Below are 72,089 nucleotides of genomic sequence, written 5' to 3'. Positions count from 1 at the left end.
AAGAATGAATGCCGTATCCAAAGATCCTTCGATGCAACTGCCTCAAGAATGATCGTTTGATCGTTGCAGTGGCCTTTGTACTGACCCTTCCACCCTGCAGGACAATTCTTCCATGTCCAGTGCATATAGTCAAGTGATCCAAGCATCCCTGGCCATCCTCTTACTTCACTCTCAATCATCAGCCTCTGGGTGTCTTCCTCGGTTGGTGCTCTCAAGTACTTCGGGCCAAAGACAGCGATATCTGCTTTAGTGAATCTTCGAAAAGACTTGTGTGCATCCGAAAGCGCCGGTGAAAGTACTTCTCCGGATAGGTTGGCTTTGTGGCAAAGTAGTCTCTCATGATATTCGCATGACCCTCCACTCTATCACGGTTGATGTGCATGCGGCCAAATTGTAATCCTCTTCTCGGGGTGCGGAACATCATCATTGAAAATCATGCCTAAAACGGTGTCACAATTATCGTCGTCTTCTTCCTCTTCGGATGATGATGAGTCCTCCAAAGCCATCTCCCTCAACCTTTTCATCTACAATTCAAATGGCTTGGTTCAATCCAAACGGTTCGGTTCACAAAGAAACGATCAAAAAACTCACCTAGCCAATTCGTCAAACACTTGCGATGCGGATGGTGCACCGGCGGCCGGTGTCGTTCTGACCAAACATGCCGGCAGCAACGAGAGGCAATGATCTACAACGGCGTGCAATCAATGTGAGATGCGGTGACCGACAGAAAAAGAAGAAGAAAAGAAGCAATCCGACGAATTAACAACAATGGCGACGACAGCGGCGGTCCACCTAATTTCGGCGACGGGGACGGGGATGGGGCCCGAAAGGGATGGACGCTGGGCATAAGGGCAGTGGAGGGCAGGGGAGGCAACGAGGCAGCGGCGGGGCCGGTGGGGGGTCGCGCCGACGAAAGTGCAGGTGCGGGGGCCGACGCGAGGGAGCAGCTTGGCTTTTACTCAACCGCCAATTGACGAAGTAAATTTAGGGAGAGGATTAGGGAGAGGAGTAAAATTATACTTTCTTACAGCGGATAAGGGATCGGTTAGGTGCCAGCTAAAGAAATAAAATAAGTTTTTTACTCCTTTAACCGGTTATAAAGTGATCGGTTAGAGTTGCCCTAACACGGCAGCCATGGCTTTAGCTTGTAGTACTCCCTCCGTAAACTAATACTAGACCATGACGGCGCGCGTTGCCGCGCCCGTCTATTTTGACAATAGAATGATAGTGATATTTCTAAATTAAAGGGTGGTACAAAGCATGAAAGTAAAATTTATATGAACTAATATATAGTTGTTCGCATACAAGTGCATTTGCATGAGCCATATATGTCCAATAAAGTGACTAAGGTCGTAGTGTGATCTAGTTTTGATGATCTAACGTCTTCTCGGGATACGAGGGCATCCTGTATTATTTCATCAAAAGACAAGTACTCCCTTCGTAAACTTTTATAAGACGTTATAGATCACTAATTTAGTGATCTAAACCATTTTATAAAAGCGTACAGAGGTAGTATTTAGCAATTTGGATTTTCCAAAAGATACTGTATACATATATCCACAAAGAGATCGAATAGATGTGTAGGATGTGAATTTTTACCGGGCAGATACCTTAATTGAACAACACCTTCTTTGTAAGAAATCTATTGCGTGAGCTGCTCGCACCCATTCCCTGCAAATAACTTTGTAAGGGAGAACTGTGTGCATTTTCTTTGTATATGCCACTTCCTAATAATTATTTGGCTGCTACTCCCTAGTACCCAAAAAGTTGGCATGTACATTTGTCCCCAACATGTTTCATGCACAATTAGGGATAACAAGCCTCCAAGAATCCTCCAAACCAACAGACCAGAACCAGACCAGAGCACTTGTATTAAATCTGACAAAAAATGGATGAATGTGCTCGTGGGAATAATTATAATAGTAACACATGCATATATGGAAATTTCATGAACTTAATAAGGTAAAAAATTAAGGTACATACTCTGGAGTCTCGAATGTTATGTCGGCAAAACAACCCATAATACATCTTTGTTTAGAAATGCGTTTTGTTTAGTAAGAGGACACCCACCAGTTTTTTTTTTTTTTTTGACATAGACACCATTGTAAAGCCATATAGAGTGGATTATCACAAGACATGTTCGGTGATATGGTGGATGCATATATTCCCCTTATATAAATAGTGATCATGATCTCAGTATTTAGGTCAGGTCAAACATGCGAAACATTAACCTATTTCCCCTCATGACACATGTGTTTAGTTATCTCCAGACTTGATGCTGCAACTACAGAGGGAAAGCAAAAAGGACTGACAAACATACGTAATACGAGTAGCAAGCATGGGCATCTGATGGTGTAACTCTAATATAATATTATAGGTGCTCTTGCTGTTCAACTTCCTGTGCGTAGGAGCAAGATAACAAGAAATAATATAAACTCTTGTATGCAACAAGATGGCTTAATTAGCAATCAAGAACCGGGGAAATAAATCTTACAGGTACTTGAGGTTCTTGATATAAGCAACTGAATTTTGGATGCTCTAGCCAAGATGACTCTCTCAGATGGAAATTGGACCAGAAGTTGTGTACACACTTTGTTACTCGTGGTCCTAGATGTTGTTCTGCAATAGCATGTCCAAGAACAACAGTCACAATCCCTTCTGAGTTCTGATCACTATGCCTTACAATAAAATAACGTAGGGACAACTTGGAGCGTCAAGACACCGGCGGCAGCTCACCAAGAGTCCGCCACAGCAAAACTGGCTGCCGCCGCTTCCTCATTCTTCTCTTGTGATCAGAAATTTTGCACACACTTTATTACTCGTGGTCTTGTGATCAGAAATTATGCACACACTTTGTTACTCGTGGTCCTAAAAAAACCTATACACACTACAAAGGAGAGGGGCATAGAAACTGCAGATCTACAAGAAAAATCACCTTCATTCCCGCAAAAAAAAGAAAAGAAAAATCACCTTCAGACTGCCACATAGCGGCCGTTTTCCGGCCGTGACGCCATGTAAATACCGCAGCTAGCGAGCAAAGAACAGGGACCCGTCCATCCGCGCCGCCCCCGCTCCGCTCCAGCGGCGCGGCCGCGGCCGCGGCAACGCGGTCAGATGACGACGACACAACGCAACTGCCCAAGGTAGAGCAGACGAGACGAGCTTGGTACGTGACACGTCCACGTCCAAGCGCGGACTCGCTCCACGCAAGTAGCTAGCCGCGTGCGTGCTTGCGTGCGCGCCCTGCCCGCACCCAGAGCGCACGTACGTACAGACGTGCTGTATGTGTAGGTAGGTGAGGTGCATGAGCGGTCCACCGCTCCGTCGGCGTCGGGATACCCGGCCCGCCGTCGTCTGGTCCATGTCCATCTGCTCGCGCGCTGCCGAGGAGCGCATTACGGATCTAATCCATCTACCATGTCGTGCCATGCGTGGCTGTACGCGCGCATCTCCGGGCGGCGAGAGTGGACTTGGGGCGGGGTCTTTACATTAGCTTGGAGCTTTGAATTATTGCTTGCAACGGGCGGCAACCAACTGCATGCAAGTAGATGTCTTCTCTCCCTCTCGTTGACAATGAATGGTCGGCGTATAAGGCCAGGAGGGTGCAAATGTAGTTACCCGACAGGAAGGTACGTAAAAACGGAAAGGAAAATGCGAGATGAAGTTGTAGGAAGATTTGGGCTAGGATCACATTTGGGTTGATTCTCACACGTCTGTGAAATTTTACCGATACGATCAACTGCTTTTGTGTGTGTGTGTGTGTGTGTATTTGTTTGTGGCTTGTGGGCTCATGTTTGTGCCCGTCACCCCGTGTTTGACTGGGCAGGGCTGTATGTCTAGGCCTTCTTGTGTTATACTGGACTTTTTTTTTGCTTATTTATCATTTTTCTTCTCCTTCATTCATTTTCCGTCTAATTGTGTTTTTATTTTCCGGAGAATACATAAATGATTTTGCTGGAGATGCGTAAGCATTATTTGTTTAGTCATTTAGCGTTCATAGTGCATTTAAATAATCACATTTGTTTAAATAATGTCCAAAATTAGTCATCGTCTACTTAGTCCAATCATTTAATATTCACAGTGTAATTAAAAAACAATCAATTTGTATTTAAGAAAAGTCATTTGTGAGTATTGATGAGTGTGTTTTTGCACACATTTCTATCCTTGTTTGCACTAGATAGTCACGAATTCTCTGAGGTAATCACTTCGATATGTATTACATGCATCTCTGACCGGAGGAGCGGCATATGTATTAGGTGCTTCCCCGGGTGGTCAGATTCTGAGCCAAGGGAATTAGAGGTAGCATCACCGCGTCCATTCCCAGTTTTGCGTGAGGTCAGGCGAAGCATCCACCCTGCCCTGGTTCTCCTTGCTCATCTCGACGTGGATCTGCTCGAGGTCGAAGGCCATCTCCTCGTGGATGCCATCAACCCTTGTCGTGATGAGGCCATCGAGCTTACCAGTATTCACCTCGAGAAACTTTGTCATGGATTTGAGGAGCATCTCACCTTGGCCCTTAAGTTTCTCATCCAGGTCATTGGTGAAGTCAGTGTGGAGGAGCTCGTAGACACCGCACCACTCGGTCGACAGACCCTCCATGGCCACCGCTCGCCACCGATCTCAAAGTCAGGTATCGTGGTGGTGCCACGGGATCACCAGAACTCAATGCCTCTGATACCAATTGTAAGCTACATAGATCTTGCTCGCTAGATGGCTCACAAATTGAAATCACAGGGATGAAATCCATCTAGAAGAAGATTAACTAGCTAATTAATCCACCGACACAACAAGTGCTTACGATCGGCCTTAGCCGCCCATTTCTTATCCGCCAAGTACATAAGTAGCTAAAGGGGGCTATTTAAACTAGGTAGCCGTTACATGGGTCAATGGACCCAGTCTGAACCTGAATGCCACCCGGGCGGCCCTGCCTTGCGCTTGGGACGAGCCGTCGGTCCAGCTGGGATCTGAACTCCACGCGGGTCGGCTGTCGTTGCCGGATTAGCTACAGGATCATCAGCTGTTGGCGGATTAGCTACAGGAGTACCATCAGCTGTTGCCGTTGCTGTATCTTCAAGTTCAGGATCCGGGAGGCTGACATTGCTCCCTTCCACTTCAGCAAACGTGAGCTGAAAGAATCACATCACATAGTTTTAAAAAGAATCAGCAGTGGACGAACCAGAGGTGCGCTACGGCATATGCATGGAAAGTGAAACGTGAGCTGAAAGAATCACATAGTTTTATGCTATTAAGTGTAGATATTCATCAGTTAAAAAAAGTGCAGAAATTCGTGCAACTGTACGTCAGAGAAAAGCCAATAATGTGTACTCTGTGCTACTACTACTCATCAATAACTAACCATTGTGAGATTTTTGCAAGAAGACCTGATGTTAGTACTTGCATGCTGATCCTATATGCTCAAGCAAGAGGATCGTCCCTAAAGTTGAATGCCTTGAGAACATTCTGTTAGGTTGATCTCCTCCCGATCGAGCCCAACGGCTCGACGGGCCCTTGACCCGCGCCCTGATCGGGGGCACCCAACCAAACCATGGTTGGTGGCCCCCTGTCGCCGCGCTATATAAAGGGGTGGGGGAGACGGCCGCAGAAAATAGGTGATTCACCATGCGTCCAGAACCCCACCTACATCCCTACCGATCTAGGGTTAGCGCGATACTCGATCCCAAGGTCTATCAATGGTATCAGACGGGTTTTGGCTCAAATTTTCGGTACAAAGAAATCACAGGAAAAGTAAACCCCTCCTCAAAGAACCCTAATCTACAGGGCAAAGAACGAATCCTCAACGGAAAAAGTAAGCGCCGCCGCAAGGCCGCGCCGTTCCTCTCGATTCGGACGGGCATCGGCAAGCCGAGCCGTTCGGAAGAAGAACACGCCCTGCAAAGGGAAAAGGGGCACCGCAGCCACGCCGTTCGACGGCGGCGCGCTTCCGCTAAGGGAAGCGCGTCACCGGCGAAGGGGAGGCAACGGCGCCACGGATCGTCACCAGACGCACAGGGAAGGGCTCCGTCGCGCCTCACTCGCCTCTCTTTGCCACTGGATTCGGTGGATGGGACGAATGGAAAAGGGAAGGCCGACTCGCGCGCGGCTCGCGCGGTGCGGTGGCTTCACGCCGTCGCCGTCGGAGCCCCAACCCGGCTGCAGGGAAGCAGAGGGCTTGGCCGTCCCTCTCTGTCGCTCTTTCTGTCACAGGAAGGAGGGAAGGGAAGGGAAAACGAGAGGGCGGCCCCACGCGGCGCGGTGGCGCGACGCCGTCGCCGGCGGCCGGGGCGACTCACTCTCTCCCTGCTGTCTCCGACGAGGAGAGCAACAGAGAAGAGGGAGGGAGCGGCGCGCGAGGGGGAAATGAGGCTAGGGTTTCATCGCGCGACCGGGATCTGAGTTTTGATCGGGCGAAAGGTCCGGGTGACCGTTGGATCGCGATGGACGGCTTAGATGCAAACCCTAGAGCCGCGCGGGCCTTTTGGGCTGGCTGGGTGGCGCGAGGCCGAGGCCCGCTGGCGGCTGGACCGCGCTGAGGCCAGGTCGGCCCGCGCGAGCGTGCTGCTGCAGGCCGTGGGCCGGGCAAGAGGGCAGGCTGGCGCTGTGCTACTCGTTTCTTATTTTATTTATTTGTCCAGTTTTTTGGGCATATTTACAATAGTTTTTTCTATACAAATTTTTCCAATGAAAATTTTGTTTTAGAAAATAAAAAAGTAAACAGAAAAAGTTCTGAAAATGAAAATAGAAAATTTTCAGAAAAAGAAAATCTCATGAATTTTATAAAGAAAATTAAAAATTTCGTGATTTTTTATTCGGTCAAAGAAAAGTTTCTGTAAAGAATAAAAAGTTCATGAATTTTTTATTCATGTTTTGCCGCTGCAAATAAAAATAAAAGTGCTCTTTTAAAAGGGAATAGAACAAAGTAAAAGATTAAATTGTTACTTATTTAATGCATTTTTGAACCAATCGGTTAAAATTGCTTAAAGAGTAAAAGAGTACATAATTGTTTTTGAATAGAATATTGTAAAGTTCCCACTGTAAAGTAAAAGTTTTATTATTCCATTAAATTGGAACCAACGGGAAAATTTAATTGGAAGAAATGTTCTTAGCAATGTTTTTCCCCTGTGGGTGAAATAAGATGCAGATAGTTAAAATATGGTATTGTTATTTTCTGACCAACGTTGATGATAAGAGTGCTATAATTCTATGAGTCTTATGTTCGAAGTTTAAATCTCGGATAAATTTTGTATCAAAGTGATCAATTTTCAGAGAACGGATAAAGATCAAGAAATGCTCTTGAACTAGAGAAATGTATATTTCTTGTTCCCGCTGCAATAAAGTTGATGATGATGATTTATTCTTAGCAAAGTTGTTTATTAGAAATACTATCATCACATTGTTTATGAATTGTATGCATTATTTCCATTTCCGCCCAACGGTGATATGGAATTAATGTAGAAGGATGATGTTTATTCTAATTCTGCCACAACGGTGATTTAGAATATAAAAGAAAGTTTCGAAAGTTTAATGTGCATTTTTTTAACCAGACCAACGTAGGGTTATTTTTATGCCCATTATTGTTGATTATTGGCTATGTTTTCTCAGACTAAAAGTTTTCCATGCTTTCATTCGTGAAGGCGAATGGCTGGGTACTTGTGACCCGAAAGATGACCAAGAAAGGTCATAATGTGAGGGAGTATGTTCTCTCTAAAGAATGGCTTCAAAAGAAAAAGAGATAGATCATTGAGAGTCTTGGTTGACGAATGTCTTTCATGTACTCTCTATGAAAAAGATTTTTTCAGTCAACCTGATTTGAAATGAAACAAGCAACATGCGTGTTTAATTTGACCAACGTCGGATCAAGCATGTGTGTTAAAGAGCATTCGGATTTATTTCTGAATTTGATGATTGAATATGCAGTCAAAAGAGCCAATTCCAGCATTTATGTCCCTTACAGGGAATTACCCGCATAGCGGGAAAAGATGATTATGATAAAAAACCGCATGGCGGGAAAATTCTGGGAAAATACCTGCGTAACCGGGTAAAGTTGACATAGTATTATTGTCGGGTGGTTGGTGCGACATATGCCAAGGGATGGCTTATCATTGTGGGAGCCAATAAAACGTCGCCGGTGCCTGGAAACGGGATGAGGCAAAGACATGCACGCCGGCGAATCTTACCCAGGTTCGGGGCTCTCCGAGGAGATAACGCCCCTAGTCCTGCTCTGCGGGGTCTCCGCATGATCACTAGATCGATAAAGGGTAGCTACAATCGCTCCTAGAGCTGTTGGGATCAAGGGAGAAGGAGAACAAGGCTAGCTCTTGCTTCTCTCTATCTATGTGTGCGCGTGTGCTATGCTTGGATGCGAACCCTTTGCATGGGTGCTCCGGGGAGTTTATATAGGCCTACCCCCGGGGGTACAATGGTAATCCGTCTGGGACCTGGTCCCAGCCGTCAGTGTCTACGCTCGCCGGCTTCTCCGCCGGCTGCTGGGTCCCACCGGCTGCCGGCTACTCGTCGACAGGCCGGTCCCACCGCCTAGGGTTTTGTCGGCGGCTACTTACTGTAGCCGCGCCTCGGATGATGAGGGATTTGTCGAGGTGAGCGTGGCTACAGTGGGCCGCCTCGGGGGCTATCCCTGTAGCCTCACCTCGTCTTGTCTCCTTAATGGGGCTCCTGCTTCGAGGAAGGGCATGGCCGGCTTCTGGAGGCCGGCTATGCTCCCGGCCGACTAGGGAAAGCCGGGCCGCCTTCACGCCTCTCTCTGGCTGAAGGGGCCCGCAGTCCTTGGGTCGTGCAAGAATGGGTCGTGGATGACGTCGAGGCTAACGTGGCTACAGTGCCGGGCCGCACGGGAGACCTCCCTCCCGTACGGCCTCCTGTAGCCATGCCCGCCTCGGGCTTCGGGGGTCGTGGGCCGCACTGTGGCCACGCCCCGTCAGGTCGCCGTTAAGTTGGAGTGGTTGTGGTCGTGGCCGGCTTCTAGGAGTCGGTGTCCTTCTGGGCCGGCTTCTTGGAGTCGGCGAGGCTGGGTTGTCTTCCGGGAGTCGGCTTTAGTGGTAGCCGGCCCGGGAAGGCGGCCCAAATGCTTGGAGGGCTTGAAGGCCCAAAGGCCTGATAAATTTTCTGAAGAGCCAGGGGTAGCCGGTTTGGCTACCCGTGGCCACTTACTCCGACAGTAGTCCCCGAAGCTGATCGGGCTTCGAGGTGGAGTAGGGTTCGAGAAGCTCGAACAGCTTCCCATCGCGACAAGCCGGCAGCTGGGAGCCGGCCTTGGTCAGGCACGTCGCCTGAGCCGAAATCTTCTGGAGTCGGAGGGCGGGAACCCGCTGGCATGTGCGCCGGGCCGCGGGCCGACGGCGCGCCACGTAGCCGGAAAGCCTGCCAGCCCACGCGCGAGACGGGACGTTGCCGCAGAGAGGGAGCCCGCCACGTCCGCGCCCCGGCCCAGGCGCGGATCTTTTGTATCCCGGAACCGCCCGCACGTTCCGTGCGGCAGTTTCGGCTCGCACTTATGCGTAATAAACGCGAGACGTGGGGGGAGTGGGCGCAGTTAATCCCACGTCTCCCCCCACGTCCGGCCTCTTCGGCCGCGTGAGGCTATAAGTAGGGGGAGGTGGAGGGCGGCAGGCCCTCGCACGCTCCTCCTACTTCCGCCGTCTTCTTGCCTTGCTTGTTCTCGCAACAGCGCCTCGCCGCCGCGCTCTTCCTCCGCACGCTCCTCCGCCGCCGTGCTAGCTTCCGCCATGCCTCCCCACGTAGAGCAGCTTGGCGGGGATTGGGATGGCTCCATCGTCCACAACGACCACATCGACTTCCTCCGCGACACACGGCGTCTGCCCAGTGCGGACAAAGTGGAGGTCCGCCTCGCGCCGAGAAAGAAATCAGGCCGGCGACGCGGGATGGCGAGCGGGTGGTCTTCCGCTCGCACTTCCTGCGCGGCTTCGGCCTGCCAGTGAGCGCCTTCTTCCGCTCCTGGCTGGACTTCTATCAGCTCCAGCCGCACCACCTCACCCCCAACGCGGTGGTGCTGCTGTCGGCCTTCGTCACCCTGTGCGAGGGCTATCTCGGCGTCCTCCCCATCCTTGAGCTCTGGGGGGAGTTCTTCCAGTCGAAGCTGGGTACGCGCAGCAAGGGCGTGCCGGCCCACACTGGCGCCTTCATCGCGTCGCGGAGATCGGGCGCCGACAACCCCTTCCCCATCATCACGCTGATCCAATCGGTGAAGAAGTGGCAGAAGTCATACTTCTACGTGCGGAACATCGCTCCACGGGGCGACTACATCAACCTGCCGGCTTACGTAGCCGGCCCGCCGGCGGGGAGGCTGCCCGAGTGGTCCTTCCGGGCGGTGACGCTGTCACAGGGAGGAAACGCCGCCGTCGCCCGCCTACGGGTGATGGTCCGGACGGAGGGCCTGACGGGGCCCGACCTCCTGGCCGCGTTTCGTCACGCGCCGGGTCCTCCCGCTCCAGAGCCGGCCTCATCTGATCTGTCAGATGAGCGGCCAGCTCGATCCGAGCCGGATGTGTACCAAGGAGATGCCGCAGGCCGACGCTGCCGACATGGTGAACTACCTCGCCAACTGCCAGCTTCCCGACGACTGGCAATTCGGCAAGGAGCCATACAGCCGCGCAAATCCTCCGCCTACGGTACGCTCCCCTTCTCTTTTTCTCTTTGTCGCCGAGTTCCTCTGGGCCGACTCTAACTCAGTCAGCTCACTCTTTTGACAGAATCCTCTGCTTTGGCCGGCCGGCGGGGCGGACGTGGAGCGCCGCTTCGTCCCCGACCGGCCCGAGCACGACCAGGAGGACCCCGATCTGGGGGCGGTCCATATGGAGGAAGCCGCCAAGCCGGCTGGTGGCCAAGCCGGCGGCGAAGCAGGCGGCGCCGGGTTCTCCGCGACCTTCGATGATTGGCCGGACGAGGACGAAGCCGAAGTCGTCCCGCCCCGCCAGCCAGCCTCCGGACGCGGCGCGGGCTCCTCCGACGCGCAGCCTGCTCGGGGTAGAGGCCAGAAACGTCGCGCCACCCAGGGCATGTTCGGTAGCCGGACGAAGAAGCCGAGGGGTGGGGCGGCAGCCACCAGGAGGGAAGAAGCGGCCGCGAAGGCGGCTCGCTTCCGCAAAGTGGTGAAGCAGCCGCAGGCTGTGTCAGCGTAAGCTTTCTTTCTTTCTGTGTATTCTCCTTCTTTCTTTTCTTGGGTGGTCTTCTGAACCTTTGTCTTCTTTTGTTTGATCAGAGCTCCACTGTCACTCGAGCGGGCGGCTGCCGGCTCCGTTGTCGAGTCGCCAGGGGGCTCTGGGAGCACCACCCGCCGCGTAGATCCCCGCGCCGCCCTCCTGGAGGCGACGGAAAGGAACGCGCGGGAGGTGCCGGAGGAGCAGGAAGCGCGGGAGGCGGAGGCACGGAAGGTAGCCGCCGCCCAGGCAGCTCGGGACGAGGAGGCGGCGAAGGCGCTCGCCGAGGCTGCAGCCAAGGCCCAGGCAGAGGCCGAGGCCGAAGCGGCGGCAGGGGAGGCCTTGATGGTCACCCCCCTGCGCGCCATGGTGCCCGGGGACGCGGATCCCTCGCCAGGGGGAGCCAGCGGTTCCCAGCCGGGTCTGGGCGGGAGCGGCGACGACGTCATCTTCGTGAGGGAGGCGCCGGGGCCGACTCCTCCGACTAGGGCGGCCCAAGGCGGTCAGACTGAACCTGCGCCCGCACAGTCGGCGGAAGGCGAGCCGGCCGCGGGAGCTGAGGTGGCGGTCCGGGTTCCGCCAAGCCGGCGCGCAGGGAAGGCCACGTCGGAGCCGCATAAGGCGGTGTCGGAGCCACGGCCGGCCGTGGGCTCCAGCTCGTCGGCCCGAGACGCGGAGGCGTCCAGCGCTACCTCCGGGTGGACGCCAGGCGGAGGGACAGCCGTGGTGAACATCGCTGCACAAGACGTCCGGACCCGGCTCCAGAGCCAAGCCGCGACGCTGAGGCAGTTCACCGACGAATTCCTCGCCACGCGGGCAGCCATCCGGGTTCGTATTCTCATTTTTGCTCTTGACTTTTCTCGTGGGGGCGCGTCAGCGCACCCACTGGGTGTAGTCCCCGAGTTCCGAGTCGGCTGCTGAGCAGGCGGCTTGGAACTTCTTGGTGGATTTGCCTTTGCTATTTTTGTTCTTACTTTGGTCTTCTGTCCATCTTGCAGGACTACCACAACCTCCGAGCGGCCGCCTTCAACTCCCGGGCTCGGGAGCTGACGCAGAAGACCGCCGATCTCACTAAAAGCCGAGGTATGTGACTTGATCTCTATCTCATGTGGGGGCGCGTCAGCGCACCCACTGGGTGTAGTCCCCGAGATTCGGGCCGACTGCTGAGCAGTCGGCTCGGATCTTCCTTGATGATTTCTCATTGTTCTTCTTCTTCTGTCTCTGCAGCGGCCAACGCCAGTCTGAGGGCACAGCTGGGGGAGTCCCAGACTGCTCTTCGTGCCAAGGACGCGGAGCTCGCCGCCTTGGTGCAGGAGCGCGACCGCCTGGTCAAGAAGCTGGCCGACCAGGAGGAAAGCCACAAGGCGGCGCTGAAGGCCGCGCAGGACCGCGAAGCCGCCCTCCAGGCCGAGTTCGAGACGGAGGCGGCCGACTGGGACGAGGCCAGGCAGACTCTGGTCTCCGGCTATGGCCAGATTGAGGATCTGGTTGATGGTAAGTCGGCTACCCCTTCGTCCTTTCTTGCCATCTGTCACTTTGACTTGTTTTTCTGATTTGGGGTTCTTCTTTTCTTTTCTGCGTAGAGTACTTCCCCGGCTATTCCACTGCCGCCAACCAGGCCATCGAAGCTCGTCGCCAGGCGAAGAGGCAAGCCGGCTTCGAGATTTCGCCGACCGCCGGCCGCTCGCTGGAGGAGCAGCTCCTGGCGATCCAGGCTCGCATCCAGCCGGCTCACAGGCTGCTCCGCGGCTTCAGCGTGCCGGGTCGCAGGTCCTGGCCGCCCTCTGGCCCGGCCAAGTGATCCCGCGCACTCCCAGTCGGACCGCCGATTGGCTGGAGGTGGCCGTCGGGCGCTTCGAGGCTTGGAAGGCGTCAGCGGCTCGCTCCGGCGCCGGGCGGGCGCTGGAGTTCGTCAAGGCCTGGTACCCAGGCCTGAATCTGGACCAGCTGGCTACCTGGTGGCAGCAAGCTGACGCGGAGCTGGAGCCGGCGCGGCCGGCCATCATTCGACGGGCTTCGGCAATCGCCGACTACACCGACACCAACGTCTTCGCCCCCGAGGTGGACGACAATGGAGTCGCCCAGCCGGAAGATTGGTTCGGGCTGGACCCGGCGTGCGGCGAGGACTCGGCGGAGGAGATCGACTCCAGCGACGAGGGCGAAGAGGAGGAGGAGGAGGGTGAAGACGTCGAGCCGGCTGGTGGAGCAGCCGGCCAGCCTGACCGCGCCTCCAGCACTACGTTGCGTGCGAGTGCGTCTCCTGTTGCGGGAGGCGGTCAAGCCGGGACCAGCTAGGCGGCCACTCCTTCAGCCGGCGAGCTGCCTTCACCGACCAACTCGGCCTTCGCGCCTTTGTCTTCTTTCTTTTGTTTCCTGTCTTGTTACTTTTGAACAATGTTTTTGGTTAAGTCTGCGCAGTTCCACCCACTGGGTGTATTGAAACTCAAGTCTGTTGCCGCCTATCGGGGGCTTTATGTATATAAGTTATGCAATCAGTCTTTCCTTGTACTTTCGCTTTTTGTCCTTCTGCTTTTTTCCTTTGCCGCCCTCCCTTGGTTGCCGCCTCCCTAGTCAAACAGTTGCTCTGCAATCTGTAGCCGGGGAGTGCCTGGCCGATTGGGAGGGGGAAGTACTTTTAGCTCGGTCGGACTTAAGCTAAGTTTTTAGGAAGCCGGCCAGCCGGCTGCTGTGACAGCCGGCAGGCATATATGGAGGCTGTCTTTTTGCTATATAGGTTAGTTGTTCCTTAGCCGTTTTTTCGTGTGGGCATCCTTTCTGTCTTCTCTCTTGCTAGTCGGACAGTCAGTTCTTTGAGCTGTGACTTTCAACAAGAGAGGACTTGGGAGCCGGCGCACTACTTTGCTGACTTTGGGAAGAACGTAGAATATAGCTCAAGGCGGCTAGTCCCCGGGCCGATTAGTCGGACCCGGTGCCGGACAAGAATTCGAAATGTAATAATACATTCATGGATATGACACTCGTCGTTCATAGATAAATAAAAGGCAGTCCCCGAGTACTGTTCGAGGGGCCTGTTGGTTTGTAACGTAATACAAAAAAAAGGGGGAGCGTGATACATACTGCTTTTCAGCTGTAAAATCGTCTTAGGAGGTTTGCGTTCCATGGTCGCTCCGACTCCTTGCCGGAGTCGTCTCTCTTGCGTGCTTTTGGCTTTTGCGCGTCGATCAAGTAGTAGGAGTCGTTGCCGAGTGCCTTGCTGACGACGAAGGGGCCTTCCCAAGGGGCCGAGAGCTTGTGCTGGCCGGCTGTTCGCTGGATCAGCCTGAGCACAAGGTCGCCCTCTTGGAAGGATCTTGGCTTGACCTTGCGGTTGTAGTAGCGGCGCAGGCCTTGCTGGTAGATGGCGGACCGGCTGAGGGCTAACAGCCGGCCTTCTTCCAGTAGGTCGACGCCGTCTTCTCTTGCTTCTTTGGCTTCCTCCTCCGTGTATATGGTGATCCGAGGCGAGTCGAACTCGATGTCTGTTGGGATGACAGCCTCGGCACCGTACACGAGGAAGAATGGAGTGAAGCCGGTTAACTTGTTGGGTGTAGTGCGCAGACTCCAGAGGACAGCCGGCAGCTCTTCGAGCCAGCAGCCGGCCGATCGCTCCAGTGGTACAACCAGTCGGGGTTTGATGCCGGAGAGGATAAGTCCATTTGCTCGCTCGACCTGGCCGTTTGACTGCGGGTGGGCAACGGACGCTAAGTCCAGTCGGATGCCCTGTGTCGCGCAGAAACGTGCCAGCGCGCCTTTGGCGAAGTTTGTGCCGTTGTCGGTGATGATGTTGTGCGGCACGCCGTACCGAGTAGTGATGTCGGTGATGAATGTCACGGCAGTCGGCCCGTTCAGCTTCTTGATGGGCTTGGCTTCGATCCACTTTGTGAACTTGTCCACCGCAACGAGCAGGTGTGTCATGCCACCGCGGGCTGTCTTGAAAGGGCCTACCATGTCCAGTCCCCAGACGGCAAAAGGCCAGGTGAGGGGAATGGTCTTGAGGGCGGAAGCCGGCAGGTGTTGTTTGGAACTGAAGACTTGACACCCTCTGCAGCTCTTTACTATTTCTTTAGCATCCTCCAAGGCAGTCGGCCAGAAGAACCCATGGCGGAAAGCCTTGGCCACGAGGGATCTTGAGGCGGCGTGGTGGCCGCATTCGCCTTGGTGGATGTCTTTGAGGATTGCCACTCCTTTTTCTGGCTCGACGCAACGCTGGAAGACTCCAGTGACGCTGCGCTTCACAAGCTCCCTGTTGATTGTTGTGTATGCTGCGGCTCGTCGTTGCACTAGTCTTGCTGCGATCTCATCAGTCGGCAGCTCTCTGCTGACTAGGAACTTGAGGATGGGCTGGGCCCATGAGGGAGCTGTGACTTCTTCTGCTGTTATCGTGGCCACCATGACTCGGGTGGGTGGGTTGGGTGTTGTATTGGAGTCGACCACTGCTTCTTGTGTCGTTGCAGTCCCCGGGCCGACTGCTGCAGTCCCCGAGCCGGGTTCTGAAGTCCCTGGGCCGGGTTCGACTATGTCAGTCCCCGGGGTAGTCGTCGACGTCCCCGTGCCGCCTGCAGGATTTCTTGAGCCGGATCCGGCTGTTTCTGGCGCAGGCGGTACGAAGATGGAGTCCGACTCTGGAGACGGCTTGATGGACGGCTTGAGGAGGCGTTGGAGGGAGACGCCAGTCGGTATGGCTTGTCGGGTGGAGCCGATCCGTGCTAGGGCATCTGCTTGGTCGTTGTCGGCCCTTGGCACATGAAGGAACTCGCACCCTTTGAAGTATCCGCTCATCTGCTGGACGAGGAAGCGGTAGCTCGCCATGTTCGCGTCCTTGGCGTCCCAGTCGCCAGATGATTGCTGGACCACTAAGTCGGAGTCGCCGTAGCACAGGATCCGGCGTATGCCGAGCTCTTTGGCTAGCCGGAGCCCATGTACGAGCGCCTCGTACTCGGCCACGTTGTTGGAGGCGGCGAAGTGGATCTGCAGCGTGTACTTGAGCTTGTCGCCTTTGGGAGAGGTGAGGACGATGCCGGCTCCCAAGCCGGTGCGCATCTTGGACCCGTCAAAGTGCATCCGCCAATGGGTAGAGTCGGGAGCCGGCGGTAAGTACTGGGTCTCGGCCCAGTCGACGAGGAAGACGGCCAATGCTTGCGACTTGATGGCGGTGCGGGGTTGATAAAAAATCGTGTAAGGCGCCAAGGCAATGGCCCATTTGGCCACCCAGCCGGATGCATCCCGGCTGCCTATGATCTCGGCGAGCGGGGCAGTGCACACGACCGTGATGGGGTGCTCTTGGAAGTAGGGCTTCAATTTCTTGGCAGCGAAGTACACCCCATAGCACATCTTCTGGTAGTGCGGGTAGTTTTGCTTTGAGCTGGATAGTACTTCGCTGAGATAGTAGACCAGCCTCTGGACCAGCTGGGCTCGGCCTTCCTCCGGGCGCTGGACCACAACAACAGTGCTGACGACTCGGCTTGTCGCGGCGATGTAGAGGAGCATGGGCTCCTTCTCAGTCGGCGTAGCCAGGACGGGCGGAGTGGTCAACATTTTCTTCAACTCATGGAAGGCTTGGTCGGCTTGATCATTCCACTCAAAGTGAGTGGACTTCTTCATGAGTCGGTACAGGGGAGGGCCTTCTCTCCTAGTCGGCTGATAAAACGGTTCAGGGAGGCTAAGCAGCCAGTGAACTTCTGCACATCTCGCAGCTTGGTGGGTATCTCCATCCTCTCGATGGCCTTGATCTTGACAGGGTTGCACTCAATGCCGCGTTCGGAGACCAGGAAGCCTAGCAGCAGGCCGGCTGGTACTCCGAACACGCACTTCTCGGGGTTGAGCTTGATCTGGAATCGGCGCAAGTTGGCAAATGTTTCCTTCAGGTCTTCCAGCAAGGTACCGCGCTTCTCTGTCTTCACCACAATGTCGTCTACGTAGACGTGGGCATTTCTGCCGAGTTGTTTCAAGAGACATTTCTGCATGCAACGCTGAAAAGTGGCACCGGCGTTTCTCAAGCCGAATGTCATTGTCAGGTAGCAGAAAGCTCCAAAGGGTGTGATGAAGGTAGTCTTGAGGCGGTCAGCCGGGTCCAACTTGATCTGATGATATCCTGAGTATGCATCCAAGAAACTTAACAGCTCGCATCCGGCTGTGGAGTCTATCACTTGGTCAATCCGTGGCAAAGCAAACGGATCCTTTGGGCAGGCCTTGTTCAGACTTGTGTAGTCTATACACATGCGCCACTTGTTATTCTTCTTCAAAACCAGAACTGGATTGGCAAGCCATTCTGGAAAGAACACTTCCATGATGAAGCCGGCTGCAAGGAGCCGGGCTATCTCTTCTCCCACGATTCTTTGCTTCTCTTCTGATAGTCGGCGGAGGGGTTGCTTGACCGGCATTGCATCAGCTCGGACATGTAATTTGTGCTCGGCGAAATCCTTCGGGACACCCGGCATGTCCTTTGGGGACCATGCAAAGATGTCTCGATTCTCACGGAGGAAGTCGGCGAGCTCGCCTTCCTATTTACTGTCCAAGTTCGCCCCAATCACGGCGAACCTCTCCGGGTGCTCCGGGTCTAGAGGTATCTTCTTCGTCTCTTTTGCAGGCTGGAAGGAGCCCTGCGCGTCACAGTCCTTGGGGTTGGGGGACAAGGCCGGCTGCTTGCCGGCCATGGCCACAACCCGTTCCAACATCTTCTTCTCTTCTGCCACCACAAGGGACTCGGCCAGCCGGCTGCTGGCCATGGCACACTCGATGGACTTCTTGTAGTCGTCGGCTATCGTGATGATCCCTTTTGAGCTCGGCATCTTCATCTTCAGGTAGGCATAGTGGGGCACAGCCATGAACTTGGCCAAAGCAGGTCGGCCAAGCAGTGCATGATAGGGGCTTTCCAAATCCACCACCTCGAACCATATTGCTTCCCGGCGAAAATGATCTTTGTCTCCGAAGAGAACATCCATCTTGATCTTGCCGATTGGAGAGCAAGATAGGCCGGGTACGATACCATGGAAGACTGTGCGGCTCGGCATGAGCTGCTTCGCTTTGATGTTCAGCTTGTCCATGGTATCGCGGTACAGTATGTTGATACTGCTTCCGCCGTCTATCAGGACGCGGGAAAATCTGGCAGCTCGCCTCTCCGTCGCAAGGGTGACGTCCAAAACCATAGCATAGGAGCCAGGCGAAGGCATCACTTCTGGGTGGTCGGCCTGGCTCCAGCTGATGGGTTTTTCCGACCAGTGCATGAACTCGGCGGTGCTAGAGGCGACTGCGTTTACTTCTTGGTGCTGCCGGCGTCGGCTGCGCTTGTCGTCGACTTGGCTTGTGAAGACAACATAGGCGTCGTGCGCTTCAGGGAACTCGTCTTGGATGGCGCCGACTGCCGGCCGGGCCGCCGGCTGCGGGGGAGCTGGAGGCGGCGGGCCGGGAGGCGGAGGCGGCACCATCCCTTCGCCCTTGGTGATGCGGGTGAGCCAATGGCATTTCCGTGTTGTATGGTTGGACGGCTTCGCGCCGCTGTGGAACTTGCAGGGAGCATCGAGTGCTTGTTCGTAGGAGAAGGACGGCTGCCAGGGCGGCCGGCCTCCCTTCTTCTTGGGAGCAGGCCGCTCTTCGGGCTGCTCGTCTTCAATGGTGGCCACCTGCCGACTGGAGGAAGTCGGCATGGGGCCCTTGCGCTTGTGGTCGTTCTGGTAGGGGCGCCGGTTGGGGTCGCCAGCCGGCTGCTTGGGAGCCGGGGCGACCACTTTCCCCGAGGCGTCCACTCGGAGCTCGGTCTTCATGGAGGAGTCGGCAGTAGCGTATTTGTCGGCGATGACGAGTAGCTCGTCGAGGGTGGCGGGCTCGTCGCAGAGGAGTCGGTGCTTGAGGAGGGTGCCCTCTCGGCACCCGGCAGTGAAGTATTCGATGGCCTGGACCTCGTGCACTCCCTCGCAGGAGTTGCGGAGCTCGGCCCATCGCGTGAGGTAGTCGCGGGTCGACTCGTTGGGCCCCTGGACGCAGAGGGAGAGCTGGCGAGGCTTGGGAGGCCGCTTGTAGGTGCTGGTGAAGTTGCGGACGAAAGCTTCGGTGAAGTCCAGCCAACTGTTGATGCTGTAGGGCTTGAGGCTGTTGAGCCATGTGCGCGCCGTGCCCTGCAGCATCAGGGGGACGTACTTCACGGCAACGCGCCGGTTGCCGTTGGCGATGCTGACGGCTGTGGAGTAGTCGATGAGCCAATCTTCCGGCTTCAACGAGCCGTTGTACTTGGGCGTGTCTCTGGGGAGCGAGAACCCTTTGGGAAAGGGCTCGTCGCGGATGCGGGGGTCAAAGCATGGCGGGCCGACATCGTCTTCTTCTTCTAACGCCAAGGATCGGGCCAGGCGGTCGATCCTGTGGCGGGCGTCGCTCTCGCCGACTCCTTCTCGGCGGCCGAGTCGGTCGCCAAGAGTCGGATGGGTGACAGGCGGTGGAGTGAGGTGTCTTTCTCTTCGAGGCGGGGGAGGAGGCAGGTTTCCCTGATGTTCAACCGCCCGAGGGCGGCCTTCCGCGTCGCGCTCGATAGTGACGCGGGTCCGGCTGCGGCTGGCAGCCGGCTCCTTGTCTTTCTTCTGGCGCGTGCCGCTTGCAGTCGGCGAGCGGTACGTTGCGGCGTGCTCCCGGCGCGGAGGTTGACTATCGGCACGGGCGCCGGCTTCGTGCCGTTCTGCGGCCGCGTCGATCAGCTGCTGGATCCGTCTTGTTATGTAGGGGAGCTCGTCGGCTCCCAGCTCATTGAGCTCCTCTGCAGCCGCCTGAGCGGCCCGCAGATTCTCGAGCGGGGTGGCGTAGACGGGGCGATCTGCGCCCAGCATGCTGGCAACGGCTGCGCCGCGCTTCTGGACGAAGCCGGCTCGGCTCGGGCCGCTAGGCGGCGGCGTCCCGAAGGCGGCGGGGTCAGCTTCGCGCTGGTGGGCCTCGGTGAGACGTCTCATCGAGGCTATCTTCTTGCCCTCCGTGATGAGGGCAAGGCGGCGTGCCTCCAGGGTCTCGGCGTTGGCGTCGGCCGGGATGGGGACGGAGAGGTCGTGCATCGCCGCTCGCTGAGCGTCGCGGGCGTTCTCGCCCGAGTCGGAGACGTGGCTGATGACCATCACTTCGGTGACAGCGCTGCTGCCGCTGTCAGCTCGAGGGAGTGGGTCGTCGAAGACCACCACGTCGGAGGGGTAAGCGTCGAGCGACGCGGTGTCGGAGTCGATGAGCATCGGGTCGGTGGAGCCGACAGACTCCATGTCCGCAGCAGGCTCGCTGGAGACGTGAAGTTGGTCGAGGAGGCTGACGAGGCGGCTCTCGGGGTAGTCGGTGCCTGTGTCGGACGCAGGCTCGTCGGAGACGCGAGTCTCGCCGAGCTGATCGGCGAGGCGGCTCGCTGCGCAGGCGTCGACGACGCCTTGCAGCGCGTCGGGGCAAGCGCCATCGGGCGCAGCAGGCTGGCTGCGCTCGCGGGGAAGGAAGAGGGTTCCCGTCCAGAACAGGTCTCCGGACGACGGTGCACCTGGCCCCACGGTGGGCGCCAAATGTCGGGTGGTTGGTGCGACATATGCCAAGGGATGGCTTATCATTGTGGGAGCCAATAAAACGTCGCCGGTGCCTGGAAACGGGATGAGGCAAAGACATGCACGCCGGCGAATCTTACCCAGGTTCGGGGCTCTCCGAGGAGATAACGCCCCTAGTCCTGCTCTGCGGGGTCTCCGCATGATCACTAGATCGATAAAGGGTAGCTACAATCGCTCCTAGAGCTGTTGGGATCAAGGGAGAAGGAGAACAAGGCTAGCTCTTGCTTCTCTCTATCTATGTGTGCGCGTGTGCTATGCTTGGATGCGAACCCTTTGCATGGGTGCTCCGGGGAGTTTATATAGGCCTACCCCCCGGGGGTACAATGGTAATCCGTCTGGGACCTGGTCCCAGCCGTCAGTGTCTACGCTCGCCGGCTTCTCCGCCGGCTGCTGGGTCCCACCGGCTGCCGGCTACTCGGTCGACAGGCCGGTCCCACCGCCTAGGGTTTTGTCGGCGGCTACTTACTGTAGCCGCGCCTCGGATGATGAGGGATTTGTCGAGGTGAGCGTGGCTACAGTGGGCCGCCTCGGGGGCTATCACTGTAGCCTCACCTCGTCTTGTCTCCTTAATGGGGCTCCTGCTTCGAGGAAGGGCATGGCCGGCTTCTGGAGGCCGGCTATGCTCCCGGCCGACTAGGGAAAGCCGGGCCGCCTTCACGCCTCTCTCTGGCTGAAGGGGCCCGCAGTCCTTGGGTCGTGCAAGAATGGGTCGTGGATGACGTCGAGGCTAACGTGGCTACAGTGCCGGGCCGCACGGGAGACCTCCCTCCCGTACGGCCTCCTGTAGCCATGCCCGCCTCGGGCTTCGGGGGTCGTGGGCCGCACTGTGGCCACGCCCCGTCAGGTCGCCGTTAAGTTGGAGTGGTTGTGGTCGTGGCCGGCTTCTAGGAGTCGGCGTCCTTCTGGGCCGGCTTCTTGGAGTCGGCGAGGCTGGGTTGTCTTCCGGGAGTCGGCTTTAGTGGTAGCCGGCCCGGGAAGGCAGCCCAAATGCTTGGAGTGTTTGAAGGCCCAAAGGCCTGATAAATTTTCTGAAGAGCCAGGGGTAGCCGGTTTGGCTACCCGTGGCCACTTACTCCGACAATTATGTCACAAATCCTGTATGGCGGGAAAAATGTAGGCAAAGGACTTATCCTGTATGACAGGAGAAAGATATGATGACTCATGTGCGTTTAATGTGTCCCACTCTGTGAGAAAAGTATGGAGTAGCTATTATGTTTTCCTAGTATCGACCATACACCTTATGTGTAACAGAAAGGCGCAACCGTACACTTATGGATATGGTGCGCAGCATGATGAGTTATTCCAACTTGCCATTGGGATTATGGATGGAGGCGCTTAAAACTGCCATTCACATTCTCAATAGAGTACCAAGCAAGTTGGTGCCCAAAACACCGTACGAGCTATGGACAGGAAGGGTGCCCTCCCTACAACACTTGAGGGTGAGGGGGTGCCCTGCTGAGGCCAAAATGTTCAATCCAAACATTGCAAAGTTAGATTCCAAAACAGTGAGTTGCCACTTCATTGGCTATCCAGACAGATCAAAGGGTTTCGTTTCTACTGCCTAGACAAATATACAAAGTTTGTAGAAACAAGACATGCAGTCTTCTTAGAGGACGAAATGATGAGGGGGGGCTTGGTAGCTCGGAAAATTGATCTTGAAGAGAAGAGGGTGCATGCACCTAATCCGATGATCCAGGAGCCATTTTTCTCACTACCAGTTGCAACTCCACCCATGACAACTATGGGAGTAGACCCGGAACCTGTCTGTCAGGAGCCGACTGAATCCGTTGTTGAGCATGAAAGGGAGGTGCAGCGACAAATTTTAGAAGAAGTGTCAGAAGTTGAGGCATAGAATGTGCCAGAAACTGAGGCTCTTAGAAGGTCTACAAGACCAAGAAAGTCAGCTATTTCTACTGACTTTAAAGTTTATAACACAGAAATGGTTCATATGGAAAAAGATCCCACCTCATATGAAGAAGCCATGAGAAGCCCTCATTCATCAAAGTGGATGAAGGCAATGGAAGACGAGATGAAATCGATGAGTTCCAAAGATGTTTGGGACTTAGAGTAAATTCCTAAAGGAGCCAAAACAGTAGGCTGTAAATGGGTCTACAAAATTAAGTATGACTCTAAAGGGAATGTAGAAAAGTATAAAACACGACTCATGGCAAAAGGATTTACTCAAAGAGAAGGGATAGACTACAATGAGACTTTTTCCCCAGTCTCATGTAAGGATTCCTTCAGAATCATAATGGCATTAGTTGCACATTTTGATTTAGAGTTACATCAAATGGATGTTAAGACGGCATTTCTGAACGGTGATTTAAAGGAAAATGTCTACATGAAACAACCCAAGGGTTTTATCATGGAAGGCAAGGAAAATATGGGATGCCGCCTGAACAAATCCATTTATGGATTAAAGCAAGCCTCTAGACAGTGGTATCTAAAGTTTAATTAAATGATTAAAAGTTTTGGATTTAAAGAAAATATTGAGGATAACTGCATTTATGCAAAGTTTAAAAATGGAAAATATATTTTCCTAATCTTGTATATGGATGATATTCTGCTTGCTAGCAGTGATGTTAGTCTACTACAAGAAACAAAGAAGTTCTTATCCTCAAATTTTGACATAACAGATCTTGGTGAAGCATCATATGTTTTGGGTATAGAAATTCACCGAGATAGAAACAATGGAGTCTTAGGACTGTCACAGAAAGCATATTTAGAAAAGGTTCTTAAAAAGTATAATATGCATGCGAGTAAAGCCACACCTGCTCTTATAGTTAAGGGCGATAGTTTTGGGAAATTCGAATGTCCCAAGAACCAGTACGAGATTGATCAAATGAAAGCAGTACCATATGCTTCGGCAGTTGGCAGCTTATAGTATGCACAAGTGTGCACTCGCCCTGACTTAGCTTTTATCGCCGGGGTACTCGGTAGATATCAAGAGAATCCAGGCATAGAGCACAGGAAGATGGTAACGAAAGCATTGCGTTATGCACAAGGCACGAAGGACTACATGCTAATATACATGAGAAATGATTCCCTAGAGATAAAAGGGTATTCCGACGCAGATTTTGCGGGGGACGGAGATGATAGAAAATCCACGTTAGGATACGTATTCACTCTCGCTGGTGGAGCTATTTCGTGGAAAAGCTCTAAACAGTCAATAGTTGCATCATCCATAATGTATGCAGAATTCATAGCATGCTTCGAAGCGGGACAGGCGATATGGCTAAAGAAATTTGTACCCGACTTGAAAGTGGTAAATTGTATTCACAAACCACTAAAGATGTACTGTGACAACCAGCCCGCAGTATTTTACGCTCACAACAACAAGTCGAGTAATGCTGCCAAAACAATAGAGATAAGGTATTATGTTGTGAAAGATAAAATCCAGGATCAAACTATAAGTCTCGAGCATATGAGGACAAAAGATATGCTTGCGGATACGCTAACGAAAGGCTTACCACCCAATGTGTTCAAGGAACATTTAGCCGGCATGGGTTTAAGGGAAAGTCTTATGATTCCTGGATAGGCCCAAAAGGAACAGAATTTGTTTCTGAACAAAACGTATGTTGTAGCTGTATGATTCTATCGGCGATTAAGCTGTGACGATGAAACATGCTCTATGTACCAATATGTGATGAAACAAATAAACTAGAAAGTATAAGGTTAAAAGTAAAGTTGAGATCAAAGGGGAGAATGTTAGGTTGATCTCCTCACGATCGAGCCCAACGGCTCGACGGGCCCTTGACCCGCGCCCTGATCGGGGGTGCCCAACCAAACCATGGTTGGTGGGCCCCTGTCGCCGCGCTGTATAAAGGGGTGGGGGAGACGGCCGCAGAAAATAGGTGATTCACCGTGTGTCCAGAACCCCACCTACATTCCTACCGATCTAGGGTTAGCGCGATAGGACGGGAAGCTCCACCGCCGCCACCACCCACGCACACTCGCGCTCACGCCGTTGCCCCTCCACCATGGCCACTGGCGCGAGTTCGTCTGGAGAAACAGAAGGTAGGACCACCGATGATCTAGCCTACTCGATCCCAAGGTCTATCACATTCATATAGCTGTACCAACATCCAAATACGATGAAATAGGGCAGCAAGAATTGAAGGCTAAAAACAGTTTCAGGAAAAGATGAAATGGGGAAGGTGTTGTATGTTTCAGGATATTGTACTACTCTAGCATTATTCAAGAAGATTGTCTAGTACACTCATTCTAAAACCATCTACTTGTATCAGCATTCGGCAGTACTGAATTTGCTAGCAACAGAGTCTCACTAACAGGAAACAACGCAACAACCTGCTCTTCCCAAAGTTGCATTTCATGTTTCAAGCAGATAGGCCGCCCGCCCATTGCATACAGCGCGAGCAAAGCATGAAGTTGGGCGACCGTTGCGGAAAATTAGGGCTAGCATTGCGCTCCTCTAGTTAAGGTGCACACATCAAATAATGTTTCTGACAAGCACCGTTGATTTCTACCGAGTATTGACACTGCAATGGCACTAAGACAGGTAAACTCACCAGCCTCTTTGCCTTTGGTTCACTCTGTTGCTGTTGCTGTTGCAGCTTGGCTTTCTTTTGCTCCCACAGGTATTTCTGGTAGCTCCACTCCATTTGACTAGTCCCCTTTGGTAGACGGCCTCTTGCATACGCCTCAAGAAGGGAAATCTCCCACTCCTTAGTCTCCTGCAAATGCAACGGCAAGTACACAATGTCAGTAACCTGGACATGTTTCTCAAGGGGCGTTCACAGCTTCTGAAACCTCTCCCCTGCCTAAGCCACAGTCTCTGAAACCACTCTCAGATGTTCAGAACGAAACCTGCGGCTTCGACACTTGCTCGCCACCGCCGGCGCGACCATCCTTCCCCCCGCGGTCGTCGGACGGCTTGGCAGGCTGGGGGTTGGGCCCCTCGCCGTGGTGCACCCACACCGTGTACCCTGGCATGAAGCCGTTCCTGCCCAGATCCATCGTCATGTCGAACTTGGTCCTCGGCAGCCTGTTGCGGTTGCGGCAGCGCGCGCAGGGGCACAGCATGCCGAACTCCGGCGGCACGCCGCGGAAGGCGCGCTCCACGAACTCGGTCGTCTTCTCCGCCCACTCCGGGGTGATGGACTGCCTGCTCTGCCGGCCCGTGTACATCCAGCTGCGGTCTTCCGCCGTCGTCGCCGGGCCTCCCTCTCCCTGCGCCGCAGCCCGCGCCCACAGTTGATCCTTCTTTGGTGGCTTGCCTCTTGCACACGCCCACATCTTGGTCCCCTGCAAATGTCAGTAACCGCTGCTGAAACCTCCCCTGTCTAAGCCACAGTTTCTGAAACCCCTTAGATGTTCAGAAGCAGACCTGCGGCTTGGACGCTTGCTCGTCGCCACCGGCGCCATCCTTCTTCCCGTTGAGACCGCCATTGTCTTCGGGGTGGTCGTCGGACGGCTTAGGCTTAGCAGGCTGGGGGTTGTGGCGCTCGCCGTGGTACACCCACACCGTGTACCCTGGCGCGAACCCGTTCTTGAACAGATGCAGCTGAATCTCGTCCTTCGGTCTGTACAGCCTGAACTGGCAGCGAGCGCAGGGGCACAGCACGGCCTGGCGCCCCGGCGGGAGGATGCGGAAGGCGCGCTCGACGAACTCGATCGTCTTCTCCAACCACTCGGGGGTGAACTTCTTCCTGCTCTGGCGGCCCGTGTACATCCAGCTGCGGTCTTCCGCCATCGTCGCCGAGCCGACCCTCCCTGCGCCGCAGTCCGCACACACATGCATGATGTCAAAGCTCAGAAACCGAACCATTGCGGGAGTACGAGCAGATCTGCCGCTCCGAGCAGCGCAAATGGCGGCGAACTGACCTGAACGGCAGGCTCGGACGCGGAGACGAGCGCGAGCTTCCTAAACGGCAGGCTCGGACGCGGAGACGAGCGGCGGCGCGAGTGGGAGAAGATGGAAGCGCAAGTGGAGGGGTAAGCCGGGCTATGTAGGGTTTGGGGGGGGCATTGCAGATTGCAGCCGGGGGTATGCCGACGGCGCGGTGGCGAGAGACCGTCGGCATAGAGCCGGCAAAGCCTTTGCCGAGCGAGCGACGCCTTGGCGTATTGCTTCAGTACGTATTCCCGAAAGGCCCGAGTGCCAGGGCCTTATTTCCTTGTAGCTGGGCCTATCTAGAAGAGTAGCAAAATTAGCAAATGGGCCCAGCAAATTAGCAAATGTGATATTCTCGTTGGTGGTGGAGTGTGATTCTACGGGAATTGTTAATGCAATACTTCAGCCTGCGGGGTAGCGAGCTTCGGGTGCAGTGATCACTGATGATTGTCGAGAGACGACGACTTCTTTTGGCAGGGCAACAATTTTGCATTGTGCAAGGGAGAGCAATGCCGCGGCCCATGCGCTAGCCCGAGCAATTTACAGAAGGAAATGTACTGAATTGTGGCGTGATAAACCTCCTGTTTTTCTTACTCCTTCTATTGTAACAGACATCATCATAGTTTAATAAGGGTTGCTGAACTTTAAAAAAAAAGCAACAAAATCAGCAAATGGACCCGAGAAGATCAACTTCTCTCCTCTCTGCACCTGTTCCAGTGGGAAACTGAACAGCAATGCCATAAAGAAGTGCTCACCCTTTTCCTTTTCTTTTTTCTTTGCGCTAGAGTGGGGTGCGGCTATGTCTCGCTTCACATGAGACAGTAGCTCGACTTGCCTACATGAGCTCGGAATGGCCTGGCCCAGTAGATTCCATCAGGCTGGCGCCATGATGATGTCACTCTCCTTTTTTACTTTTGTATATTTTTAAAAATACTAAATATGTGTATTTTGGAAAACTAATTTAGTCAAGTTTTCAAAACAAAAATCCTTGCAGTGTAAAAGATTATGTTCACTCAACTTTTCGAAAATGTTGTACCATTAGAAATATATGCATGTGACATACCAAGAATGTTCATGTGTTTCAAAAGCATTTCTGGGGATTTTTTTTAAATTACAATGAAAAAACTATACGCTACATTTAAAAACATTTAACGCATTTAAAAAATATGTTTGTGCTATTTAAAAAATCTTAATACAATGTAAAAATGTTCACATAGTTTAATATTTTTCATAACATAAAATATATATTAAAATTTGATTTTTTAAATTTTTTTAACACGTATTCGGAAAACCGTTCCAAAACATATATTTGAAAACAATGTTAATCATATATTTGGAAAATGTTAAATGCATATAATTTTTTTATATATACGAAAATTTTGCAATGCGTATGAAAACAAGCAAACGTCAAAACATATATTCAAATAAATGTTAATTATGTATTTAAAAATATTAAATGTGTATGCAAAATATTTCTAACGTATACCAAAAATGTACAATGTATATGAAAAAATCTGTGTAACAAAATAAAAATATGGAGAAAAAGAAAAATCAGAAGAAAATCGGTGAGAATCGAATGAAGAAACATAAACTGAAGAATGAAAAAGGAAAATAAAAAAACCCTAATAAAAACTAAGAAATCCCGAAGAGAGCCGATGGAAAACTATGAAAAAACAATAAAACACAAAACTCGCGCAACTAAAACAGGCTCAAAATCTGTCAAGCTATAGGCAATGCTTAAAATGAATTAGTACGGGCGACACATTACTCTGACGAATAAATTGTTCATCTTTCGCTTTGCAAGCTGTTACGTAATAACATAATCCACGACAACGGGGAGCATAATACGTACGTAGTCGTCGTCGTCGAGACACAACCATTAATGCAAAAATAATATTGAGGTGTATACATTTGCTCGCGCCCGGGTGGCTCCTAGGGGCGGCTCGGGCGAACCCTAGCGCCGCCGCCGCCATCCCCTATTCTAGCCTCTCCCCTCGCCGCCGCTGGGCTACGTCGGCGGGCAAAGCCCGCGCGGCGGCCGGCGGCGGCGGGACCTCTCCTCTCGCGCGCGTGGCGGACCCTCTCGCGCGACGGGATCCCCTTCTGGCGCGGTGCGGCGGCCCTGGACGTGGCGCCCGGCTGGCAGCGGGTGGACGCCGGGGCGGCGGCCCCGGGACTTGGTGGGATGAGCCGGCTTCTGTGGTTGTAGGGGCAGCGCGACAGTCGGTTCTGGCGGCGTGGCTTGGATCTGGCGGCGTGGCTCGGATCTGGTGCGGTGGCCATGGGCTGCGCGGCTTGGTGGAGGTCTGGGGCCGGGAGCGGCGCGGAGCGTGCGGGGGCTGCCAGCGCGGCTTGCTGGCGCGTGGCCGCTGCGTCGGCCTGGTCTGACCCGGCCAGATTTGGACGCCTAGGCTGCAGGTGGCGCCGGGGCTCCAGTCGCCTTTGCTCTGGTGCTGGTACGCTGGGGCGGCGGCCCCAGGCTATGGTGGACTCGCCCTCTTCTTCCCGGGGCCGAGGCGCTGCACTCCCTGGCCGGGCGGGCGGCAGGGTTGTGGCGGGTGGATGCAGGCCCTGGTCTTCCTTGACTAGGGGTTGTGGTGGACATGCCGGTTGGCGGCGCGGTGGCATCCGGCTCCCCCCTCTTCACGGCGATGGCTCAAGGTGGCAGCTTTGCCCCCCCTTCCAGTTTGTTACGCTCCGGAAATTGATGGACACGACCAAGGAGAAATCCGGCGCGGCTACGGTTGCGGGCAACGACGACGCTTGTGGCACCGTCTCCTCCTTGGGGGCGTTGTCATGGCCATGTCCATCCCCTGTTCTAACACCAGGGGAAACCCTAGGCTCGGTTTGCCGGGCCAGGCATTGGCGACGTCTCGGCGCCGTCCCCTTCTTGGAGGCGTTTCCTAGGTGCTCGGGTGCGTCCGGAGGGGCAGCTGGTGGGTTGCCTCGCTCGCCTCGGCGGCGAGTCTTGGGGTGCCAAGTTGTCATGTGTGGGTTGTTGCTGTGGGCAGGAGCATTCGGGGCGCTATGTACTCCATCATCGACACCTCTTCGACGACGTCTACTTCGAGTCAGGCTAGCTCCCGATGTCCGCTTGCCGATCCTCTAGGCACCATGGGTGGAGAGTGCATTGATCTAGTTTGGTTAGGTGTTTTGTCGTATGTTGAGGTGTTTGATATAGGGGGACGCGGCCTGTGTGTTCTGTGTCCGTCCTCTTCGCCATTGTTTGGCTTGAGTATGTGCAAGGCGGGTTAGTTGTCGGTGTTGTCATGGTGGATGTGTGTGCTATCCTTGCGGGGTAGCACGTTGCCGAAAGGCGTTGTATCTGCCGTCTTGGCTCTTCTTCTTTAATATATAGTACGCACACTCGTGCGTATTCAAGGAAAAAAAGGGGAATGCGTACATAGTCATCATTGGGACGCAACTATTATTGCAAAAATAATATGAAAACTGAGCGTCGAATCAATTGGAAATCAAGCCATTAATACAATTAATTAGGTAGGCAGTAAATTACATATGCATTTAACTACGTCCAACTGAAAAGGTATTTTTTCGCAATGGATGCGGTGTATGACACTGTCATTAGGCCAGAAGCATTCGAATCTGAACCTAGCGTGCCGCGCAGGGAGCAGGAGCGCGCAGTGATCCGAGCAGGATGTCGACGTAGCCATGAGGAGGAAGGAGGGGAAGATGGTTTCCCAGGCAATGTTGCAGAAAAACTTGTTGATAGTGACGAGTGTGGGAACCTCACGCTTGTTACTCCAAGTGAATCTAAGGTTCTTGAATTTCATCTCTCGATGTGTAGCTGTGTCGACCGCGGTCCTAAACCTTACCCCTGATGCGGCGGTTGAGGTTAAGGTTGTCTTTGTCCCGAGCCTCATAGGTTGCGTTGAAATCACCGTTGATGAGCCACGGCTAGCCGGCAGGCGGCACACTACTTACTAGCTCGAGGAGCAACTGATCTTTAGATGCGTCGCCTGTTGGCCGGGTGGTAAGCCAGAAGATTTTAGCCGATCTAATTGTAGAAATTGTAAGATGATAATGTTGTTCTATTGTACTAATCTGACCCTCGTGGGAATATATATTGAAGGAAACATGCCCTAGAGGTAATAATAAAGTTGTTATTTATATTTCCTTATATCATGATAAATATTTATTATTCATGCTAGAATTGTATTAACCGGAAACTTAGTACATGTGTGAATACATAGACAAAACAGAGTGTCCCTAGTATGCCTCTACTTGACTAGTTCGTTAATCAAAGATGGTTAAGTTTCCTAACCATAGACATGTGTTGTCATTTGATGAATGGAATCACATCATTAGAGAATGATGTGATGGACAAGACCCATCCGTTAGCTTAGCATTATGATCATTTAGTTTTTTTGCTATTGCTTTCTTCATGACTTATACATGTTCCTCTGACTATGAGATTATGCAACTCCCGAATATCGGAGGAACACCTTGTGTGCTATCAAATATCACAACGTAACTGGGTGATTATAAAGATGCTCTACAGGTGTCTCCGAAGGTGTTTGTTGGGTTGGCATAGATCAAGATTAGGATTTGTCACTCCGTGTATCGGAGAGGTATCTCTGGGCCCTCTTGGTAATGCACATCACTATAAGCCTTGCAATCAATGTGACTAATGAGTTATTTGCGGGACGATGCATTACGGAACGAGTAAAGAGACTTGCCGGTAACAAGATTGAACTAGGTATGATGATACCGGCGATCGAATCTCGGGCAAGTAACATACCGATGACAAAGGGAACAACGTATGTTGTTATGTAGTTTGACTGATAAATATCTTCGTAGAATATGTAGGAGCTAATATGAGCATCCAGATTCCGCTATTGGTTATTGACCGAAGATGTGTCTCGGTCATGTCTACATGGTTCTCGAACCCGTAGGCTTCGCACGCTTAACGTTCGATGACGATTTGTATTATGAGTTATGTGTTTTGGTGACCGAAGTTTGTTCGGAGTCCCGGATGAGATCACGGACATGACGAGGAGTCTCAAAATGGTCAAGAGGTAAAGATTGATATATTGGAAGGTTATATACGGACACCGGAATGGTTCCGATAAGGTTCGGGGATTTTTCGGAGTACCGGGAGGCTACTGGAACCCCTCGGGAAAGTTAATGGGACTATTGGGCCATAGTGGAGGAGAGGAGGCAGGCGCGACCCCCCTCTTTCCTTCTCCCTCTCCCTCCTTTCCTCTTTCCCCCTCTCCGTTGGAAGGAAAGGGGGGGCGAATCCTACTAGGAACGGAGTCCTAGTAGGACTCCCACCCTGATGGCGCGCCCCCTTGGGCCGGCCTCCTCCTCCCCCCTCCTTTATATACGTGGGCAGGGGGCACCCCAAAGACAACAATTGTTTCTTAGCGGTGTGCAGTGCCCTCCTCCATAGTTTACCACCTCGGTCATATTGTCGTAGTGCTTAGGCGAAGCCCTGCGCAGATCACATCACCAACAGCGTCGGCACGCCGTCGTGCTGACGGAACTCTCCCTCGACCCTCTACTGGATCAAGAGCTCGAGGGACGTCATCGTGCTGAACGTGTGCTGAACACGGAGGTGCCGTACGTTCGGTACTTGGATCGGTTGGATCGTGAAGATGTTCGACTACATCAACCGCGTTACTAAACGCTTCCGCTTTCGGTCTACGAGGGTACATGGACACACTCTCCCCCTCTCGTTGCTATGCATCTCCTAGATAGATCTTGCGTGATCGTAGGATTTTTTTTTGAGATTGCATGCTACGTTCCCCAACAGTAGCATCCGAGTCAGGTCTATGCGTAGATGATATTCACGAGTAGAACACAAAGAGTTGTGGACGATAATAGTCATACTGCTTACCACCAACGTCTTACTTTGATTCGGCGGTATTGTTGGATGAAGCGGCCCGGACCGACATTACATGACCGCGTTCATGAGACTGGTTCTACCGACGTGCTTTGCACACAGGTGGCTGGCGGGTGTCTGTTTCTCCAACTTTAGTTGAATCGAGTTTGACTACGGCCGATCCTTGTTGAAGGTTAAAATAGCACACTTGACGAAAAATCGTTGTGGTTTTGATGCATAGGTAAGAACAGTTCTTGCTAGAAGCCCGTAGCAGCCACGTAAAACTTGCAACAACAAAGTAGAGGACTTCTAACTTGTTTTTGCAGGGCATGTTGTGATGTGATATGGTCAAGACATGATGAGATATAACTTGTTGTATGAGATAACCATGTTTTGTAAAAGTTATCGGCAACTGGCAGGAGCCTTATGGTTGTCGCTTTATTGTATGGAATGCAATCGCCATGTAATTGCTTTACTTTATCACTAAGCGGCAGCGATAGTCATAGAAGCAACAGTTGGCGAGACGACAACGATGCTACGATGGATGTCATGGAATAGTCACGGTAGATGTCCTAGTGTGAGGACTGAGTCGTGAGGCCAACGCATCTACGCGGTAGCTTGAAGGGGTTGGTCAGAATCGAGAGACGCGAGGCAGATCAACACACAAGACAAGGATTTAGACAGCTTCGGGCCCCGGGAAACATCATCCGGTAAAAGCCCTACATGCTGTTTGTGGCTAGGTCTCATTATGCTCATGAGGGAGTTGCCGCATAAGCCGGCTCCCCTTTTAGTTGTGTCTAGCCTTAGCGATTATTTTCTTGTCCTCTTGGGGTGCCCTGCCCCTCCTTATATATGTTGAAGGGGCGGGTTACATGACTAGTCCTAGCAGGATTAGGATTACTCTATTACAAGTGGAGTCCTAGTCTTGCTTCCTTTGTAGGAGAATATTCCTTATGCCTTTCCTCTTAAGCTGGCCCACCATAACATGAGCCGACCTTCTGGGCCTTGGGCCTTGTCATCCATCTGAAACACCCGCCGGGTCACCAATGAGTCTCCAGACCCGGCCGGGTCATCAGTGAGTTGCCAGGCTCGTGAGTCGTCACACCAGTGAGCCACCAAACTTGTGAGTCGCCAATCCTCCGGCGGGTTACCAATGAAACGCCAAGTCCCAGCTGGGTCATATATCCCGCCGGGTCATACCGCGGGGTATATCCCCGACATTAGCCCCCAATTTAATTTGGATTTTTCCATGTTAAACTGATCCTGCAAAATAACTCAAGAACAAATTTGATAGGTTGTGCTCTGGGTTAAATATTCTTGTAAGCCGGCACCTGATCATCCTTAAGTCCTTGTCATTTCCTTCCAGAAAATCCGGGTCAATAGACCAGCTTCATAATCAATTTGCTTGTAGAAGAAATATTGTAAATAAAGAATCCATTTGAGTCGGCCTTCAATGCTCTGACGTGACAAAAATATTTGTCTTCAAATATTCAACTGATATTCAGCCGACTTGAAAATGTAGAACTTGCCGAGCTATGATTTCCAAAATCGCCGGGTTATAAAAACTGATGATTCCAGGTCATGACTGTTATAGACGCCGGGTCATGACTGTTGCTAACGCCGGGTCACACAATTGGTCTTCCTGGTTTGCTCAAAACTGAGAATCTTAAGATGTTCCTCCTTTATATGCATATCACCTGTAGCCCCCAAGTCTTAAGAAGAGAACATAGTGATAGCTTAAGACTTGCTTTAATATAAATGCTGCAATTTGGAGAAATTCGGGTTGTTGCTGTAAGCCGCCAATCATAAACTGCATATTATGAACTTCCCATTTATAGCCCCCAAGTGCCGGGTCATTATGCAATAATGAGCAGGGACTTTGTAAACATGATCACGTAGACTTGAACAACAATGTGTAGCCCCCAAGGGCCGGCTCAGTAAGATAATACTGAGCTGGGACTTTATATATATATATATATATATATATGCTACCTCTTGAGCACTTTGGTTTTTCCCTTGAAGAGGAAAGGGTGATGCAGCAAAGTAGCGTAAGTATTTCCCTCAGTTTTTTAGAACCAAGGTATCAATCCAGTAGGAGAATACACGCAAGTCGCCTCGTACCTACACAAACAAATAATAACCTTGCAACCAACGCTATAAAGGGGTTGTCAATCCCTTCACGGCCACTTGCAAAAGTGAGATCTGATAGAGATAATAAGATAAATATTTTTGGTATTTTTTATGATAAAGATTGAAAGCAAAGATTGCAAAGTAAAATAGATTGGAAACTTATATGATGGAGAATAGACCCGGGGGCCATAGGTTTCACTAGTGGCTTCTCTCAAGATAGCATAAGTATTACGGTGGGTGAACAAATTACCGTCGAGCAATTGATAGAAAAGTGCATAGTTATGAGAATATCTAGGCATGATCATGTATATAGGCATCACATCCGCGACAAGTAGACCGAAACAATTCTGCATCTACTACTATTACTCCACACATCGACCGCTATATAGCATGCATCTAGAGTATTAAGTTCATAAGAACAGAGTAATGCATTAGGCAAGATGACATGATGTAGAGGGATAAACTCAAGAAATATGATATAAACCCCATCTTTTTATCCTCGATGGCAACAATACAATACGTCTCGTTTCCCTTTCTGTCACTGGGATCGAGCAACGCAAGATTGAACCCAAAGCTAAGCACTTCTGCCATTGCAAGAAAGATACATCTAGTAGGCCAAACCAAACTGATAATTCGAAGAGACTTGCAAAGATAACAAATCATACATAAAAGAATTCAGAGGAGATTCAAATATTGTTCATAGATAATCTTGATCATAAACCCACAATTCATCGGATCTCGACAAACACACGGCAAAAAGAGTTGCATCGAATAGATCTCCAAGAAGATCGAGGAGAACTTTGTATTGAGATCCAAAGAGAGAGAAGAAGCCATCTAGCTAATAACTATGGACCCGAAGGTCTGTGGTAAACTACTCACACATCATCGGAGAGGCTATGATGTTGATGTAGAAGCCCTCCGTGATCGATTCCCCCTCCGACGGAGCGCCGGAAAAGGCCCCAAGATGGGATCTCACGGGTACAGAAGGTTGCGGCGGTGGAAATAGGGTTTCGTGGTGCTCCTGGATGTTTTCGGGGTATATGGATATATATAGGAGGAAGAAGTAGGTCGGTGGAGCTGCGAGGGGCCCACGAGGGTGGGAGCGCGCCCAGGGGGGCAGCGCGCCTCCCTGCCTCGTGGCCTCCTCGCTTCTATCTTGACGTCCACTCCAAGTCCTGTGGATCACGTTTGTTCCAAAAATAACTCTCCCAAAGTTTCATTCCATTTGGACTCCGTTTGATATTCCTTTTGTGCGAAACACTGAAATAGGCAAAAAAACAGCAATTTGCACTGGGCCTTCGGTTAATAGGTTAGTCTGAAAAATAATATAAAAGTGTATAATAAAGCCCATTATACATCCAAAAAAGATAATATAACAGCATGGAACAATCAAAAATTATAGATACGTTAGAGACGTATCAAGCATCCCCAAGCTTAATTCCTGCTCGTCCTCGAGTAGGTAAATGATAAAAACAGAATTTTTGATGTGGAATGCTACCTAGCATAATTTTCAATGTAATTTTCTTTATTGTGGCATGAATGTTCAGATCCGAAAGATTCAAGACAAAAGTTTAATATTGACATAAAAATAATAATACTTCAAGCATACTAACTAAGCAATTATGTCTTCTCAAAATAACATGGCTAAAGAAAGTTCATCCCTACAAAATCATATAGTTTGGTCATGCTCCAGTTTTGTCACACAAGAATGCTCTCATTATGCACAACCCCGATGACAAGCCAAGCAATTGTTTCATACTTTAGTAATCTCAAACTTTTTCAACCTTCACGCAATACATGAGCGTGAGCCATGGATATAGCACTATGGGTGGAATAGAATATAATGATGGGGGTTATGTGGAGAAGAAAAAAAAGGAGAAAGTCTCACATTGACACGGCTAATCAACGGGCTAGGGAGATGCCCATCAATTGATGTCAATGCAAGGAGTAGGGATTGCCATGCAACGGATGCACTAGAGCTATAAATGTATGAAAGCTCAACAAAAGAAATTAAGTGGGTGTGCATCCAACTTGCTTGCTCACGAAGACCTAGGGCATTTGAGGAAGGCCATTGTTGGAATATACAAGCCAAGTTCTATAATGAAAAATTCCCACTAGTAAATGAAAGTGATAAAACAAGAGACTCTCTACCATAAAGATCATGGTGCTACTTTGAAGCACAAGTGTGGAAAAAAGGATAGTAGCATTGTCCCTTTTTTATTTCTCTTACTTTTTTTGGGTCTTTTTTTATTTGGCCTTTTTTTGGGACAATGCTCTATTTATGATGATCATCACACTTCTATTTATGTACAACTGAATGATTACAACTCGATACTAGAACAAAATATGACTCTATATGAATGCCTCCGGCGGTGTACCGGGATGGGCAATGAATCAAGAGGGACATGTATGAAAAATAATGCATGGTGGCTTTGCCACAAATACGATGTCAACTACATGATCATGCAAGGCAATATGACAATGATGAAGCATGTCGTAATAAACGAAACGGTGGAAAGTTGCATGGCAATATATCTCGGAATGGCTATGGAAATGCCATAATAGGTAGGTATGGTGGCTGTTTTGAGGAAGATATAAGGAGGTTTATGTGTGATAGAGCGTATGGTATCGCGGGGGTTGGATGCACCGGCGAAGTTTGCACCAACTCTCAAGGTGAGAAAGGGCAATGCACGGTACCGAAGAGGCTAGCAATGATGGGAAGGTGAGAGTGCGTATAATCCATGGACTCAACATTAGTCATAAAGAACTCACATACTTATTGCAAAAATCTACAGGTCATCAAAAACCAAGCATTACGCGCATGCTCCTAGGGGGATAGATTGGTAGGAAAAGACCATCGCTCCTCCCCGACCGCCACTCATAAGGATGACAATCAAAGAACACCTCATGCTTCAAATTTGTTACACAACGGTTACCATACGTGCATGCTACGGGGCTTGCAAACCTCAACACAAGTATTTCTCAAATTCACAACTACTAAACTAGAACTAATCTAATATTACCATCTCCATATCTCAAAACAATCATCAAGTATCAAACTTCTCATAGTATTCAATGCACTTTTTATGAAAGTTTTTATTATATCCAAATTGGATGCCTATTATATTAGGACTAATTTTATAGCCAAAGCAAATTACCATGCCGTTCTAAAGGACTCTCAAAATAATATAAGTGAAGCATGAGAGATCAAAAATTTCTATAAAATAAAACCACCACCGTGCTCTAAAAGGATATAAGCGAAGCACTAGAGCAAAATTATCTAGCTCAAAAGATATAAGTGAAGCACATAGAGTATTCTAATAAATTCCGATTCATGTGTGTCTCTCCCAAAAGGTGTGTACAGCAAGGATGATTGTGGTAAACTAAAAAGCAAAGACTCAAATCATACAAGACACTCCAAGCAAAACACATATCATGTGGTGAATAAAAATATAGCATCAAGTAAAGTTACCGATGGACGAAGACGAAAGAGGGGATGCCTTCCGGGGCATCCCCAAGCTTAGGCCTTTGGTTGTCCTTGAATTTTACCTTGGGGTGCCTTGGGCATCCCCAAGCTTAGGCTCCTGCCACTCCTTATTCCATAATCCATTAAATCTTTACCCAAAACTTGAAAACTTCACAATACAAAACTCAACAGAAAATCTCATGAGCTCCGTTAACGAAAGAAAACAAACCACCACTTCAAGGTACTGCAATAAACTCATTCTTTATTTATATTGGTGTTAAACCTAATGTATTACAACTTCTCTATGGTTCATAACCTCCGATACTAGCCATAGATTCATCAAAATAAGCAAACAACACACGAAAAACAGAATCTGTCAAAAACAGAACAGTCTGTAGTAATCTATATCTAACGCAAACTTCTGTAACTTAGAAAAATCTACCAAAATAGGACGACCTAGATAATTTGTTTATTGATCTACTACAATTGGAATCAGTATTTTATCACGTTCTGGTGATTTTTAACAATTGTTTTCGTGAGCAGAAAGTTTCTGACTTTTTCAGCAAGATCAAATAACTATCATCCAAGAAGATCGTATAGGTTTTACTTGGCACAAACACTAATTAAAACATAAAACCACATCTAAAAAGAGGATAGATCAAATATTTATTGCTAAACAGAACCAAAAAACAAGAAACAAAAATAAAATTGGGTTGCCTCCCAAAAAGCGCTATCGTTTAACGCCCCAAGCTAGGCATAAAGGCAAGAATAGATCTAAGTATCATCATCTTTGGTATGCAATCCGTAAGTGGCTCTCATAACAGATTCATATGGTAGTTTAATTTTCTTTCTAGGAAAGTGTTCCATGCCTTTCCTTAATGGAAATTGGAATCTAATATTCCCTTCTTTCATATCAATAATTGCACCAATTGTTCTAAGGAAAGGTCTACCAAGAATAATAGGACATGTAGGATTGCAATCTATGTCAAGAACAATGAAATCTACGGGCACATAATTCCTATTTTCAACAATAAGAATGCCATTAATTTTTCCCATAGGTTTCTTAATGGTGGAATCCGCAAGATGCAAGTTTAAAGAACAATCATCAAATTCACAGAAACCTAACACATCACACAAAGTTTTTGGAATCGTGGAAACACTAGCACCCAAATCACACAAAGCATAGCATTCATGATCTTTAATTTTAATTTTAATAGTAGGTTCCCATTCATCATAAAGTTTTCTAGGGATAGAAACTTCGAATTCAAGCTTTTCCTCATAAGATTGCATTAAAGCATCAACGATACGTTTGGTAAAAGCTTTATTTTGACTATAAGCATGAGGAGAATTTAGCACGGACCGCAACAAGGAAATACAATCTATGAAAGAGCAATTATCATAATTAAATTCCTTGAAATCCAAAATAGTGGGTTCATTGCTATGTAAAGTTTTGACCTCTTCAATCCCACTTTTACCAATTTTTGCATCAAGATCTAAAAACTCTGAATCATTGGGACGCCTTCTAACTAAAGTTGACTCATCTCCAGTCCCATCATTATCAAGATTTCCCACTTTTACCAATTTTTGCATCAAGATCTAAAAACTCTGAATCATTGGGACGCCTTCTAACTAAAGTTGACTCATCTCCAGTCCCATCATTATCAAGATTCATATAGTAAAATAAAGATTTAATAGGAGACATGTCAATCACTTTTAGATCTTCATCCTTATTATCATGAGAACTAGAAGAACACGCTTTCACAAAGCAATCTTTTTTAGCACGCATCCTAACGGTTCTTTCTTTGCACTCATCAATGGAAATTCTAATAGCTTTGAGAGACTCATTGATATCATGCTTAGGTGGAATAGATCTAAGTTTCAAAGAATCAACATCAAGGGAAATTCTATCCACGTTCCTAGCCAACTCATCAATCTTAGGCAATTTTTCTTCAAGCAAAGCATTGAAATTCTTTTGCGAAATCATAAATTCTTTAACACTAGTCTCAAAATCAGAGGGCATCTTATTAAAATTTCCATAAGAGTTGTTGTAGGAATTAACATAATTATTAGAGGAATTACTAGGAAACGGCCTAGGATTAAAGTTTCCTCTATACGCGTTGTTACCAAAATTGTTCCTACCAACAAAATTCACGTCCATAGATTCATTATTATTCTCAATCAAAGTGGACAAAGGCATATCATTAGGATCAGAAGAAACACTCCTATTAGCAAACAATTTCATAAGTTCATCCATCTTTCCACTTAAAACATTAATCTCTTCTATTGCATGGACCTTTTTACTAGTAGATCTTTCGGTGTGCCATTGAGAATAATTAACCATAATATTATCTAGGAGTTTAGTAGCTTCTCCCAAAGTGATTTCCATAAAAGTGCCTCCCGCGGCCGAATCTAAAAGATTTCTAGAAGCAAAATTCAATCCGGCATAAAAAATTTGTATAATCATCCATAAATTCAAACCGTGTGTAGGGCAATTACGTATCATTAATTTCATCCTCTCCCAAGCTTGTGCAACATGTTCATGATCAAGTTGCTTAAAATTCATAATATCATTTCTAAGAGAGATGATCTTAGCGGGAGGAAAATACTTAGAGATAAAAGCATCTTTGCACTTATTCCATGAATCAATACTATTTTTGGGCAAAGACGAAAACCAAGTTTTAGCATGATCTCTAAGCGAAAACGGAAATAGCTTCAATTTAGCAATATCATTATCCACGTCTTTCTTCTTTTGCATGTCACACAAATCAACAAATTTGTTTAGATGTGTAGCGGCATCTTCACTAGGAAGGCCAGAGAATTGATCTTTCATGACAAGATTCAACAAGGCAACATTAATTTCACAAGATTCAACATCGGTAATAGGAGCAATCAAGGTGCTAAGGGAATCATTGTTGTTGGTATTGGAAAAGTCACACAATTTAGTATTGTCTTGAGCCATTGTGACAAACAATCCAACACACAGTCACACAAGGAGCAAGCGAAAAAGAGGCGAACGGAAAAAGAGGGCGAACGAAACACCAAGGGTGAAGTGGGGGAGAGGAAAACGAGAGGCAAATGGCAAATAATGTAATGCGAGGCACACAAGGAGAAGAAGCCATCTAGCTAATAACTATGGACCCGAAGGTCTGTGGTAAACTACTCACACATCATCGAAGAGGCTATGGTGTTGATGTAAAAGCCCCCCGTGATCGATTCCCCCTCCGGCGGAGCGCCGGAAAAGGCCCCAAGATGGGATCTCACGGGTACAGAAGGTTGCGACGGTGGAAATAGGGTTTCGTGGTGCTCCTGGATGTTTTCGGGGTATATCGATATATATAGGAGGAAGAAGTAGGTCGGTGGAGCTGCAAGGGGCCCACGAGGGTGTGCTACCTCTTGAGCACTGCGTTGGTTTTCCCTTGAAGAGGAAAGGGTGATGCAGCAAAGTAGCATAAGTATTTCCCTCAGTTTTTGAGAACCAAGGTATCAATTCAGTAGGAGGCCACACACGAGTCCCTCGCACCTACACAAACAAATAAATCCTTGCAACCAACGCGATAAGGGGTTGTCAATCCCTACACGGTCACTTACGAGAGTGAGATCTGATAGATATGATAAGATAATATTTTTGGTATTTTTATGATAAAGATGCAAAGTAAAATAAAAGGCAATAAAAATAGCTAAGTGTTGGAAGATTAATATGATGGAAAATAGACCCGGGGGCCATAGGTTTCACTAGTGGCTTCTCTCAAGAGCATAAGTATTTACGGTGGGTGAACAAATTACTGTTGAGCAATTGACAGAATTGAGCATAGTATGAGAATATCTAGGTATGATCATGTATATAGGTTTCACGTCCGAGACAAGTAGACCGACTCCTGCCTGCATCTACTACTATTACTCCACACATCGACCGCTATCTAGCATGCATCTAGAGTATTAAGTTCATAAGAACAGAGTAACGCTTTAAGCAAGATGACATGATGTAGAGGGATAAACTCATGCAATATGATATAAACCCCATCTTGTTATCCTCGATGGCAACAATACAATGCGTGCCTTGCTGCCCCTACTGTCACTGGGAAAGGACACCGCAAGATTGAACCCTAAGCTAAGCACTTCTCCCATTGCAAGAAAGATCAATCTAGTAGGCCAAACCAAACTGATAATTCGAAGAGACTTGCAAAGATAACCAATCATACATAAAAGAATTCAGAGAAGATTCAAATATTGTTCATAGATAAACTTGATCATAAACCCACAATTCATCGATCTCAACAAACACACCGCAAAAGAAGATTACATCGAATAGATTTCCACAAGAGAGGGGGAGAACATTGTATTGAGATACAAAAAGAGAGAAGAAGCCATCTAGCTAATAACTATGGACCCGAAGGTCTGAGGTAAACTACTCACACATCATCGGAGAGGCTATGGTGTTGATGTAGAAGCCCTCTGCTACCTCTTGAGCACTGCGTTGGTTTTCCCTTGAAGAGGAAAGGGTGATGCAACAAAGTAGCGTAAGTATTTCCCTCAGTTTTTGAGAACCAAGGTATCAATCCAGTAGGAGGCCACACACGAGTCCCTCGCACCTACACAAACAAATAAATCCTCACAACCAACGCGATAAGGGGTTGTCAATCCCTACACGGTCACTTACGAGAGTGAGATCTGATAGATATGATAAGATAATATTTTTGGTATTTTTATGATAAAGATGCAAAGTAAAGAAAGTAAAATAAAAACGACGCTAGAAATAGCTTGTTGTCGGAAGATTAATATGATGGAAAATAGACCCGGGGGCCATAGGTTTCACTAGTGGCTTCTCTCAAGAGCATAAGTATTTACGGTGGGTGAACAAATTACTGTTGAGCAATTGATAGAATTGAGCATAGTTATGAGAATATCTAGGTATGATCATGTATATAGGCATCACGTCCGAGACAAGTAGACCGACTCCTGCCTGCATCTACTACTATTACTCCACACATTGACCGCTATCCAGCATGCATCTAAAGTATTAAGTTCATAAGAACAGAGTAATGCTTTAAGCAAGATGACATGATGTAGAGGGATAAACTCATGCAATATGATATAAACCCCATCTTGTTATCCTCGATGGCAACAATACAATACGTGCCTTGCTGCCCCTACTGTCACTGGGAAAGGACACCGCAAGATTGAACCCAAAGCTAAGAACACAAGTTTTCTTGAAGCCTCTTGCTCATATCTCTCATCAAAGGGTGCTATTCTATAATGTTTCTTTCGCAGATCCCCCGCTAATCCGAGCCAAAAAATTGTATTATTTGGTAAGTTTATAAATTAACAAATAAGACAGGAAAGAGTAAAGATTCGCCCGCGAAATTCTTATACTTCTCCTATTGCAAGAAAGATCAATCTAGTAGGCCAAACCAAACTGATAATTCGAAGAGACTTGCAAAGATAACCAATCATACATAAAAGCATTCAGAAGATTCAAATATTGTTCATAGATAAACTTGATCATAAACCCACAATTCATCGGTCTCAACAAACACACCGCAAAAGAAGATTACATCGAATAGATCTCCACAAGAGAGGGGGAGAACATTGTATTGAGATCCAAAAAGAGAGAAGAAGCCATCTAGCTAATAACTATGGACCCAAAGGTCTGAGGTAAACTACTCACACATCATCGGAGAGGCTATGGTGTTGATGTAGAAGCCCTCCATGATCGATGCCCCCTCCGGCGGAGCTTCGGAACAGGCCCCAAGATGGTATCTCACGGGTACAGAAGGTTGCGGCGGTGGAATTAGGTTTTTTGCTCCGTTTCTGGTAGTTTGGGGGTACGTAGGTATATATAGGAAGGAGTACGTCAGTGGAGCAACAGGGTGCCCAAGAGGGTGGAGGGCGCGCCTGGGGGGTAGGCGCGCCCCCCTACCTCGTGGCCTCCTGTTTGATGTCTTGACGTAGGGTCCAAGTCCTCTGGATCACGTTCGTTCCGAAAATCACGTTCCCGAATGTTTCATTCCGTTTGGACTCCGTTTGATATTCTTTTTCTGCGAAACTCTGAAATAGGCAAAAAACAGCAATTCTGGGCTGGGCCTCCGGTTAATAGGTTAGTCCCAAAAATAATATAAAAGTGTATAATAAAGCCCAATAATGTCCAAAACAGAATATAATATAGCATGGAACAATAAAAAATTATAGATACGTTGGAGACGTATCACCCTCCGTGATCGATGCCCCCTCCGGCGGAGCTCCGGAACAGGCCTCAAGATGGGATCTCGTGGGTACAGAAGGATGCGGCGGTGGAATTAGGTTTTTGGCTCCGTATCTGGTTGTTTGGGGGTACGTAGGTATATATAGGAGGAAGGAGTACGTCGGTGGAGCAACAGGGGGCCCACGAGGGTGGAGGGCGCCCCCCTACCTCGTGCCCTCCTGGTTGATGTCTTGACGTAGGGTCCAAGTCCTCTGGATCACGTTCGTTCTGAAAATCACGTTCCCGAAGGTTTCATTCCGTTTGGACTCCGTTTGATATTCTTTTTCTGCGAAACTCTGAAATAGGCAAAAACAACACTTCTGGGATGGGCCTCCGGTTAATAGGTTAGTCCCAAAAATAATATAAAAGTGTATAATAAAGCCCAATAATGTGCAAAAAAGAATATAATATAGCATAGAACAATGAAAAATTATAGATACGTTGGAGACGTATCAAGCATCCCCAAGCTTAATTCCTGCTCGTCCTCGAGTAGGTAAATGATAAAAACAGAATTTTTGATGTGGAATGCTACTTGGCATAATTTCAATGTAATTCTTCTTAATTGTGGTATGAATATTCAGATCCGAAAGATTCAAGATAAAATTTCAATATTGACATAAAAATAATAATACTTCAAGCATACTAACTAAGCAATTATGTTTTCTCAAAATAACATGGCCAAAGAAAGTTCATCCCTACAAAATCATATAGTTTAGTCATGCACCATTTTCGTCACACAAGAATGCTCTCGTCATGCACAACCCCGATGACAAGCCAAGCAATTGTTTCATACTTTAGTAATCTCAAACCTTTTCAACTTTCACGCAATACATGAGCGTCAGCCATGGATATATCACTATGGGTGGAATAGAATATAATGATGGGGGTTATGTGGAGAAGACAAAAAGGGAGAAAGTCTCACATCAACGAGGCTAATCAATGAGCTATGGAGATGCCCATCGATTGATGTTAATGCAAGGGGTAGGGATTGCCATGCAACGGATGCACTAGAGCTATAAATATATGAAAGCTCAACAAAAGAAACTAAGTGGGTGTGCATCCAACTTGCTTGCTCACGAAGACCTAGGGCACTTGAGGAGGCCCATTGTTGGAATATACAAGCCAAGTTCTATAATGAAAAATTCCCACTAGTATATGAAAGTGACAAAACAAGAGACTCTCTATCATGAAGATCATGGTGCTACTTTGAAGCACAAGTGTGGAAAAAGGATAGTAGCATTGCCCCTTTTTTTTGGGCCTTCCTTTTTTTATTTGGCCTTTCTTTTTTTTGGGGACAATGCTCTATTAATGATGATCATCACTCTATTTATTTACAACTCAAAGATTACAACTCGATACTAGAACAAAATATGACTCTATATGAGTGCCTCCGGCGGTGTACCGGGATGGGCAATGAACCAAGAGTGACATGTATGAAAGAATTATGAATGGTGGCTTTGCCACAAATACTATGTCAACTACATGATCATGCAAAGCAATATTACAATGATGAACGTGTCATGATAAACGGAACGGTGGAAAGTTGCATGTCAATATATCTCAGAATGGCTATGGAAATGCCATAATAGGTAGGTATGGTGGCTGTTTTGAGGAAGATATAAGGAGGTTTATGTGTGAAAGAGTGTATCATATCACGGGGTTTGGATGCACCGGCGAAGTTTGCACCAACTCTCAATGTGAGAAAGGGCAATGCACGGTACCGAAGAGGCTAGCAATGATGGAAATGTGAGAGTGCGTATAATCCATGGACTCAACATTAGTCATAAAGAACTCACATACTTATTGCAAAAATCTACAAGTCATCAAAAACCAAGCATTACGCGCATGCTCCTAGGGGGGTAGATTGGTAGGAAAAGACCATCGCTCGTCTACGACCGCCACTCATAAGGAGGACATTCAAAGAACACCTCATGTTTCAAATTTGTTACATAACGTTTACCATACGTGCATGCTACGGGACTTGCAAGCTTCAACACAAGTATTTCTCAAATTCACAACTACTCAACTAGCACAACTTTGATATCACTACCTCCATGTCTCAAAACAATCATCAAGCATCAAACTTCTCTTAGTATTCAATGCACTCATAAGAAAGTTTTTACTAGTCTTGAATGCCTAGCATATTAGGATTATTTAAGCAAATTACCATGCTGTTTAAGGCTCTCAAAATAATCTAAGTGATGCATGAGAGAATAATAGTTTCTATAAAACAAATCCACCACCGTGCTCTAAAAGATATAAGTGAAGTACTAGAGCAAAAACTATATAACTCAAAAGATATAAGTGAAGCACATAGAGTATTCTAATAATTTCCGAATCATGTGTGTCTCTCTCAAAAGGTGTATACAGAAAAGATGATTGTGGTAAACTAAAAAATAAAGACTCAAATCATACAAGACGCTCCAAGCAAAACACATATCATGTGGTGAATAAAAATATAGCTCCAAGTAAAGTTACCGATGGAAGTAGACGAAAGAGGGGATGCCTTCCGGGGCATCCCCAAGCTTTGGCTTTTAGGTGTCCTTAGATTATCTTGGGGGTGCCATGGGAATCCCCAAGCTTAGGCTCTTGCCACTCCTTGTTCCATAATCTATCAAATCTTTTACCCAAAACTTGAAAACTTCACAACACAAAACTCAACAGAAAATCTCGTGAGCTCCGTTAGCGAAAGAAAACAAAAGACCACTTCAAGGTACTGTAATTAACTCATTATTTATTTATATTTGTGTTAAACCTACTGTATTCCAACTTCTCTATGGTTTATTAACTCTTTTACTAGCCATAGATTCATCAAAACAAGCAAACAACACACGAAAAACAGAATCTGTCAAAAACATAACAGTCTGTAGTAATCTGTAACTAACGAAAACTTCTGGAACTCCAAAAAAAATCAGCCAAAATAGGACGACCTAGAAAATTTGTTTATTGATCAGCAGCAATTGGAATCAATATTTTATCACGTTCTGGTGATTTTTAACAATTGTTTTCGTGAACAGAAAGTTTCTGGAATTTACAGCAAGATCAAATAACTATCATCCAAGAAGATCCTATAGGTTTAACTTGGCACAAACACTAATTAAAACATAAAAAGACATCTAATCAGAGGCTAGAACAAATATTTATTCCTAAACAGAAGCAAAATGCAAAAAACTAAAAATAAAATTGGGTTGCCTCACAACAAGCGCTATCGTTTAACGCCCTTAGCTAGGCATAATAGCAAGGATAGATCTAGGTATTGCTATCTTTGATAGGCAATCCATAAGTGGCTCTCATAATAGATTCATAAGGTAATTTTATTTTCTTTCTAGGGAAGTGTTCCATGCATTTCTTTAATGGAAATTGGAATCTAATATTCCCTTCCTTCATATCAATAATTGCACCAATCGTTCTAAGGAAAAGTCTACCAAGAATAATAGGACATGAAGGTTTGCAATCTATGTCAAGAACAATAAAGTCTACGGGCACATAGTTCCTATTTACAACAATAAGAACATCATTAATTCTTTCCATAGGTTTCTTAATAGTGGAATCCGCAAGGTGCAAGTTTAAAGAGCAATCATCAAAATCATAGAAACCTAACAAATCACACAAAGTCTTTGGAATCGTGGAAACACTAGCACCCAAATCACACCAAGCATAGCATTCATGATCTTTAATTTTAATTTTAATACTAGGTTCCCACTCATCATAAAGTTTTCTAGGGATAGAAACTTCCAACTCAAGTTTTTCTTCATAAGATTGCATCAAAGCATCAACGATATGTTTGGTAAAGGCTTTATTTTGACTATAAGCATGAGGAGAATTTAGCACGGATTGCAACAAGGAAATACAATCTATCAAAGATCAATTATCATAATTAAATTCCTTGAAATCCAAAATAGTGGGTTCATTAATATCTAATGTTTTGATCTCTTCAATCCCACTTTTATCAATTTTAGCATCAAGATCTAAAAACTCTGAATTTCTGGAGCGCCTTCTAGGTAAAGGTGGATAATATTCGGTCCCATCATTATCAAGATTCATATTGCAAAACAAAGATTTAATAGGGGACACATCAATAACTTTTATATCTTCATCTTTATTTTCATTGAAATTTGAAGAACACGCTTTCACAAAGCAATCTTTCTTAGCACGCATCCTAGCGGTTCTTTCTTTGCACTCATCAATGGAAATTCTCATGGATTTGAGAGACTCATTGATATCATGCTTATGAGGAATAGATCTAAGCTTTAAAGAATCAACATCAAGAGAAATTCTATCGACGTTCCTAGCCAATTCATCAACTTTAAGCAATTTTTCTTCAAGCAAAGCATTGAAATTCTTTTGCGAATTCATAAATTCCTTAACACTAGTCTCAAATTCAGAAGGCGTCTTATTAAATTTTCCATAAGAATGGTTGTAGGAATTACCATAATTATTAGAGGAATTACTAGGATAAGGCCTAGGATTAAAGTTTCCTCTATACGCGTTGTTACCAAAATTCTTCCTACCAACAAAATTCACATCCATAGGTTCATTATTATTCTCAATCAAAGTAGACAAAGGCATATCATTAGGATCAGAAGAAACACTCTTAGTAGCAAATAATTTCATAAGTTCATCCATCTTTCCACTCAAAACATTAATTTCTTCTATCGCATGCACTTTTTTATTAGTAGATCTTTCAGTGTGCCATTGAGAGTAATTAACCATAATATTATCTAGGAGTTTAGTAGCTTATCCTAAAGTGATTTCCATAAAGTGCCTCCCGCGGCCAAATCTAAAAGATTTCTAGAAGCAAAATTCAATCCGGCATAAATTTTTTGTATAATCATCCACAAATTCAAACCATGCGTAGGGCAATTACGTATCATTAATTTCATCCTCTCCCAAGCTTGTGCAACATGTACATGATCAAGTTGCTTAAAATTCATAATATCGTTTCTAAGAGAGATGATCTTAGCGGGAGGAAAATACTTAGAGATAAAAGCATCTTTGCACTTATTCCATGAATCAATACTATTTTTAGGCAAAGATGAAAACCAAGCTTTAGCACGATCTCTAAGCGAAAAAGAAAATAGCTTCAATTTAACAATATCATTGTCCACATATTTCTTCTTTTGCATATCACACAAATCAACGAAGCTATTTAGATGGGTAGCGGCATCTTCACTAGGAAGGCCGGCGAATTGATCTTTCATGACAAGATTCAACAAAGCGGTATTAATTTCACAAGACTCAGTATCGGTAAGAGGATCAATCGGAGTGCTAAGGAAATCATTGTTGTTAGTATTGGTAAAGTCACAAATTTGGTATTATCTTGAGCCATCGTGACAAGCAAGCAATCCAACACACGAGCAAACAAGAAGCAAGCGAGAAAGAGGCGAACGGGAAAGAGAGGGCGAATAAAACGGCAAGGGTGAAGTAGGGAGAGGAAAACGAGAGGCAAATGGCAAATAAAGTAATGCGGGAGATAAGGGTTTGTGATGGGTACTTCGTATGTTGACTTTTGCGTAAACTCCCCGGCAACGGCGCCGGAAATGGCTCGTTGACGGGAGCTTAAATCTTGACTTGACTTGGCGTAAGCCTCCCCGGCAACGGTGCCAGAAATCCTTCTTGCTAGCTCTTGAGCACTGCATTGGTTTTCCCTTGAAGAGGAAAGGGTGATGCAGCAAAGTAGCGTAAGTATTTCCCTCAGTTTTTGAGAACCAAGGTATCAATCCAGTAGGAGGCCACGCACGAGTCCCTCGCACCTACACAAACAAATAAATCCTCGCAACCAACGCGATAAGGGGTTGTCAATCCCTACACGGTCACTTACGAGAGTGAGATCTGATAGATATGATAAGATAATATTTTTGGTATTTTTATGATAAAGATGCAAAGTAAAATAAAAGGCAATAAAAATAGCTAAGTGTTGGAAGATTAATATGATGGAAAATAGACCCGGGGGCCATAGGTTTCACTAGTGGCTTCTCTCAAGAGCATAAGTATTTACGGTGGGTGAACAAATTATTGTTGAGCAATTGACAGAATTGAGCATAGTTATGAGAATATCTAGGTATGATCATGTATATAGGCATCACGTCCGAGACAAGTAGACCGACTCCTGCCTGCATCTACTACTATTACTCCATACATCGACCGCTATCCAGCATGCATCTAGAGTATTAAGATCATAAGAACAGAGTAACGCTTTAAGCAAGATGGCATGATGTAGAGGGATAAACTCATGCAATATGATATAAACCCCATCTTGTTATCCTCGATGGCAACAATACAATGCGTGCCTTGCTGCCCCTACTGTCACTGGGAAAGGACATCGCAAGGTTGAACCCAAAGCTAAGCACTTCTCCCATTGCAAGAAAGATCAATCTAGTAGGCCAAACCAAACTGATAATTCGAAGAGACTTGCAAAGATAACCAATCATACATAAAAGAATTCGGAGAAGATTCAAATATTGTTCATAGATAAACTTGATCATAAACCCACAATTCATCGATCTCAACAAACACACCGCAAATGAAGATTACATCGAATAGATATCCACAAGAGAGGGGGAGAACATTGTATTGAGATCCAAAAAGAGAGAAGAAGCCATCTAGCTAATAACTATGGACCCGAAGGTCTGAGGTAAACTACTCACACATCATCAGAGAGGCTATGGTGTTGATGTAGAAGCCCTCCATGATCGATGCCCCCTCCGGCGGAGCTCCGGAACAGGTCCCAAGATGGGATCTCACGGGTACAGAAGGTTGCGGCGGTGGAATCAGGTTTTTGGCTCCGTATCTGGTAGTTTGGGGGTACGTAGGTATATATAGGAGGAAGGAGTACGTCGGTGCAGCAACAGGGGGCCCACGAGGGTGGAGGGCGCGCCCAGGGGGGTAGGCACGCCTCCCTACCTCGTGCCCTCCTAGTTGATGTCTTGACGTCAAGTTCTCTGGATCACGTTCGTTCCAAAAATCACGTTCCCGAAGGTTCCATTCCGTTTGGACTCCGTTTGATATTCTTTTTCTGCGAAACTCCGAAATAGGCAAAAACAGCAATTCTGGGTTGGGCCTCCGGTTAATAGGTTAGTCCCAAAAATAATATAAAAGTGTATAATAAAGCCCAATAATGTCCAAAACAGAATATAATATAGCATGGAACAATCAAAAATTATAGATACGTTGGAGACGTATCAGGGTGGGGGCGCGCCCAGGGGGCAGGCGCGCCTCCCTGTCTCGTGGCCTCCTCGCTTCTTTCTTGACGTCCACTCCAAGTCCCCTGGATCACGTTTGTTCCAAAAATAACTCTCCCGAAGGTTTCATTCCGTTTGGACTCCGTTTGATATTCCTTTTCTGCGAAACACTGAAATAGGCAAAAAAACAGCAATTTGCACTGGGCCTTCGGTTAATAGGTTAGTCCCAAAAATAATATAAAAGTGTATAATAAAGCCCATTAAACATCCAAAACAGATAATATAATAGCATGGAACAATCAAAAATTATAGATACCTTGGAGACGTATCAATATACTTATTGAAAATAACATCATATGATGTAACCCCACCATGGGGCTTGAACCCACGTCCACAAGGTTAAAATTCTTGTCCTCTACCAACTGAGCAATAAACCCTTCAATATAATGGATTAAGGCTTGTTTACCTTGAATTTTTGACAGGAGCAATTGGTAGCCCCCAAGGGCCGGCTCATTATGATGTGATGAGTCGGGTCTTCAATAAGGTGAGCAAAAAATGACTTTGCATTAGCCCCAAGTGCCATGGTGCATGCTGGCAGTGACATGGGACTTGCATATTTGATGTAATCTCAACTTGAATAATGTAGCCCCCAAGTGTCGGGTCGTAAGCCTGTAATGACTCAGAACTATTCCTTCCATTGTAGAATAAATTATATCCATTGATAAAATAATAGCCATTGCGCTGAAGTGGCTTTGAAAACCTCAATCATAATATTGGTTATTGACAACCATAATAAAAATCCAGCCATGTTGGCTATTAAAGATTTGAATAATATAACCCGGTTTGAAAACCGGTTCCTGTAGTGTATGCTTTAAACTGCCGGCTTAGCAGCTTTATGCAGTTAATGTTTGTAGAGCTATAACTCCAAACATAAGATGATAATGCTCTGACGACTTAGAGTCTGCCATCCTGGCGGGTTGTAGAGACCCAAGAGATGCTTCAAATATGAGCCATAAGTAGGGCAGCTTGGCCTGATTTGTAAAAACCTAGAGGGCAAAGAAGAGATCATATATAAATAAGAAATCAAAAGAAATTCGAGGCTTTTTTAGGCTGCCAAGCGAAAGTGTCTTATTCGATGAAACTAGCCTGAGCCACTGGAAGGTACGTGCTTTCCGTGAGCCGGCACTCACAGCTACCCAATCGACATTTGAACCCAGATAAAGTCAGGTCTTGTATAAAGATAGACTTATCAGGAGTACGCGGGGTCAGAGTAGCAGCATATGCATCACGGGCCAATTTATCCAAGTGTCAAGGAAGGCGGCTTATGAAGCCTGGATCTATCCTGACTATCTGTAAGCCGTGCTCTCGCATGACAAGCCGCCGTTTGAACCTTAACAAGTTCAGATCTTTGGTCGAATACGCCATAAAGATTGATCGTTAAGAGTTCGACGGGTCAATCGGGATTACCCGATGGAGTTGAAGCAGCTGGTATACAGGTAGGATGACCCGCAAAGGTTATGTTTTCTTTGGTTGAATATGCCTATGTTTGAACAAGATAACCTGGTCAAGAGGGTAGTAACGCTATGTTCTCTTTGGTCGAATACGCCTATGTTTGAATAGGAAGCCCCCAAGTGACATACTGACAAGAGGGTAGTAACACTATGTTCTCTTTGGTGAGTACACCTATGTTTGAACAGGAAGCCCCCAAGTGAGTATAAGTGTGGCATTGAGCCGATCAAGAGGGATATTCACAGCTATACTTCAAATATGGGCAGGAAGCCCCCAGTGACCATAAGATAAGCCAATAAGGCAGGATACCCATGTTTGAACCACGCATCATGGCAGCAAGTTCTTTTTGGCAACCTTTAATTTTTCCTGAGAACTCGAACTTGCAGGAGATGAATTCTTCTTGAGCCGAAACTTTAAACTGGATTTGAGAGCTTCAGAGCTTTGTGGGAGACAGATTTTCCTTGAGCCGGATTGTGAACCGGATATTGAGAGCTTCAAAGCTTTGTGGTAGATAAATTTCCCTTCAACCAGATTTTAAACCGGATATTAAGAGCTTCAGTGCTTTGTGGGAGACAGATTTCCCTTGAGTCGGATTTTAAACCGGATATTTGAGAGCTTCAGTGAGAGACAGATTTCTCTTGAACCGGATGTTGAACCGGAATCTTCTTTTTAAGCCGGAAATTTTTTCTGACGACCTTTAAATTTTCATCAATATGGCAGTAGCCTCCGGGACCGGGTTATCTTTCCCTCCAACGTCCTGGGGTTCTTGAATTAGCTCAAACTGGCATCATTTACTGAGTCATGTCATCATAGCCCCCGAGTCTTAAGACTACTCGAGGAGTTGGCTTGAGACTCTCCATATTTGACCGTGATATAAACCGGTATGAATCATTCAGCAGCTAAGTAATATAATAGTCCTTTTTGCACTGGACAACTTATCCTGCATTAGAGAACTTGCAAGCAAAGTAACTGCTCTTTTTAAAGAAAGTAATATGTAATATAAAAATATACTGGATGGATTTCACCTGATATGTCAGGCCAGAAAGTATCCACCGCGGAGTTGATGATCCCCATGATGAAGCTGGAAACAATCATAGGCGAGTCAGCCGCGGGAGCAGATAAATGAACCGGCCGCAGTGTTGTAAGCCGGTGCGGACGGGTGCAATGTTTGTAAGCTGGCGCGGACGCACGAGTCGGCCGCAGGCACGGACGGATGTAAACCGAATCAGCGGGGGCAGTGACTTGCACGTGTATCCATTGAACAGCATGGCACGGGCAAGTGCTAGTGCAAAAATAATGGTCCTGAAAAAATACCACTGAGCAGAGTAATTGTCCTCAAATGATTTAATATATGTTGATAAAATAAGAAAGGATAGCACCTGGTGATTTGTTGGATGACGCAGACTGGTGCTGTGGGTGCATATCCAGTGATACCGGCACATGTATGATACGGTGATCCAGGAATATGTGGTCTGTTGGATCTGTGCTGGAGGGACAAGATTGAGCATCCAAACAGTCTATTGGCAAATATACAAAACAGACCTTGGAATCTTTTGCAATTTGCCAGTTTGCATTCCGCCATGTCAGCCTCACCTCTCTTCTTTTCAGAGGCCATTGCAGTCTCACTGACACGGATGGATTAAAAAGTTAGATCATACCGATGACAAAAAAGAACTCCTGTATGCAGCTTTCAAGAGAAGTGGGTAACGAAAATAAAAGGGATATTACTGCTTGCAACTGCTGTTCATTTTGAAACGATTGGTATGTGTCCGGTCCTCAACAAAACTGATATAATCACTGTTTGCAAGTGTTGAGCAACCCATACATCCTTATCTAAGAATATACAATTACCTTTGTGCTACCTCAAAAGTCTCTTACGGAGCTGCAATAAACAGAATAGATCTCTAAACGGAAAGAAACTAACAAAGCTTCAAGCAAATTTAACTTACATAATCTCTTTTGAAACTAATTATTGGAATTGAGATACGCGAGCCTGATTATCTGATCCTATGGTTTCGATCATAATATATGGTACCATGCAAATTTATATATCTGTTATGCCTTGGTACAAATTAGATAATCACTTGGTACAATTTAAAAAAGATCACTTAGTAGAATCAAAATATTGTACGGTACAAGTAATTAATAAAACATGTACTATAGCAGAGCACTATTGGATGTTAGTTGGAGTTTCAGTCTATCTACTTAGGTTAGTGGGAGACTGGGGGTACAATATTTTGCTTTAATTACCAGCCAGGATGCGAGGATGCATATTGATGGATGACAGCGGACTGGAGCAAGATTTCCCTAAGAAACTGAGACGTGGAGAGCTAAGGGGCAAGACCCAAATGTACAAGGAGGCATATGAAAAAGGCAACTGAGTTGATCATATGCCATCCACCCAGATCGAACACACCATGCAGCCCCGGAGCACGGTATCATGCCATGGACCGTATCACAGGATATTTTCCCCTGGTGCTGTATAATGCTGAACATAATTGGACGAAAAAGATAACAGATGCACGTGTATACCGATCTGACATAGTACGAGCACCCACTGGCTATGCACATTTATACTGTCTCTCCCATTAATACTAGTCTGGCTAGTGTTGCATAAAGTCTTCACGTGGAGGAAACAGTAGTAGCAGCTATGATTAAAACTCCCAAGCGTGTCCAATCAGCACAATAGTAGTACTCTTGGTTTCCAACGATAATTTTTCCATCAAACTTAAGCAAAAGTGCCTGGCAATATTTCCTCAGTGTGTTTGTTGCCTTGTACTCCATTGATAATCCAACAAGCAAATTCAACCGGCTCCTCGTACTTGTCCAATCCATGACATCATGTTTGGTTATGATAGAGGTAAAGCAGTGGTGAGAGGCGCAGCCGGCGTTTCACCACGGTGATAGCAAGTTTGAAAACGAGACCGCTTGGCAAGAAGGAAACAAAATCGGAGCGGCGATTTAGCAGAGCCGGCGACTCGGGGCCATCTCGAAGCACGGCGGCGGCTTGAGGTGCGGACGAGGCGAAGCACGGCAGCCCGGGGCAAAGGCAAAACAAGGCGAGGAGGCCCCCAGCAAGGAGAGATGCCGCGGTAAGCCGGCGGAGGGCGGCGCTCGAGGCCGTAGCGTAGCCGTTCTGCGCGAGGTGCACACCGACAGCGGAGGTGAGCGCAACGGCAGCTTTCAGTGGCGGGTCGGAGCACCGGTGGCGGCTCACGGCGGCTCGGGGACGTGCAGAGGGCCGACCCGAGGCCTGGGGAGGCGGAGGCAGGTGATGCCCGATCGCGTGGTAAGGACTTCCGGCCACAGCAGAATCACGACAGAGGAGCAATGCGGCAGAAGTGAAGGCGATGACGACTCGAGGTGGCTTGATGGCGCGTCCGCGACGGCGAGGGCAGGCTCGGGGCAGCCACTGCGAAGCTGAGGCGGCTTGGGTGCCGCGGCTGTTGCGGCGACTCGGAACGGAGCAGCCGCGGAAGAGAAGCGAGCGCCGTGGTGATGGCGGCTCTCCGCGGCGACTCGGCGAAGCGAGGGCGGTCTTGAGGCGGGTCGGCTTGGCGAGGCCGCGGCTAACCACAGCGGAGGAGGCGGGGCTAACCACAGCGGAGGAGGCGGACGGCGGCTCGTGGCCGAGCGACGAGAGGCGTAGCGCAGAGGCAGAGGCGACTCAAACTTGTCTGGCGAAGTATCCGGTGAAAATGAGTATTTGGTGAAAATCTGGAAATTCCTACGTCAACTGTTGGATCAATAGCGAACGTCATGGATCACAGGCGGGACTTCTAAATCCACTTAAACGCAAATTATCACATAACCCCCTCTCTCTATTCATCATCAGGTGAATAGGGCTTGACTCTTCCTGAGTTCCTGAGATCGGATTCTTCGATCGAGCGCCGCCGGCGATGCACCTTCCACCGGCGCGTAACCCCTTCCCTCAGCCGGCCGCGGCTGGCCCTCTGACTGTCGGGATGGGCCTTCCGTCTACCGCGACTCTCCCTCCGCCAACCGCGACTCTCCCTTCTCTGGCCGCGCCTCTCGCCATGGCTTCCTTTCCACCGACCGTGATGGGGCCTTCGTAGGCTGCGTGTTTCCCTCCATTGGACGTGGCTCACCCTCTTGGTAGCCGGGACTCATCCTTCGGAGCACTCGTCACCACTGCTCCCCACAATTTTGAACTCTAACGTGCCACTGACTCTTCGTAGTCATATACAGGTAATCCAGTACAGCAAACGGACAAGCATTGTAGTTCACTACGTAGATACTTAGCCTAGAATGACAAGTAGGATACACTGATAAGACAGTGTTTCTGAACGCAAATTGGTTGTCACTGTTTTCAGCATCATGAGAAAGCTTTTGGCTGCTACAAAAGACAGAAATTAGTGTACAGAGCATGTATATTTACTATGCAGAACATGGATATTTGGTGATTGTTGTTGTTCCTTGATTGAAAAGAACTAATCATGTGAAGTTGCATTATAGATGGAGCATGAACCTGAGCATGTCGACAATGGAGGGAGCCATGATGTGGAAATTCTGCCTCCTCGGATCAATTTCGAAAACTTCGGTACACGAAAAAAGAAAGTTACAAGTGGCCCTTTTGTGTGAGTATCATTATCACCATAATTTCACTCAAATTTCTCTAACAGTCAGTGACTTATATGACAAATGGGTGTTGTAATATGTAGGGTACATCGTGTAGACCCGATTGTGATGACAACGTAAAGCCGACTGTAGGTATGGCATTCGAGACTATGGAAGATGTTGAGAAGTTTTACAAGGCGCACACAATGTTGGGTTTTCAGTCAGAATTGGGTAGGAAAGGATTGTAGATAATGTGGTGGTTTGGAGGCGATTTCTTTGTGGCAAAGCGGGTTTCCGAACAAGGGAGGAGGAGGAACACAAGAAGGATTTGAAGGAAGAGAAGCGAAGAACACAACCAAGAAAGATTACTAGATGTGGTTGTGAGGCCAAGATAACTGTCAAACATATGCAAGATGGCATAGATTGTCTTTGGATACTTTCTTTTGTTTACCTTTGGAGAAATTCAACTTTCTCTTCTAGAGAGACATGACTAGTTATTTATCTTTTGAAAGATTTGTAAGTTTTCATTGGTTTGTGTCCAATGTATGCTCTGAATTGTATCTTTTGCAATATTTGCAGTGTTTTTCTTGGTATGGTTCAGCTGAGCACACAAGAATATCCTAGTATTTTGGTTCATATCAGTATGTACTATCCTGGGATTTTTGGTTCATATCCAATGCTTATATTGGTGCAGAATAAGAACTTCACGTGTTGGAAAATTTTAAGAATGAATATTATAGTTCTTCCAGGAACTGTACTTTATTTCTAGATGTTAATATTATAGTTCTTTTCAGAGATGTCTAGTTATTTCTTCTGAGAGGAACAACTTGAAATTGTTGCCAATATTGTAGCCTGGGTAAGCCTTGAATAATGCCTCTGTAAGATGAAGCATGTTCCACACCTAGGATAATGCTAGGACATAACTTTGCTTTTCTGTTTTGTCAATCACTGATGTAAAAATGCTCATCTCAGGAAATTTATTCAACTGAATTCATACAACTTCAGAACTCGGACTATATAAACAAGCTTACAGGCTTCACCAAAAAAAATGCAACATTCAGATACAACTTCTGTTTCCATACTACAGAAGCAAAGATTGGGCTGCAGAATCAGACTACAGGAGCAAGCAACTACTCGTACATAATAAGTTTTTTGGGTCACTGTCACCGTCGCTTGAGGGCATCACCACGGCCGTCAAGCCACCATGGTGGGGTGCCTCGCGGCCACAGAGTCACCGGGGCAGCTGCTCGGTAGCTGAACCACCATCGTGTGTGGGCGGAGTTGCGGTCACCGAGTCACCTGGTCATGGTGCAGCGCCCAGGCCTCCAGTCGCCGTCACCCGAGGCGTCGAGCCACCGTCGTGTGTGGGCGGAGCTCCGGCCGCCGAGTCACCTGTGCGTGTGGTAGCGCCCTGAACGCCAGCCGCCGTCGCCCGAGGCTTCGACCCACCGTCGCTGATGCGTGAGGGTTACCAACCCCGCCGTCGCGCCTGGGAGGGCACCGCGCCGGCGCCGCCGAGTCGCCATCGTGCGGCTAGGTTATGGAGGCGGTCAATTTTCTCGTACGGGATAACTAAATCCTGTAGTAATTGAACAGAGAGAGGGGGTTATTTGATAATTTGCGTTTAAGTGGATTGTTAGGACTTAGGAGTCCCACCTGTGATCCATGACGTCCGCTATTGATCCAACAGTCCACGATAGTAATTTTCAGATTTTTTTTTAAGGAAGCGCAGGCGAACTGCGTTTGGATTATGAGAAGAAACAGCGACAGAGCGCTAGTCTGTACAAAAGCAACCAAAGGCTGCGAAAAACAAAAGAAAAAACAGGATCCCAGGCTGCCTAGACCTCACTCTCGCAGCATCAAGTGGTTACCCCCTGCTAATACCTACGTAGCTAGCTCGTCGGTGAGCAGCTCCAGCACTACCCGGACAGGGCGCTCGAGATCCATGAAAATGCGGCCGTTACGCTCGAGCCAGATCCACCAGGTGATTAGGAGAGCGATTGATCTCGCCCGCTTGCGGCCAACAGGCACCGTGCTAAGTCCGTCCAGCCAATCCACCATGCAGTTTGAAGACCTCCAAGAGCTTGGAAGGAAGGTGGGGACGCGAAAGCGGCTGGCCGCCGCCGTCCAGAGGTTCCTTGACCAAGTGCACTCCCTGAACAAGTGCTGAGCGGTCTCCAGGTTGCGCCAGCATAACGGACAGAAATAGGAATTAGGCCATGCCCTGGCCATGAGCCGGTCCGCCGTGAGCAGTCTACCAGCGGAGAGGAGCCGTGAGAAAAACTTAATCTTGGCCGGCACCCGGGCACGACAGACGGACTGCATGATAGGCGAGAAGGTGGACCCCAAGAATTGCAAATGGTATGCCGAAGAGGCCGAGTAGTTGCCAGAGGCCTCAAGCTTCCAGGTGAATATGTCCCTGCCCGTATCAGGGATGGTCGTAGCACTGATCCGGCCCCAGAGGGAAACAAAAGCCGCGAGGAGGTTGCTTGGAACTCGTCCCCCTAGGTCGTTTACCCAGCGGTTGCCGGTTAGTGCCTGACGCACGGTGCGGTGCTTGCGTTTGGAGAGGCGAAACAGTTCTGGCGCAATGTGGCATGGAGCTTGGCCTTGCAGCCAACTATCCATCCAGAAGGAGGCCGTTCGGCCGTCGCCTAGTGCTACCGTCGTGGCTGCCGCGAACAGCCAGCGGTCGTCCTCGTTGCAAGGCACAGGAAGACCGATCCAAGGCTTGTAGGGGGTCGTCTTCTCCCACCAAAGCCATCTCAGCCTGAGCGCAATGCCGAAGCGGTCAAGGTCGATGATGCCCGGCCCACCGAGTTCTTTAGGCCTGCATATCCTGCCCGATGCAACCTTGTAGTGCCCTCCAGGGCAGCTTTCCTGTCCACGCCAGAGCCAAGCCCTCCTGATTTTGTCGATCTGACGCCTCACCCAGGCTGGTAACTGGTGAACTGATAGCCAATATACGGCCAGCGCCGAGATAACGGAGTTCAGTAGCACGAGACGGCCGACGGCAGTGAAAAGCTTGAATTTCCATGCAGCCAATCGGGCCAAGATCTTGTCCAGCAACGGCTGCAGTTCAGCTTTGCGAACCTTGCGAAGGGACAGAGGGAGGCCCAAAAAACAGCACGGCAGGGCGGCGCGTGCAGCCCCAAGCGGCTGTATGATATCATCCACATCGAAGAGCTCGGGGTGGATTGGGATGGCCTTGCTCTTGGAGAAATTTACTTGAAGCCCCGTGGCCTGCCCAAAGGCCTGCAGGATCTGCCGGATGGCTTGAACCTCCTGTCGGACGGGGTTTAAGAAAAGAGCAACGTCGTCCGCGTAGAGAGAGGTTCGTAGGCTTGGAATTCTCCCCTTCAACTTGGAAAGCAGCCCATCACGGACGGCTAAGTCCAACAGCCTCTGAAGCGGCTCCATGGCGAGGATGAACAGGAACGGGGAGATCGAGTCGCCCTGCCTGAGCCCCCTGTGGTGCCTAATCGACCGGCCCAATGCCCCGTTGACGAGCACCCTGGACGAGCTGGTGGCGAGGAGCATGGTGATCCAGTTGCACCAACGTGACCCGAATCCTCGCGCCCGCATCATGTCCAGCAGGTAGGGCCATGAGACAGTGTCGAATGCTTTTGCTATGTCAAGCTTGAGCAAAATAGCGGCCCGCTTCGTCCTGTGGAAATGCCTCGCCATCCCTTGCACAAAAATAAAATTGTCTTGGATGCATCTGCCCTTGATGAATGCACTCTGCGTCGGCGAGATGAGCGTGTCAATCCGCTTGGCGAGCCTCATTGCAAGTACTTTGCTGAAGAGCTTCGCCACACTTTGCAACAGGCTGATGGGCCTGTAGTCCGCCATGCTTGAAGCCCCGTCCTTCTTGGCCAAGAGCACAACGTGTGCCCCATTGAGTAGATGCAGGCCTGTCTAATTCATGCAGTGCAGCTGCTGGAATGCGAGGACAAGGTCGTCTAAGATGATTTCTGCCGCCGCCTTGTAGAATGCCCCTGAAAAACCGTCCGGGCCTGGAGCCCGATCCGGCGGCAAGTCCGCAATGGCCGCTGCAATTTCCTCCCGGGTGAAAGCAGCCTCCAGGTCATCGAGATTGGCCCTAGGAAGGTCAAGCGCATCCCAGTTGAATCCCGTCGACACCGGGCCTGGGTCCCCGAGCAAGCGGTCGAAGAACTCGGTCGCGATCTGCTCCTTGTGGTGCTGCTCCGTGGCCAAAACGCTGCCCGAAGGCAATGAGGCAATGAAGTTTTTCCTTCGGCGGCCATTTGCATTTATGTGGAAGTACTTGGTGTTGGCATCACCAGCTCGAACTTCCCTGACTCTGGCGCGCTGCTTGGCCTTGATGCGCTCGATAACTGTGAGACCAAGAATGCGCGACTTGAGCTCTTTGCGCAGGATTAGCTTGTCCTGCTCGAGCTGCCTATCTTCCTGAGCATGGTCGAGCATCAGAACCGTATCCTGCGCCATCAGCAACTGCAGGAGGGTGTTCCCAATGTGGTGCTTGTGCCAGAGACGGAGCGCTCTAGCCGCCCGCTTGAGCTTGGCATCCAGCCTGGCAAGCGCACATCCATGCACTCCGGGCGCGTTCCAAACTGCTGCCACAACCTCCTTAAACCCAGAAACATGCGGCCAGAAGGCTTCGAAGCGGAACCGCGCGCTGCACCGCGATGAAGACTCACACGTCAAGAGGAGAGGGCAGTGATCTGACATGGCCGTGGCGAGGGGCTGGAGCCGCGCAGTGCTGAACTGAAGATCCCACTCCAACGTGCAGAAGGCGCAGTCCAGGCGCACCAGCGTGGGCGAGGCATGCTCGTTTGACCATGTGAACCGCCTGCCACACAGATTGATCTCCTTGAGATCGCTGCTATTTAGCGCCGATCGGAACCGCGCCATGAGCCGCAAATTGAGGTTGGAGTTGCTCTTGTCCCGGGCTTCATAAATTAGGTTAAAGTCCCCAATTAGTAGCCAGGGTCCGGAGATAAGCCCACGGATCCGAGCCAGGTCAGCAAGGAAAAGCGGTTTGGCAGCGTACTCTGAGGGCCCGTAGACCGTGGTCAGCGTCCAGGCCTCCCCACCGACCAGCGGCGTCACTAGCGCGGTAACGACGAAGGCTGACAAATCGATCTGGTCGATCTGGAAGGAGGCGGCATCCTAGGCCAACAGTACCCCTCCCCGTGTTCCAGCCGCAGGCAGAACCAGCGAACTGTTCAGCCTCGGCCCTGCGATCTCTGTAAGCATGGCAGCCGGAATTGCTTCGCGCTTGGTTTCCTGCACACAAAGGATCGAACATCTAGTCTGCTCCACCAGAGATCGCACCCCCCATCTGCGGGCGCGGTCGTTCAGGCCCCTTGCGTTCCAGTTCAAAAGAGAAAAGCTACTCATGGAAAACACGAACAGGGGCTCATTGCATTGGCATGCTTGAACAGGGAGCAGCGAAGCAAACATACATCGACAGATACGGCCGGTGTGACGACACGGGCGCTCGGCGAGGTCGCAACAAACTAAAACCTAGCCTACGACGCGGTCCGGGGACGGCGCGGTGGCTACAACAGGAAACAAACTGGAAACGGACTAACATAGCAACAGAACGGGGCCCCTAGACATCTGGAGTGCATCAGGCAGCGTCGCCGGCGAGCTCGAGCAGGTCCTCATCCGGAAGGTTGAGGGAGGCAGAAGAGTGCACTCCAGCAGCCCGCCCCAGAGCGGAGACCATCCTTCCCAGTGGCGTCTTGAAATGATTGGTGTAGCGCTGATGCACTTCGGCCGTGAACTGGCCTGGGTGGTCGATGAACGCCAACTGCTTGGCGAGCCTTGCTTGCGCCTTCTGCTGCTGAGTCATTCCGGCCGCCCTGGGTATTCACGTGCTAAACTCAGGTAGTAGCTTTTCCTTGCTGGTAGATTCCTTGTAGGCATGTAGTAAACAGAGTTGACCAAAGGAAAAAACCGATTTGGCTTCAGGTGATGGTCTCGGCGACTCCTGTCCACGGTTACGGCGACTCATCGAATCAGCCAAAAGCAACCGTAATTTGATGACTTTTATACGTACAGACGGAAACTCCTCTGCACTTGGCTTCTCGCGGCGGTGCAGAAAAAAGTGATCCGACCAGAACGGATCGCATGCGACTGCGCACACATATGCAATCCTAATTTCTCAGACCTCATAGATTATAAACTTGAAGTTGATGTAGATCTTCGTCCAGAAAATCATGAACTTCTCGATCCCTGAGAGAGATCCCTCCAAGAACTCAACACCACCATGCGCAGACCCCACGGTGGGCGCCAACTGTCGTGGAATTGTCACGGCAGATGTCCTAGTGTGAGGACTTAGTCGTGAGGCCAACGCATCTACGCGGTAGCTTGAAGGGGTTGGTCGGAATCGAGAGACGCGAGGCGGGTCAACACAGAAGACAAGGATTTAGACAGCTTCGGGCCCCGGGAAACATCATCTGGTAAAAGCCCTACATGCTGTTTGTGGCTAGGTCTCATTATGCTCATGAGGGAGTTGCCGCATAAGCCGGCTCCCCTTTTAGTTGTGTCTAGCCTTAGCGATTATTTTCTTGTCCTCTTGGGGTGCCCTGCCCCTCCTTATATATGTTGAAGGGGCGGGTTACATGACTAGTCCTAGGAGGATTAGGATTACTCTAGTACAAGTGGAGTCCTAGTCTTGCTTCCTTTGTAGGAGAATATTCCTTATGCCTTTCCTCTTAAGCCGGCCCACCATAACATGAGCCGGCCTTCTGGGCCTTGGGCCTTATCATCCATCTGAAACACCCGCCGGGTCACCAATGAGTCTCCAGACCCGGCCGGGTCATCAGTGAGTTGCCAGGGTCGTGATTCGTCAGACCAGTGAGCCGCCAGACTTGTGAGTCGCCAATCCTCCGGCAGGTTACCAATGAAACGCCAAGTCCTAGCCGGGTCATATATCTGGCCGGGTCATAGCGCGGGGTATATCCCCGACAATAGAGATCAAGGTGTCAAGCCGGTGATGATGGAGATCATGACGGTGCTTTGGAGATGGAGATCAAAGGCACAAGATGATGATGGCCATATCATGTCACATACTTTGATTGCGTGTGATGTTTATCTTTTATGCATCTTATTTTGCTTAGTACGGCGGTAGCATTATAAGATGATCCCTCACTAAATTTCAAGGTATAAGTGTTCTCCCTGAGTATGCACCGTTGCTATAGTTCGTCGTGCCGAGACACCACGTGATGACCGGGTGTGATAAGCTCTATGTTCACATATAACGGGTGCAAGCCAGTTTTGCACGTGCAGAATACTCGGGTTAAACTTGACGAGCCTAGCATATTCAGATATGGCCTCGGAACACTGAGACCGAAAGGTCGAACGTGAATCATATAGTAGATATGATCAACATAGAGATGTTCATCATTGAAAACTACTCCATCTCACGTGATGATCGGACATGGTTTAGTTGATATGGATCACGTGATCATTTAGATGACTAGAGGGATGTCTATCTAAGTGGGAGTTTTTTAGTAATATGATTAATTGAACTTTAATTTATCATGAACTTAGTACCCGATAGTTTTTTGCATATCTATGTTGTTGTAGATCAACGGCCCGTGCTACCGTTCCCTTGAATTTTAATGCGTTCCTAGAGAAAGCTAAGTTGCAAGATGATGGTAGCAATTACACGGACTGGGTCCGTAACTTGAGGATTATCCTCATTGCTGCATAGAAGAATTATGTCCTGGAAGCACCGCTAGGTGCAAGACCCGCTGCAGAAGCAACTACGAACGTTATGAACGTCTGGCAGAGCAAAGCTGATGACTACTCGATAGTTCAGTGTGCCATGCTTTACGGCTTAGAATCAGGACTTCAAAGACGTTTTGAACTTCATGGAGCTTATGAGATGTTCCAGGAGTTGAAGTTAATATTTCAAGCAAATGCCCGAGTTGAGAGATATGAAGTCTCCAACAAGTTCTATAGCTGCAAGATGGAGGAGAGTAGTTCTGTCAGTGAACACATACTCAGAATGTCTGGGTACCATAACCACTTGACTCAGCTGGGAGTTAATCTTCCTGATGATAGTGTCATTGACAGAGTTCTTCAATCACTACCACGAAGCTATAAAGGCTTCGTGATGAACTATAATATGCAAGGGATGGAAAAGACAATTCCCGAGCTCTTCGCGATGCTAAAGGCTGCGGAGGTATAATCAAGAAGGAGCATCAAGTGTTGATGGTTAACAAGACCACTAGTTTCAAGAAAAAGGGCAAAGGGAAGAAAGGGAGCTTCAAGAAGAATAGCAAGAAAGTTGCTACTCCCGGGAAGAAGCCCAAGTCTGGACCTAAGCCCGAAACTGAGTGCTTCTACTGCAAGGGGACTGGTCAGTGTAAGCGGAACTTCCCCAAGTATTTGGCGGATAAGAAGGATGACAAAGTGAAAGGTGTATTTGATATACATGTTATTGATGTGTACCTTACTAATGCTCGTAGTAGCGCCTGGGTATTTGATACTGGTTCTGTTGCTCATATTTGCAACTCGAAACAGGGGCTACGGATTAAACGAAGATTGGCTAAGGACGAGGTGACGATGCGCGTGGGAAATGATTCCAAAGTCGATGTGATCGCCGTCGGCACGCTACCTTTACATCTACCTCTGGGATCAATTTTAGACCTGAATAATTGTTATTTGGTGCCAGCATTAAGCATGAACATTATATCTGGATCTTGTTTGATGCGAGATGGTTATTCATTTAAATCAGAGAATAATGGTTGTTCTATTTATATGAGTAATATCTTTTATGGTCATGCACCCTTGATGAGTGGTCTATTTTTATTGAATCTCGATTGTAGTGATACACATATTCATAATATTGAAGCCAAAAGATACAAAGTTAATAATGATAGTGCAACTTATTTGTGGCACTGCCGTTTAGGTCATATTGGTGTAAAACGCATGAAGAAACTCCATACTGATGGGCTTTTGGAATCACTTGATGCTTGCGAACCGTGCCTCATGGGCAAGATGACTAAAACTTCGTTCTCCGGAACAATGGAGCGAGCAACTGACTTATTGGAAATAATACATACTGATGTATGCGGTCCGATGAGTGTTGAGGCTCGCGCTGGGTATCGTTATTTTCTGACCTTCACACATGATTTGAGCAGATATGGGTATATCTACTTAATGAAACATAAGTCTGAAACATTTGAAATGTTCAAAGAATTTCAGAGTGAAGTGGAAAATCATCGTAACAAGAAAATAACATTTCTACGATCTGATCGTGGAGGTGAATATTTGAGTTATGAGTTTGGTCTTCATTTGAAACAACGTGGAATAGTTTCGCAACTCACGCCACCTGGAACACCACAGCGTAATGGTGTGTCCAAACATCGTAACCGTACTTTATTAGATATGGCGTGATCTATGAAGTCTCTTACCGATTTATCACTATCGTTTTGGGGTTATGCTTTAGAGACGGCTGCATTCACGTTAAATAGGGCACCATCTAAATCCGTTGAGACGACACCATATGAACTGTGGTTTGGAAAGAAATCCAAGCTGTTATTTCTTAAAGTTTGGGGCTGCGATGCTTATGTGAAAAAGCTTCAACTTGATAAGCTTGAACCCAAATCGGAGAAATGCGTCTTCATAGGATACCCAAAGGAGACTGTTGGGTACACCTTCTATCACAGATCCGAAGGCAAGACTTTCGTTGCTAAGAATGGATCCTTTCTAGAGAAGGAGTTTCTCTCGAAAGAAGTGAGTGGGAGGAAAGTAGAACTTGATGAGGTAATTGTACCTTCTCCTGAATTGGAAAGTAGTTCATTACAGAAATCAGTTCCAGTGATGCCTACACCAATTAGTGAGGAAGTTAATGATGATGATCATGAAACTTCAGATCAAGTTACTACCAACCTCGTAGGTCAACCAGAGTACGTTCCGCACCCGAGTGGTACGGTAATCCTGTTCTAGAAGTCATGTTACTAGACCATGACGAACCTACGAACTATGAGTAAGCGATGATGAGCCCAGATTCCGCGAAATGGCTTGAAGCCATGAAATCCGAGATGGGATCCATGTATGAGAACAAAGTGTGGACTTTGGTTGACTGGCCCGATGATCGGCAAGCCATAGAGAATTAATGGATCTTCAAGAAGAAGACTGACGCTTACGATAATGTTACTGTCTACAAATCTCGACTTGTTGCGAAAGGTTTTTGACAAGTTCAAGGAGTTGACTACAATGAGATCTTCTCACCCGTAGCGATGCTTAAGTCTATCCGAATCATGTTAACAATTGCCACATTTTATGATTATGAAATCTGGCAAATGGATGTTAAAACTGCATTGCTTAATGGATGTCTTAAAGAAGAGTTGTATATGATGCAACCAGAAGGTTTTGTCGATCCTAAAGGTGCTAACAAAGTGTGCAAGCTCCAGCGATCCATTTATGGACTGGTGCAAGGCTCTCGGAGTTGGAATATACGCTTTGATAGTGTGATCAAATCATATGGTTTTATACAGACTTTTGGAGAAGCCTGTATTTACTAGAAAGTGAGTGGGAGCTCTGTAGCATTTCTAATATTATATGTGGATGACATATTGTTGATTGGAAATGATACATAATTTCTGGATAGCATAAAAGGATACCTGAATAAGAATTTTTCAATGAAAGACCTCGGTGAAGCTGCTTATATATTGGGCATCAAGATCTATAGAGATAGATCAAGACGCTTAATTGGACTTTCACAAAGCACATACCTTGATAAAGTTTTGAAGAAGTTCAAAATGGATCAGTCAAAGAAAGGGTTCTTGCCTGTGTTACAAGGTGTGAAGTTGAGTCAGACTCAATGCCCGACCACTGCAGAAGATAGAGAGAAAATGAAAGTCATTCCCTATGCCTCAGCCATAGGTTCTATCATGTATGCAATGCTGTGTACCAGACCTGATGTGTGCCTTGCTATAAGTATAGCAGGGAGGTACCAAAGTAATCCAGGAGTGGATCACTGGACAACGGTCAAGAACATCCTGAAATACCTGAAAAGGGCTAAGGATATGTTTCTCGTTTATGGAGGTGACAAAGAGCTCGTCGTAAATGGTTACGTCGATGCAAGCTTTGAAACTGATCCGGATGACTCTAAGTCACAAACCGGATACACATTTAGATTGAATGGTGGAGCTGTTAGTTGGTGTAGTTCCAAACAGAGCGTCATGGCGGGATCTACGTGTGAAGCGGTGTACATAGCTGCTTCGGAAGCAGCAAATGAAGGAGCCTGGATGAAGGAGTTCATATCCGATCTAGGTGTAATACCTAGTGCATCGGGTCCAATGAAAATCTTTTGGGACAATACAGGAGCAATAGCCTTGGCAAAGGAGTCCAGATTTCACAAGAGAACCAAACACATCAAGAGACGCTTCAATTCCATCCGCGATCAAGTCAAGGAGAGAGACATAGAGATTTGCAAAATACATACGGATCTGAATATTGCAGACCCGTTGACTAAGCCTCTTCCACGAGCAAAACATGATCAGCACCAAGACTCCATGGGTGTTAGAATCATTACTATATAATCTAGACTATTGACTCTAGTGCAAGTGGGAGACTGAAGGAAATATGCCCTAGAGGCAATAATAAATTTGTTATTTATATTTCCTTATATCATGATAAATGTTTATTATTCATGCTAGAATTGTATTAACCGAAAACTTAGTACATGTGTGAATACATAGAAAAAAAAGAGTGTCCCTTGTATGCCTCTACTTGACTAGCTCGTTAATCAAAGATGGTTAAGTTTCCTAACCATAGACATAGCTTAGCATTATGATCGTTTAGTTTTATTGCTATTGCTTTCTTCATGACTTATACATGTTCCTCTGACTATGAGATTGTGCGACTCCCGAATGCCGGAGGAACACCTCGTGTGCTATCAAACATCACAACGTAACTGGGTGATTATAAAGATGCTCTACAAGTGTCTCCGAAGGTGTTTGTTGGGTTGGCATAGATCAAGATTATGATTTGTCACTCCGTGTATCGGAGAGGTATCTCTAGGCCCTCTCGGTATGCACATCACTATAAGGCTTGCAAGCAATGTGACTAATGAGTTAGTTGCGGGATGATGCATTACAGAACGAGTAAAGAGACTTGCTGGTAACGCGAGTGAACTAGGTATGATGATACCGATGATCGAATCTCGGGAAAGTAGCATACCGATGACAAAGGGAACAACGTACGTTGTTATGCGGTTTGACCGATAAAGATCTTCATAGAATATGTAGGAGCCAATATGAGCATCCAGGTACCGCTATTGGTTATTGACCGGAGATGTGTCTCGGTCATGTCTACATAGTTCTCGAACCCGTAGGGTCTGCACGCTCAACGTTCGATGACGATTTGTATTATGAGTTATGTGTTTTGGTGACCGAAGTTTATTCGGAGTCCCGGATGAGATCACGGACATGACGAGGAGTCTCGAAATGGTCGAGAGGTAACGATTGATACATTGGAAGGTTATATACGAACACCGGAATGGTTCCGATAAGGTTCGGGATTTTTCGGAGTACCGGGAGGCTACTTGAACCCCCGGGGAAAGTTAATGGGCCTATTGGGCCATGGTGGAGGAGAGGAGGCAGGCCACGGGAGGTGGCGTGCGCCCCCCTTGCTCCAATCTGAATTGGACAAGGGGAGGGGCGCGGCCCCCCTCTTTCCTTCTCCCTCTCCCTCCTTTCCCCTTTCCCCCTCTCCGTTGGAAGGAAAGGGGGGGCGGATCCTACTAGGAACAGAGTCCTAGTAGGACTCCCCCCTCATGGCGCGCCCCCTTGGGCCGGCCTCCTCCTCCCCCCTTTATATACGTGGGCAGGGGGCACCCCAAAGACAACAGTTGTTTCTTAGCCATGTGCGGTGCCCCCTCCATAGTTTACCACCTCGGTCATATTGTCGTAGTGCTTAGGCGAAGCCCAGCGCAGATCACATCACCAACACCGTCGCCACGCTGTCGTGCTGACGGAACTCTCCGTCAACCCTCTACTGGATCAAGAGCTCGAGGGACGTCATCGTGCTGAACGTGTGCTGAACACGGAGGTGCCGTACGTTTGGTACTTGGATCGGTTGGATCGTGAAGACGTTCGACTACATCAACCGCGTTACTAAACGCTTCCGCTTTCGGTCTACGAGGGTACGTGGACACACTCTCCCCCTCTCGTTGCTATGCATCTCCTAGATAGATCTTGCGTGATCGTAGGATTTTTTTAAAATTGCATGCTACGTTCCCCAACATATATAGAGTACAATATGGGGTGAGACTTGGAGCACAAGACACCTATGACTTGGAATACATGATGGACTCTAGAATCCTAGTCTATCTCTATGTCTTACACATATATATGTATTCTAACATTCCCCCTCAGTCATAGCGGGAGTGAAGCGGACGATTACGACTGAATTTTAAGTCTTGCGATTTTGTCGTCTTCTGCACCATCATCAACTGCGTCTCTAATGGCTGACGGGTCGGCACCTGGAGCGGTGACTGCGTCCCTTCTGGTGCCTTCCTCGTCTCTCCTCTGTTCCCTCCCGCAGTCACAGCGGGAGTGGTGTGGACGCTAGTGACGACGTGGACGCTGTTGACTGGAGTTTTTGCTGATGAGTTGTTGTAGACGTTGCCCTTGATGTCAATGTCGAGGTAGCCGATCATGGTGATGTGTTCGAGGTAGTCATGGTCGATGGTATTGTCGTCGTGGATGATGAAGCTGCACAAAGCCGGAGGCGCAAAAAAATGCGCTATGTTGTAGAGGACGGAGCTGCAGTCGTGGACGATGCACCTTGCACATGTCAGAGGGTGCTGACAGCGATGAGTCCATCGGTTTTGCCAGGAACGGAGGAAATCCATCGTGCACACATCGGTTTTTTCATAACCGTGTGGCCGTGTAGGGGTCGTCACTGTAGTGGCGCCTTGTCGATGCAGTCATGCCATCGTGGATGACGCGGTCGATGCCGTCGTCATGACGCGGTCATTGCTGTCGTCATGGTCACGTCTTGCAGAAAAATCTGTCAGAGGATGCTAGTTGTCCATCTTGTGGACGAGGCGGCGGCGGTGTGTCGACGATGATGTTGGTGAAGACCACGTTGATAGAGACCTTGGCGATGAAGTGCCGGCGTTGCAGCGGCCTGTCGACGATGATGATCGCTCAGAGGCGTTTCTCATGGCGACGGGTGTCGATGTCGTGTCGTGTCGAAGAAGTCGATGAAGAATTGCACGCTTTCCACACTGACCTAGCGTGTGGATGGTGCATGCCGATGTAGCTTCTCGTAGATGTGCTCGACACAAAGAACTTTTTTTCCTTTGGCGCGATGTAGTCATACAGCTTGGTGTTGATGTTCGGCTTGATGTACGGGTGTCGGTGCAGAAGGTTGAATCGATGGAGGCTGCGCCTCGTTCGCGCGTGTGGTTGTTGCGGTCTTTAGATCCCTGGCTGCCCTGATGCTTGACGTGCTCGCGTAGCGGCCGACCTGCATTGCTACTGTCCGGCGTCCGTGCAGGACGCGTAGATTCGACGACCATATCTACAAATTCGACGACCCTCAGATTCCG

The 72,089-nt window shown here is 48.3% G+C and overlaps 1 protein-coding gene across 2 annotated transcripts; it reads right to left on the bottom strand.

Annotated features, from left to right (window-relative positions):
- Window positions 1-24,900: 24,900 nt before the first annotated feature.
- On the bottom strand, window positions 24,901-26,696 carry LOC123124819 (uncharacterized). Of its 2 annotated transcripts, XM_044545374.1 has the most exons (4): window positions 26,567-26,696; window positions 26,070-26,455; window positions 25,550-25,987; window positions 24,901-25,416 (listed from the first exon to the last, which is right to left on the bottom strand). In XM_044545374.1, exons 2-4 carry the CDS (start codon window positions 26,433-26,435, stop codon window positions 25,159-25,161), a joined length of 1,062 nt encoding a protein of 353 aa, XP_044401309.1. In that variant the 5' UTR covers window positions 26,436-26,455; window positions 26,567-26,696; the 3' UTR covers window positions 24,901-25,158. The 2 variants fall into 2 exon arrangements, with proteins under 2 accessions (XP_044401309.1, XP_044401308.1); XM_044545373.1 differs by having other exon boundaries at window positions 26,070-26,609.
- Between the last annotated feature and the right edge of the window lie 45,393 nt (window positions 26,697-72,089).

The sequence above is a fragment of the Triticum aestivum genome, chromosome 5D (genome assembly GCF_018294505.1).
Source record: "Triticum aestivum cultivar Chinese Spring chromosome 5D, IWGSC CS RefSeq v2.1, whole genome shotgun sequence".
Lineage (NCBI taxonomy): Eukaryota > Viridiplantae > Streptophyta > Magnoliopsida > Poales > Poaceae > Triticum > Triticum aestivum.
Note: the sequence above shows the minus strand (reverse complement) of the source record. Positions and strands in the feature narration are given on the sequence as shown.

What these genes read in the sequence shown, in the direction of transcription:
- LOC123124819 (XM_044545373.1), bottom strand. Translation starts at nt 26,510, where the DNA reads ATGGTTCGGTTTCTGAGCTTTGACATCATGCATGTGTGTGCGGACTGC. An exon ending in AGCAAGCGTCCAAGCCGCAG is followed by an intron (nt 25,988 to 26,069) that starts GTCTGCTTCTGA and finishes TGACATTTGCAG; the next exon opens with GGGACCAAGATGTGGGCGTG. An exon ending in AGCAAGTGTCGAAGCCGCAG is followed by an intron (nt 25,417 to 25,549) that starts GTTTCGTTCTGA and finishes TTGCATTTGCAG; the next exon opens with GAGACTAAGGAGTGGGAGAT.